The 72,089-nt window shown below is 42.3% G+C and overlaps 2 protein-coding genes across 2 annotated transcripts; one reads left to right on the plus strand and one right to left on the minus strand.

Moving 5' to 3' along the window:
- Positions 1-12,735: 12,735 nt before the first annotated feature.
- On the plus strand, positions 12,736-44,752 carry TGFBRAP1 (transforming growth factor beta receptor associated protein 1; the record flags this gene model as incomplete). The annotated part of the gene is made up of 11 exons (XM_084234675.1): positions 12,736-13,435; positions 22,221-22,415; positions 24,778-24,932; positions 28,578-28,660; positions 31,702-32,043; positions 33,661-33,718; positions 35,788-35,931; positions 36,894-37,037; positions 38,167-38,326; positions 41,823-42,256; positions 44,576-44,752. The coding sequence occupies exons 1-11, from the start codon at positions 12,748-12,750 to the stop codon at positions 44,750-44,752; spliced, it is 2,580 nt and encodes an 859-aa protein (XP_084090801.1). The 5' UTR covers positions 12,736-12,747.
- A 12,097-nt stretch (positions 44,753-56,849) lies between these two features.
- Positions 56,850-57,968, minus strand: GPR45 (G protein-coupled receptor 45; the record flags this gene model as incomplete). Its single annotated transcript, XM_084235115.1, has 1 exon — positions 56,850-57,968. The coding sequence occupies one exon, from the start codon at positions 57,966-57,968 to the stop codon at positions 56,850-56,852; it is 1,119 nt and encodes a 372-aa protein (XP_084091241.1).
- Between the last annotated feature and the right edge of the window lie 14,121 nt (positions 57,969-72,089).

Genomic DNA, 72,089 nt, shown 5'->3' on the forward strand with positions numbered 1-72,089 from the left:
CTCAGATTTTTATATATGGTGTGAGGTATAGATAATAAAGGTTAAGTATTCCCCCCCAAAGGTTACCCAATTGTTGCAGCACCATTTATTGAAGTGATTTTCCTTTCCCTATCCAATAATAGCATTGGAGCCTTTGTCAAGAACAATTCAGTATATATGTGTGGATCTAAATTTGGACTTCTTCTTCTGTTCCATTGATCAACTTGATATCTTAATCACTGTAGTTTTTATAGTAATTTCTGAAATCAGTTAGTATAGGTTATTTCAAGTTTGTTCTTCATTATCAAGATCATTTTCACCATTCTAGATCCTTTCATTTCCATTTAATTTTTTAAATTAAGGTATAATTGACATATAACTTTTATTAGTCTCAGGTTTTCAACATCTGTATATTTTGGGAAGTGATCACCACAATAAATTTAGTTAACAGCCATCACTGCACAGTTACCTTTTTTCCATGTGCTATTGCTAAGATCTACTCTTTTAGCAACTTTGAAATATGTAATACGGTATCATTAATTATTATGACCACACTGTACATTATTGCCCAAGGACTTATTTATTTTGTAGCTAAAGGTTTGTATGTTTTGATCCCTTCTCCCTTTCCATCCACACCCACTCTCATCTCTGGCAACACACAAATCTGATTTCTGCATTTATGAGTCTTTTTTTTTTTATTTCATATGCAAGGATGTCATGCAGTATTTGTCTTTCTCTGTTTGAATTATTTCATTTAGCATAGTATCCTCAAGGTCCACCCATGTTGTCACAAATGTTACGATTTCCTTTTTTATGTTTGAATAATATTCCATAGTATGTGTATATATGTATGTATGTGTACTTACATATATATACATTATGTGTACTTACATACATATACATATATAACCACATTTTCTTTATCCATTCATTTGTTAATGAACGCTTAAGTTGCTTCCCTATTTTGGCTATTGTAAATGATACTGCTGTGAACATGGGGTGACAACATGAAATGTTAATGAAGATGAAGAACAATTGGAAATCTCATACTTTGTTGGAAGGAATATAAAAGGGCATCATCACTTTGGAAACCTGTTTGGCTTTTTTTTTTTTAAAGATTTATTTATTTATGCATACAAGAACTGGGGTACAGGCCAGAAGTGTGGATGGTGAGAGGATTCACCAAAGAGAGAGTGGGGAGCAGAACAGGAGGATCTACTGAAATATACTGCTGAGGGAAGCAGTGGGCAAGTCGAGAGGTCTGCTGCACCATGTGGGTATCTCCCTGGTCGGGGATCGAACTTGTGCTGCAGTGGCTGCAAATAGCTTCATAGGTTGTGTCTTAACCCCTTGCACCACCAGGGAGGCCCTGGCTTTTTTTTTTGAAGATTTATTTATTTATGCATACAAGAACTGGGGTACAGGCCAGAAGTGTGGATAGTGAGAGGATTCACCAGAGACAGAGTGGGAAACAGAACAGGCAAACCAAACATGGTTTGCCTTTAATTTTGTTGATGGTTTCTTTTAAAAGTCATTAAAAATTTAAAACCAACTTGTTAATTTTTGCAGCAGAGTCTGCAGATTATTTAAATCTTCCTTAATGTCTGCTAATAAAATTTTATATTTCTCCATAAAGATTTTGTACATCTTTGTTAAAGAATTCCTTCATGCCTAATTTTTATACCATTATAAATGTCTTTTTAAAAAAAGAAAGCATGTATATAGGTAAGTGCACTAACATGTAATACTTTTGCTAATCGTATGATCTCCCTTTTCCCTATGTTTTTATCTGATCTGGATATCAAAGTTATACTTTATACTGGCTTCATAAAATAAAGTTGGATGTTTCCCCCTCCCTTTTTTATTCTCAAGAAAATTTATTATGTAAAACTGGAATTATGTGATTTTTAAATGCCCAGTAGAATTTGCTAGGGGGACCATTTGTACCTGGGACACGGTTATAGGACCATGTCCTTGAAATCATAATATAGCTGGTACATTTCCAAATCAGTTATCCTGGGCTTAGTTATCTGCTCTGATAAGAAGTAGAAGTTCTGGAAGTGTGCAAAGCTGTTGTAACAGGTCTTCAAGTAAAGAACATAGGAAAACAATGTTGAAATTTATGGATTATATAAAAATCTCTGTTACTGAGCACCAGAAAGAATGGAACTGGTGGTTTTTGAGCTGAGGATTAGGAAACCTACAGAATCTAAGGGAAGATGTCAAAAGCAACAGGTTCTTTTAACAGTGGCTATAGGTGTTAACTAAAAGATAATGTTTCTGTATACATTTGTAGAAAAAGTTACAATTTTTATGTTAGCATTTTCAAAGACACTCAGATAATTAGATATCATAGAGATCATCACAGAATCTTTAAAATAAGTGTATATTCTTAATTTGGTAGAAAATAATTACTAATATTCTTATGTTAGGTTTCATGCGTAGTATTTTATACTGTTGCTTGTTTATTTTTCTAGTCTTATTCCCTTAATGAGATTGGGAGACTCTTGGGAAATGAACAGTGTCTTGTAAAAATTTTTTTTTTGTACTCTTAGAGATGTTGACTGCATTTGTCTCTATTTGTACTATTATCCATTAATGTACTATTATTTTTCAGTGTATTTTTCTAACTACATAATGTATTTTGCAACTTTGAGAACAAATTTAAAACATTGATCCTAAAATTATAGCCATGTTTTTAAGGTGAAGTTTTAACAAAAGTCATTTTGTTACATTTTAGATTGAATCAGTTTGCAATCATACAATGAAGTATGAATTATTCACCTTAGGGAAATTTTTAATTTCATGATGTTAAAACTTCTCTGAATTCAAAACACAGTAAGTTGGACTTAATGATAATATCGTGAAGTATGGTCTAAAGTTTGTTTTTATGATTCCTATTTTACCTAAGTAATTATATTACATGAACTAAATGATGTAAAGAATTTTTCCCTCTGCTTAAAAGAATAAACCCTTTTTTTTTTTTTTGTGGGACCCTCGCTGGCGGCGGGGGAACGAACCGGCGCTGCAGAGGCTGTGGGCAGCCTCGCAGCCCAGCACACAACTGCTGGGCCACCAGGGGAGGCCCAAGAATAAACCCTTTTTAAGTAACAGAATGTTATCTTCTCAGCTTTTATTTACCTCCATGCCATTCTATTTTAGCAACTTCCAAGTTTATAATATGTTATTGTTGGTGATCACTATGCTGTACATTAGCTTGCTCTAGTACCGATTTACCTAATAGCTACAAATCTGAACCCCTAAGCAATGTTTGTCCAATTCCCTCAACTCACAGCCTCTGTAACCACAATTCTATTCTGTTTTTATGAGTTGGCTTTTTTAGATATCACATGTAAGTGATGTCATACAGTATTTATCTTTCTCTGTCTGATTTATCTTAACATAATGCCGCCAAGGTCTAGCCATGTCACAAATCATAAGATATCCTTCTTTCTTATGGCAAAATAATATTTTACCGTGTGTTTGTACACATGCATGTGTGTGTATGCTTCACAACTTCTGTATTCATTTATCTGTTGACAGACACTTAAGTTGTTTCCACATCTTTGACCATTATGAATAAAACTGCAATAAACATGAGAGTGTGTGTTTCTCCTTGAAATCTTGTTTTACTTTCCTTTAGGAGTATACCCAAATGTGTAACTGATGAATCATAATTCTATTTCTAACTTTGTGAGGAACCTCCAAACTGTTTTCCATATTGTCTGCACAAATTTACATTCCCACTAAGTGTGCAAGAATTTCCATATCGCCACATCTTTGCCAATATTTGTTGACTTTTTCTTCTTGCTGATTATTGTGGTCTTGATTTGTATGCCCCTGATAATTAGTGATGAACATCATTTTATGTAGCTGTTGACCATCTGTATTTTTCTTTGGGTAAATGTCTAATCAAGTTCTTTGCCCATTTTTAATGGAATTTTTTTTAGATATGAGTTTTCCTTATATATTAAATATTAAGCCTTTGTCTAATATGTGGTTTGCAAATATTTTCTACCATTCCATAGGTTTCATTTGGTTGAATGTGTCTTTTCCTGTGCAGAATCTGCTAGTATTTGAACTTACTGATTTTTGCTTTTGTTATGTTTCTGGTATCATATCCAAGAAAAAAAATCATTGTCTTATCCAGTGTCAAGGAATATTCTTCCCTATGTTTTATTCTAGGATTTCTAGGGTCTCAGATGTTTTATTTTATTGTTTTTGATGTTATTGTGAATGGTATTGTCTATTGCTTCTGATTTTTTGTATAGTAATAACTAGTTTCTGTATGTTGATTTTTATGTCCTGCAACTTTACTGAACACTTTGATTACTGCTAATACTTTCTTGGTTGAATCTTTGTAATTTTTTATATCTAAGATACCATCTGCAATTAACAACAATTTTACTTTTTCCTTTCTGATTTTTCTTTCTGCCTTCTATTTCTTTGTCTTGCCTGATTATGGCTAGGACTTTCTTACTCTGTTGTGTAAGAGTGGTGAAACTGAGAACCCTTGTTTTGTTCCTCATTTTAGAAGAAAATCTTTCATTTTTTCATCATTGAGTATGTTAGCCGTCAGTTTATTGTAGATTACTTTCATGATATTGAGGTGTGTTCCTTCTGTACCCCGCTTGTTGAGGTTTTTAATCATGAAACAATGTTGTATTTTGTCAAATGTTTATTCTGCATTTAGTGAGGTCGCCATGTGGCTTTTATCTTTCATTCTATTAATATGTTGTGTTACCTTTAGTGCTTTGCATATGTTAAACCATACTTTTATCTCAGGAATAAGTCCCACTTGGTCATGATGTGCAATCCTTCAATATATTATTGAATTCAGTTGAGAATTTTTACATCTCTATTCGTCAGCAATATCCGTCAGTAGTTTTCTTTCTTTGTGGTGTCTTTATCTGGGTTTAGTTATCAGGGTAATGTTGGCCTTTCTAAAATGAGTTTGGAATATTCTCTCCTCTGTAGTTTTTTGGAAAATTTTGATAAGAATTGGTGTTAGTTCTTTAAATGTTTGGTAGATTTTACCAGTGAAGCCAACTATTTTTGGGCTTTCCTGTTTTGGGTTTTTGATTACTGATTCAAACTCCTTAATCACTAGTGGTTTATTCATATTTTCTATTTCTTCCTGATTCAGTCTTTGTAGGTTGTGTTTCTAAGAATTTGTTCTTTTCTTCTGGCCTATCCAAGTTGTTGGCATGTAATTGTTCATGATAGTAGTCTCTTATAATTTTATGTATTTCCGTAGTATGAGTTGTAATGTCTCCTCTTTTATTTCTGATTTTATTTATTTGTGTCATTTTTTTCTTGCTAAAGGTTTGTCATTTTGTTTATCTTTTGAAAAACTAGATTGTGTTTATCTTTTGAAAAACTAGATTGTGAATTTGTTGATTTTTGTTTTGTTTTAGCTGTTATTTTTCTGGTCTCATTTATTTCTGCTCTCTACTTTGCTATTTCTTTCCTTTTGCTCACTTTGGGCTTATAACGTTAAGTTGTTCATTTTAGATCTTTCATTTTCTTAGTATATGTATTTATGGATTTAAACTTTTCTCTCTAATCTCCTTTTTCGGCATCCCATAGTTTTAGCATATTTTTTAAAAGATTTTATTTATTTATTTTTGTGTAGAAGCAGTGGGGTGTAGGCCAGAGGTGAGGGTGGTGAGAGGTTTCACCAGAGACAGAGTAGGGAGCAGAGTAGGTGGATTTACTGAAATACGCTGTTAAGGGGAGCAATGGGCAAGACAGGAGAGGTCTGCTGTGCCATATGTGAGTCAGCTTCCAGGGATCGAACTCATGTCATCACGGTGATAGTGCTGAATCTTAATCCTTAGGCCACCAGGGAAGCCCAGTTTTAGCATGTTGTGTTTGCATTTTCTCTTGGTTTGAGAAAAAATTTTATGTCATTTTATTTCTTCTTTTACCTATTGACTGTTCAGGAGTGTTTTTTTTTTTTTAATTATTTTTTTTTATTTGTTTGTTTGTTTGTTTGTTTACACATGCACTGGGTACAGTCAGAAGCGTGGGAGGGTGAGAGAATTCACCAGAGCCAGAGCGGGGAGCAGAGCAGGCAGAAGGACCGAAGTACACTGCTGAGGGGAGCAGCGGGCGGCAGGAGAGGTCTGCGCGCCATGTGGGACCCTCCTCCTGTGGCCGGGGAGCAGCCGGGGATCGAACCGGCGCCGCAGAGGCCGTGGGCAGCTTCGCAACCCAGCGCTCAACCGCTGCGCCACCGGGGAGGCCCTGTTCAGGAGTGTTTTTGTTTAATTTCTACACATTTGAAGATCTTCCAACTTTCCTCTTGTTGATTTCTAGATTCACACCATTGTGGTTAGAAAAGACACTTACCATGGCTCAGTCTTCTTAAGTTCCCTAAGACTTGTTTTTTTCATTCTTTTTTTTTTTTTTTTTTTAAATTTTTTTTTTTATTTATACAAGCACTGGGTACAGTCAGAAGCACGGGAGGGTGAGAGAATTCACCAGAGCCAGAGCGAGGAGCAGAGCAGGCAGAAGGACTGAAGGACACTGCTGAGGGGAGCAGCGGGCGGCAGGAGAGGTCTGCGCGCCATGTGGGACCCTCCTCCGGTGGCCGGGGAGCAGCCGGGGATCGAACCGGCGGTGCAGAGGCTGCGGGCAGCTTCGCAACCCAGCGCTCAACCGCTGAGCCACTGGGGAGGCCTTTTTTCATTCTTGACTTTGATCTATCCTGGACAATGTTCTGGTGCACTTCAGAAAACATGTATTTTATTTCTGATGGGTGGAAAGTTTCACAAATGTCCATTATGTCCTTTTGATCTAATGCATTATTCAGTTTCATCATTCCTGTTGATTTTCTGGGTATGTCCATTGCTCAAAGTAGTATGTTGAAGTCTCCTACTATTATTTTATTGTTGTCTATTTCTCACTATATATGTTTGTATTTACTTAATACATTTAGGTGCTCCAATGTTGGGCTTTATATATTTATGATTGCCATATTTTGATGAATTAAATCCCTTAATCATTATAAAATGATCTTCTTGTCTCTTGTTACTCTTATTGGCTTAAAGTCTATTTTTTTTTATAGACTAGTATATCTGTCCCACTTTTTTTGTGCTCTATCTGCTTAGACTATTTTTTCCCGTTCCTTCTCTTTGAGCCTGTATGAGTCTTTAAAGCTAAGTGACTCTTTTGCAGGCAGCATATTCTTGAATCATTTAAAAATCTATCTAGCCACTGTGTGCTTTTTGAATGAAGAATTTAGTCTTTTTACATTTAGAGTTGTTATTAATATGTGAGGACTTACTAATGCCATCTTATTAATTGCTTTTTTTCTTCTTTTTGTATTTCATTGTTTCTTTTCCCCTTTATTTCTGCTTACTATGTAAATTGGTGGTTTTCTGTGGAAGTGTCCTGTTTCCCCTTTCTTTATCTTATGTGCATCTGCTCTAGGTCTTACTTTGTGGTTACAATGAGGCTTACATAAGACATCTAGGGATAAAATAATCCATTTGAACCTGATAGTCTTACTTAAATTGTCTGTAAAAACCTTACTCTTTTACTCTCCCTCTTTCATATTTTTGATCATTTATCTATCTCCTTTTCTATTATTCATTAACACATTATAGTTGGGCCACTATTTTTAGTAGTCTTGATTCGGTCTTTGAAGTATAAGTAAGCAACTGAGACACCATTACATTTCATATGAAGTTTTCTAAGTTTGACTATATATTTACCTTTTCCAGTATGTATTGTATACTTCTATATGTTTTCATTGTTGCTGATCATTTAACTTAAAGAACTTTCAGCATTTCTTGCAAGGCAAGTCTAGGGGTGATAAACTCCATCAGCGTTTGTTTGTCTAGGAAAGTAGTTCTCTTTATTATCTGAAGGACAAAGTTGCCAGATAGAATATTCTTGACTGGTAACTTTTTTCCCCAACACTTTGAATGTGTCATTCCACAATCTTCTGGTCTGTAGGGTTCCTACTAACTAATTGCTGATAGCCTAATGGGAGGTTCCTTTGTATATAATTTTTAGGCCTTAATTGCTTTTAGAATTTTTTCTTTATCCTTAATCTTTTCATTTGTTATAGTGTATCTTTAAAAAGGTCATTTTGCATTGAGATAATAGAGTAATCTATTAGCTTCATGAACTTGAATCTCTAATTTCTCCAGTTTTGGGAAATTTTCAACTGTTACTTCTTTTAAATAAATTTTCTCAACCCTTCCTTCTTCTCCTTCTATCATCCCAATTATTATAATATTTTTGTTGTTGTTGTTGTAGAATCCCTTTAGCTCATGCCAGATGTCTTTGTTCTTTTTCATTCTTTTTTCTTTGTTCTCCTTTTATTGGCTGTTTCAAAATTCCTAGCCTCTGACTCACTTATTCTATCTTCCATTCATTATGCTCCTTATTTTATTTTGCATTCATTAGAGTTTGATTCTTTTTCATGATTTCTATCTTTTAGATAAAAGGTAAAAATCTCCTGTTGACCATATATATTTTTCAAGATTTTGTTTAGTTTTCTTATAGCTTGTTGAGTTTCTTCAAAAAAATTCCTTACCAATTAGATCACTAATTTCATGCCTTTGAGCTCAGTTATTGGAGAATTATTATTTTTTCTTTATGATGTCATGTTTTCTTGATCTTTTGTGTTTCTGGTAGTTTTGTGTTGCTGTCACATTTGAAGTAACAGACACTGTAAATCTTCATTAGTTGCCTTCAGCTAGGGTAATCTGCTCCATTCTCTTGGCCCGTCTTGTGACAAAATCTTTTGCGATTATGTCTTCTCTGCTTATTTCCAACTCACCAGGCTGGCTAGTGGAAATTTCTCTTTTGTTTTCCAAAGGTGATGCTGTAATTCAAGTTTATGGTTTCCTAGGCCCACAGTTTTCTAAGGGTGCTCCCAGTCTACTGGAGCTCACTCTCCAGCCATCCAGAGAAATGCACCCAAGAAGTGAGCTGCAGAGTGTGGGGAGATATGGGTTTAGCATGTGGACACTGAGGGTGATTGTTGATTGAGTAGGGAGCTACTGGGTATGGAACTCTCACGGGACTGTGGGTAGGCTTACTACTGTACACAATACCTTTTATACCTTTTGAGATTATTAATTGCCTCTTTCCCAATGTCCTTTGTTCCCCAAATCTTGGAGATTTCCCCTCAATATCTCAGGTCCTGTTGAAGAGAAATAAGTTTCTTCAGCCAAGTCTCCCATAACTTGGGTGTCCAGCTACTCATTCACTGCTGTCATTTTCCCCCATGAGGGAGGTTACCACCTCAGGATAAGTCAGCCAGCCCCTTGCAATGTTTGCTTGGAGTCATTTGGCAGTGGAAAATTTTTTCTTAACCCCTATTCTGCTGTGATCAAACTCATATATTTCTTTTTTCTTTTTTTTGCTTCAATGGCATGCTGGAATCTGCCCCCAGGAAGACTGAACTCCTACAAATTCTCTCTCTTGTATGCATATCTGCCCAGATCAGAATTCTCCAGGTTTTTTGTTGTTGTTTTTTTTTCCACTGTGGTGAGACTGGTTTGGGAAGATTTGCTGGCTCCACTGGTTTTACAGCCCTTGCTGAGTTCTGTTTGACTATTACTGTATTATTACCATATGTATAGGGCGGCATGATTCTTCCCAGCCCCTTGGCATATAGTGGTAGATCCCACAACACACACGAAGGTGATTTTGTTCTTGGATAATGTCTAATTTACTGCTTAAAAAGAGGGATGAGAAAGAGGAATATTGTGTATCATCATAATGCTGACATCACTCTCCTGCTTTTTATAAGTTACTATTTAATTATTAGAGCAGGCCCTTTATTTAAAGCCCTAGTAGGAAACTTTTCTTTAACAAGACTTAAGTAACTGTAAGTACCAGGTAATGAAATAATACTGTACTTTCAAAATATTATAGAATTAGAACTTTTTAAGAAACCAAATGCTTTTCTTTCATACCACCCTCCTTCTCTGCCCATCCCACTACTGAGACTACACGTGAAGTGTTTAGTTCTTTCCATATATTCTTTACTACAAATGTGCTTAGTTTTTTCATTATACTGAATGAAGACAGAGGCTGGAATTATGGACCACATACATTTTAAAAAGTTAAAGAAGAAGAGTTTGATTATGAGTGCCTGAAGCTCATTTCTCTGTTGAGCCAGAGCCGGGAGCAGAGCAGGCAAAAGGACGGAAGTACACTGCTGAGGGGAGCAGCGGGCAGCAGGAGAGGTCTGCGCGCCATGTGGGACCCTCCTCCAGTGGCCGGGGAGCAGCCGGGGATTGAACCAGCGCTGCAGAGGCTGCGGGCAGCTTCACAACCCAGCGCTCAACCGCTGCGCCACCGGAGAGGCCCTACCCTACCATTTTAAAAAACAGCCCTGACTGATCACTCAATGAAAGAAGCATTTCACTATTACTTTGCTTTCACAGACTTGGATGTTTCCAAGTCTACACTTCAATATCTAGGTCTTATTCATTAGCATTTAAATGGAAAACAATAGCATCTAGGTTGGACTTGGTGATACTGTTTGGCCATGACAAATAGATGGTGGTGTCTAAAACTTGTTTGTGTCAGAGATTAAAAGTATGCACAAGTTCTTACCCAACCATAATATTCCCCTGGTCCCCGGAGTTGGAGTTGTGGGCCTTTTAAACCCCCAGATAGTTGGGCACGATTGCTCATCTTTGATGCCTTCTCTCCTCACAACTTCACTTTCCCACCTCTTTTCCTTGTCTCTGTGGAGATGAGCGTGTGTGAGTATGGAACTGCATGGGGGAGGGATTGTGTATGAGTGTGTCCACTTACATTTCAGTCTGTCTTTCAGAGGAGGTAGACAGGTTAACCATAGCTAAAGGCAGAAGAGAATGTTGTTTCATCTGTTGGTGTCCACCTTGGGAAATAAAATGTAAAGTCGGCCAGGGTCTTAGAGGGACACATTAATCATAATCTTGAAAATCAGATTTTACTGAGGGCTGTGCAAGATAGTAAGCTTTTTACATAATTTACTTAATCCTCAAAGAAATGTCTGAACTAAGTGCCCTTAATTAGACTCATTTTACAGATAAGGAAATTGAGGCATGGAGAAACTGAGTTTCCCAAGGTCGCATAGCTAGTAAATGACAGAAAGGAGTAGAAGGAACTCTGATGGTATCATCCCCAGACCTGGATACCTTCCTTCCTGGGATTTTATTGAGGGGGGAAATTTGTGTGTAACAGTCACTGCCCCAGTTGTCAAAGGATACTAGAAATTGTAGAGTTCTAAAAATCTTTGAGTTGAAAGGCACCTGAGACATTACTTGATTCCTTCCCTTTGCTGATATGTGACTCTTGAATATTCCCAAGAGGTCTTCTAGCCTTTGCTGGAATGTCTCAAAGGAGTAAGGAATTTATTCTCACATGAGGAAACCTATTTTTGGATAACTTGACATGATAGACTATCCAGCCAGCCAGACTCCCTCCAACTTTCATCAGTCTCATTAGAGCTATACACTCTCCTCTCCCCAGAGATTACCAGGTGAGCCTGCCTTCCAGCTGAGAGATCAAGGATGGCCATGCTGTCCATTTCTACTACCTTTGACTTTGTGGCATGTGAAACTAGAGTTCTTTTGAAAAGAAGCAGAAAGTTAAGGGTTAGAGTATGGGGTAGTCTCTCTCCCAGGGAGTGTCATCTATTATGTGACATGTTGCTAACCTTCTCCCAATTCCACTGAATTTCCCAGCTCTCCCCCTGAAAGCCTTGGAGATTTGAGATACATCATCACTATTCCACATCAACATTATTTACTCTAGGAGCCAAATACAGTATTTACTCTAGGAGCCAAATACCTGCTTCATTGGGAAGTACACCAAGGAATTCAAGGTGTGGTTCCTACCTCAGTATTTCTGGCAAGCTGCCAAGGGCAGGATTGAACAACATGATGTAGTTGTACCCCCACGTTCACATAAATGCAAAATCCAGTGACTAGAGAAATTTAGGCGAAGACCATAAAGATCATTTTTTCCTTTTTCTGAAATATTTTTTCTTAATTTTTTTACTGACACGACATTGTTTTATAACATAGATGTACATTTACACAAATCACTATCTGTATATACTACATTAATTTCACCACCAAAAGTCTGATTCCAGCCTCCAAAATCTTTTTATCATGATGTCGTATGAGTGAATACCTATGCTTGTCTCCTCTAGGACAATGTAAGGAAATGCCACGTAAATCTCAGCTCTGTGGAGAACAAGCGGACAGCCCTAAGTGAGAAGCTTTCCTCTGGGTCTCCCCCTTGTCTGGCAGGAGGAGACCAAGTGGGAAATCTTTTCTTTCCTTTAAAATGTTTAAAACAGGGCCTCCCCGGTGGCGCAGCTGTTGAGCACTGGGTTGCGAAGTTGCCCACGGCCTCTGAGGCACCGGTTCGATCCCCGGCTGCTCCCCGGCCACCGGAGGAGGGTCCCATATGGCGGCAGACCTCTCTGCTGCCCGCTGCTCCCCTCAGCAGTGTACTTCGGTCCTTCTGCCTCCTCTGCTCCCCGCTCTGGCTCTGGTGAATTCTCTCACCCTCCCGCGCTTCTAACTGTACCCAGTGCTTGCATAAATAAATAAATAAATAAATCTTAAAAAAAAAAGATAAAGAAAATTTTGGAAAAAAAAAAATGTTTAAAACAGTGTTGAATGATTTTCTGTTACCATATAGCTGAGGAATTGATTTCTTGTGACTGGAATGGTTCTGCGGATCTCTGATGACCCTGGATTTTTTTTTCTTTTCCCTCCCTCAGATCAGCCAGCAGACATGATGAGCACCAAGGCTTTTACACTGGTCTCTGCTGTGGAGCGGGAGCTGGTGATGGGCGACAAGGAGCGTGTTAACATAGAATGCGTGGAGTGCTGCGGCAAGCACCTGTACGTGGGCACCAATGACTGTTTCATCTACCACTTCCTGCTGGAGGAGAAAACTCTGCCCTCTGGGACAGCCTCCTTCACTGCCACTAAGCAGCTGCACAGACACCTGGGTTTCAAGAAGCCAGTGAATGAGCTGCGGGCGGCGTCAGCCCTCAACAGGCTGCTGGTGCTGTGTGACAACTGCATAACACTGGTCAACATGATGAGCCTGGAGCCCGTGCCCTCGGGGGCCCGCATCAAGGGGGCCGTGGCTTTCGCCTTGAATGAGAACCCTGTGAGCGGTGACCCGTTTTGTGTGGAAGTCTGCATCATCTCTGTCAAACGCAGAACCATCCAGGTGTTCTTGGTGTATGAGGACCGAGTTCAGATCGTCAGGGAGGTGTCGACGCCGGAGCAGCCCCTGGCCGTGGCTGTGGATGGCCACTTCTTGTGCCTGGCCCTGACCACCCAGTACATCATATTGAACTACAACACGGGAGTTGCCCAGGACCTGTTTCCTTACTGCAGCGAGGAGAAGCACCCGATTGTCAAGAGGATAGGGAGACAGGAGTTCCTGCTGGCGGGCCCCGGAGGGCTGGGTGAGCAGGATGCATTAGTGTCTCTGCTTCCCACTGCCTTTTCTCTTTGCATCATCTCCTTGAATTTATGCTGAAATCTGAGAGAGAAATTTAGTTGTGAAAATGGAGAGTCGTGAAAGTATTTGTCAGCACTAACAATAATGTGGGAACATGTAACTGCATAGCCACTGTTTACTAAAATTTCCTGATACTGTCTTGTGAATGTGGGGTTAATGGAATAAAAATAGGCCAGTCTCAAAACTAGTTTTATGTTGTGTGAAAGTAGAACCTGAAGATGGCTCTAAAGAGAAAATTCCTTTAAGTAAATAACTAAAAATATCAGTCTCTCTTTTCAGTTTCCCCAATGGGTGGGTTTGTTCATTGCTTACTATTACTATGCATTCTAGAAAGGAGTTGAAGTAGCTCACTTACTGGGTATTTGCAAGTCTAGAGACTTCAGTGCTGTGTCCTTGATTTTTTCTTTTATTGACTGCAATTTCATCCCACCAAAAAGTTTTGGTAGCTAGAGCCTTGAAGGGGGTTTGACCTCTCTGTATGGACTTATGAAATAATCGGCGCTGCCCTATCAAAATTAAGAATCGACGTTGTTAACCTCAGTAATATCTGGGCTGTTTTCTGTGAGTTGTGTATGACTGAGGTTAGAATTAGTACAGGAGTCTTGTGAGAGCTAGGAGTGCTTTAGCCTTAGACAGTTTGGGTGTGGCCATCTCATTTCAAAGTTATGTGTACAAGCACATGTTCTTGTAATCAGAAGTTATTTACTTCTCAGTTTTTACTTAATTTTTTTAAAGAGACTATTTTTTTTTTAGATCAGGTTCATAGCAATATTGACTGGAAATTAGAGTTCTTATATTACCTTCTGGCCCCCACATATTCACAGTCTCCCACAATGTCAACATCCTGCCCACCAGAGTGGGCCATTTGTTATAATCCATGAGCCTACATGGACATTCAGAGTCACCCAAAGTCCATAATTTACATTAGGGGGTCACTTTAATTCTATGGGATTGGGAAAATGAATAATGATATGTACTAACCATTACAATAGAATATGGAATATTTTCAATACCCTAAAAATCCTCTGTGCTCCACCTAGTCATGCTCTCAACATCTGGTGGACACTGGTCTTCTGGTGTGATGTGGTTGGAATCATGCAGTATGAAACCTCTTCTCACTGGTCTGTCCACTGTGCAAGGTGCACATAAGCCTTCTTCATGTCTTGTCATGTCTTGATAGCTCAGATTTTTAATTTTTGAAAAAAAAAATTCTTTATTCCAAGTGGGTTTAAAGAGATATGACATGTTTTGGTTCATCTGTTCTGGGTGAGAGGCTATTCAGGCTTACTGCTGAGCCCCTTTTATGTGACCCTTGAACTTTGATAGCTGTCTTGCCTTCTGATATAACAAGGTGTTCCAGGTTCACCTCTTGAGTTTCCTGTCTTTGATCTGATTCCAACTGTTTCTCCAAGACCCCCAATGTTAAGAAGCCACAATCTGGGTGCTCAAGATTCTTATGGTTCATCATCTGAAGGCCTCTTCAGTAAACAAAGCTAGGAAGTGTGCTTTTTTTTTTTTGTATATTTAATTCTTACATCATTTTTCATCTTTGCACAATGCATGCATTTTCATTTTGGTTATATTCCCCATACAATTGCACCCCCCTCCTTATTTTGACTCTAGTTCTTCCTCTCCCCGCCCCTCCCTCCACCCACCCCCCCACCCCCGCCCCATAGTGTGTCTCTGGTTTATAGTTGCTTGTTGATTTCGATTTATTACTTTTTTTTTAAGATTTATTTATTTATACAAGCACTGGGTACAGTCAGAAGCGCGGGAGGGTGAGAGAATTCACCAGAGCCAGAGCGGGGAACAGAACAGGCAGATTGATGAAGTACACTGCTGAGGGGAGCAGTGGGCGGCAGGAGAGGTCTGCATGCGATGTAGGACCCTTGCCTGTGACTGGGGATCGAACTGGCGCTGCAGAGGCCACAGGCAGCTTCGCAGCCCAGCACTCAACCACTGCGCCACCAGGGAGGCCCTAATTTATTACTTTGTATTGATTAGTCTTTTTCCTGGTCTCTTATTTAGGTTTTCTAAATTCCAGCTATGAGTGAGACCATCCGGTATTTTTCTTTTTCTTTCTGACTTATTTCGCTGAGCATGATCCCTTCCAGTTCCATCCACTGCTGCAAATTGTATGAGTTTATCTTTTTTGATTGCTGAGTAATATTCCATTGTGTGTATATACCACATCTTTTTGATCCAGTCATCTATTTTTGGACATTTGAGTTGTTTCCATAGCTTATCTATTGTAAATAGTTCTGCTATAAACATAGGCATGCAGGTGCCCTTTGGAATTACTGTTTCTGTGTCATTTGGGAAATACCTAGGAGTGGAATTGCTGAATCATATGGAAGCTCTATGTTTAGTAGGTCCAGAAATCTCCACACAGCTCTCCATAGTGGTGGTACCAGTTCGCACTCCCACCAGCAGTGCAGGAGAGGAAGTGTGCATTTTTTAAAGATGAAATTCATTATGAGATCACATTGATAGAACCAATTCAAAATCCGGGCTGCAGGCCATTGATCTCATCTGTTTATAAACCCAGATCTCCCTTTGATCACACCAAAAATCTTAGTAAATGACTACCCCAGCATGATAATTCTATTGATTTGCCTCACATTACACAGAACAGACTAATAAAGTGAGCACTGCTATTCCCACAATATAGTTACTGAGAGAACGTTGATTATACTTCTTTGACCTTAGACTATATGTAACCTATTAGGAACTTACAGTCACATTACTATTTTAAATAAATCACTCTGTGTGGTTATACCAGCAACTGTATGTACAGTTAGGTGGATTTGCTTAAATTTACTTTAGAATTTTAGAAATTGCTTTATTTTTTCATTATATAAATATTTGCAAGTTTCCATGTCAGGCCAGTAATGCAAGGCAGACTCAAAGAACTTATAGCCTATCCCCTAGAGAGTTCTCTCTATCCCCCATGGATAACCTTCATTTCTATGACTTATCCTTTTATTTTTAAATTAAAAATATAAACAAATACGTAAATATTTGTATCTCCCTTTTTCTTAGCTTTTTACTTAGCACAAGATACTGTGGAGATCATCTCACAGCATAAGATAGGGATAGTTATCATTTGTTTTTATATCTGTGGGCTACTTGGTCTTGTGGGGGTACTATAATTTATTCAATTAGACCCCCCGTTGGTGGGCATTTGGATTTTTCCATTCTTATGATATTTATAGGGACTTATCTTTCACTCTATGGGCAACTTTCTAGAAGTGGGATGTCTATGAATTTTGCTAGATATTGCCTATTCTCCTTGACAGAGGTTGTACTATTTTATATTCTCCCCAGTAAATATTTCCCTTCACATTGCCAACAGGCTAGATACAGTATGTTGTCAGAGTTCATTATAGTAAAGAAATGGATTTAATTTGATCTTTTTCTATATGGCTGGCTGACCGTTATCCCAACAAACTGATTAGAAAGAGTCCATTTTTTCCTCACTGGTTAGTGTCTGCTTTCAATGTACACTAAATTTCCTCATGCCATTGGGTCTATTGCTGGATGTGCTGTTTTGTTCCATTAGTCTGTTTGCCTATTCATGTGTAACCATTTATGTAAAGGAGTATAATTTTGTTGGTTTTAATATTATGATTGAAGGAAAGTGACAGGCAGTCATATTTAGGATGCATTTTCTCCAGGCTTACTAGGTCTCAACTCCATGGACAGCATGCAAAATGAACCAACCTTCTTAATTGTTCTCCTTGTAAGAAGTACAATTTTAAGCAAATTGGAAGATCATCTATCAGCCTCTTATACATCATCTATACACAGATTCTCTGAACAACATAGTAATATTACACCACCATCATTGTATGATCTCAGAAATTAAGTTCAGATTGCTAGAATGAAAACAAATTTCCCATGAAACTTGAAAGCTATGTATTTTCATCTTACTGTCTTTCTCCTTGAGGATTACCTGTGTCCATTTCTATGTCATGAGAAATGATGCTTACCTTTCTACCTAGTTCAAATTTTACTATTTTAAAGAATTCTTGATTGAAAACTTCATAGTACAATTGAGCATTATAACTTTATTTCTACCCCTTGATAATGCGTCTTGAAGAATGCAAATAATTCAGCTACTCCTCACTTCACACAGCACCTTCTCCCAACTCAAATAAGAGGGTTGATGGTATTTTAGAGGATGTACAATTTTAGAGGATGTACAATGAATTTAGTGGTGGCTGAAGGTGTACCATTTACATATTTCTTGCATTTGCATATTGACAGCACTTACACTCCTTCAGCGGTATAGCAGGTTCTTGAGTGATGTTTCATTCATTGCTGTTTTGTTAAAATGTTGATCAGAAAAAAAGATTGCTTCTGGCAGGGCCACTGTCAATGTGGAGTTTGCATGGCCTCCCCAGGTCTGCCTGGGTTTTCTCCGGGTGCTCTTATTTTCCTCCCATATCCCAAAGATGTGCATGATCAGTAACAGGCCTCACAGTCATCCCAGTCAGAGTAGATATGAGTGTGGGTGAGTGTGCCCTGTGATGGAAGAGCATCCCACCCACCATAGGGTCCTGCCTTGTGCCCTGAGCTTCTGAGTTGTCCTCTGACCACCAGAGCTCCTGAACTAAAATAAGCCAGTTGCAGAATGAAAGAAAGAACAAATGAATACAAATGATTTTTTAACTTTACAAGTGTTTTGAGTCTGTTAGAAGTTTGGTGATGTTTTTGTACTGTAGGAACTTAACTTTTGCTTATATCAAGTTGGTTTTGTTGTGCACTGTTTCACTTATAGTTTCCAAGAACCTATGGATTTCTTAAGTGAGGATATACTATAATAGAAACAATAGAGTGGTGGATAATACGGTGTGGATAACAGTTCTCTGTGTTCCAAGTGTATCCTACAGCACTTTATACAACTTCACCTGGGCCCCCCAATTGCCAGATAGTACTCTGCTCTTTTGTCCTAGTGAAATCTGCTTTTCTTTCTCTGTAGCATGTCTATTCTTGATCTCTGGGCTCCATACTTTTTATTTCAAGAACATTCACGTCGGCACCCCTACATTCACAGTTCTTGGGTCTAACTGTGCACAAATGTGGTGACCCTGGTTTATTTAATTCCAGGATAAGGCTACTTTCCCATGAGAGTTGTGCCATATGTGGCTATTTGACCAGAAATTCAGAGGAATCCTCAGGATTGTTCCATGCCTGTCCCTTTATGAGTGTATATTTTGCCAAACACCTGGGTAAGGAGGGCCACACAGTGCATGATGCCCCTGATTTGTTTTTCTTTTCCTTTTAGACTCTTTTTAGCTTGCTGGTTCCAAACGCATGAAAAATTCAAGGTAGTGCTAGCTTAATTTCCTCCTGCAAAGCTCAGTCTTAATTTCAGATTCTTAATGCTTCCCATAGCTCTGTATTTGTTTGTCTCCTTTAGCATCTTTAATGCAGGTGGAAACATAGGTGTTAACAATTGTTGGGTTAATTCAGACTTCAATTGCGTCCTCTCTGCCCAGCCTCCCTTCAGTTGTGCACATTGTCCCACCTCAATATTGTTCAGTCTTATCTCTTAGTGCTGAGGCATCTGGGGTAGTTTTCCACATTTCCATTGAGCTCTTTGGCTTCTTATCTCCTCTGGAAAGGAATTAGAACAAAAGATCTTCTCCAGACCATGGCTGTGTTCTGCAGAAACATTTCCTCTTATGTCATCTTTTATTTGCCTCTGGCTTTCAGGGCACTCCATGGAACAACCCGTTCCCCTCAGGAAGGAACCTTTTATCCTCTGAGAAAGCACTTGAACTGCAGTCTCCCCTGTCCCAAATCCTGTGACTCCCAAGTGTTGCCGAGTGCACGCTGCCTCCTCAGCAACAGGTATCCTGAGCCCTGTTTTGTTTCAGAGTCAGCCCTGTCCTCCTAATCCTGAGGCTAACAGCCCCATGGTGGTAGCCTTTGACTCACCCTTTCTCTTGCTCCACTGAGTCACGTGTCAGTTTCCTTGAGGCACTTCTGTTACTCCTCTTTTGGCTCTCCAGCCCTGTCTTTCCTGATCGTGAGTAGCTGGCTGTCCCCCACCACCACACACAGTGTCTGAGTCCCTCCTTCACCACAGCCTCCACACTGACCCTTCTAAAACATCTGTGATCCTGTGACAGGCTGCTCTCTTCAGCCTGCATGTCCAGGTCCAGTGCTTCTGACTTAACTTTCCAACCTCCTTTATGCAGTATATGGTATTTGCATGCATTCTGGGTTCCAAAGACAACCCCCACTTCTCTGCCTCCCAAGGGACCCTCCTCTTTTTATTGCCAGAGGCCCCTCAGTCCTGGTGTCACCTGCTCCTTGCAGGCCACTGTCCCTGATCACTCAGCTCTGTCAGGACTTTACCTACCCATAGGGTTTCCAGAGCCCTGTAGACCTTTCTAAATCCCTGCTTTATATCTCTTGTATTGTGACTATGTATTTCCCTACACCCCTTCATGTGTCTCTAAGTCTCTCAGTACCAAACTCAGTGTTTGCCATATAATAAATACCTAGTAAATGTTTGTTGTATTTAAGTTGAGGCTAATGCAAATTTATAGTTTTTCTTTTTGTACATACTTGGTTAATACATTAGGTTTGGTTTTTTTCCCCTATTGTTGATATACTCTTTTAGGGCATTATATTTAACACACTGCTATTAAAATTGTGTCATCCTTGTATTTAGCATTTGGACAGTTTGAAAGTAGAATCACTAAATAAAGTGTAAATGTACAGTTTGGATAGATAATAACAAACTATTCTGCCAAAAGTTTTCCTTACACTGTTCTAATACTCAGGACTATAAGTTTACAAACTGGCTAATGTGACAGGTAAAACTTGGTTATTTTTTGTCCTTTAAATTTGTGTTTCTTGGTTACTAGTGAAGATAGAAATCTCTTAACAAATTTGTCAGTTGTTAGCATTTTGTCTTCTATGAATTACTGTTTTGTATCCTTTGTCTATTTTTCTATTGAGTTGTTAGGTTTTTTTATAATGAATTTGAGAGATTTTAAATAATTTTCACTTACTATGAAAGTCTGGTTCAAAATAGGCAACTGTGACTCCTTTAGGGGAGTCACACACACTCTTACACACTGACACTCATTGTTTTGTCATTGTGGCACAGTTTCAGTTTGGTGCCATTTCAAATGCCAAGATGCGGTATTTAAAATGCTAAGTAGGGACAAAAAAGTACTGTTAGTGTCATTCTGCAGGGAGGGCCTCTGAGTGTCAGGCAAGAGCAAAGCAGGTACAGGTGTGACTCCATTCAAGATGCCCATTTTCCCGAACATCTTGATTTATAAGAAGAGAACTACATTTGTGCTTGATAAGTTCTCAGCATTTCAGTCTTTGCAACCACAGAAAATTGAGAAGGATCAATGATTTCACAAGTTTAGCAATTTTGCTCATGTGATATTTTTAGGTACTTTGTTTTAACAGATTTGCGCTATCATTTTCTGTTTTTCTCCTACTTACCCTTTCTCTGTTGTGTGTAGTAGAAACCAGTTGTCTACTGCAGTAGCATCTATTTGCTGTTGACATCATGTTGTTTTTAAAGGTGTTTTATTTACATCAACTACTTTGAAAACTAAGTTAAAGTGGATCGACTTTACTTGGTGAAGGTGTTAATGTGGGTAACCACAGTTTCTGGACTACATACAGCTCATGTGAAAATGACTATGATGTACAAGATGGATAAACTGTCATTTAATATGGAGGTTATTATTGACAAACATTTAGTAATAGTCTGTCTTGAATTGCAAAATTGATTCTATCCCTGTTTTATAGAGTATGTGTTTCCAAAATTAGACTATAACTCTGAGCAGGGACAGTTCCTGATAAGACACCTTATAGAATGCCTGGTACATCATAGATGTTTGATAAATATTTAAATGAATTATATTCAGTATCCATTGAGCAATACTTGTTGAATGAATTTGTAAGGGAAGATTTGAAGCAGTGGATATGGAAAGTGCTTACAAAGCTTAAATTCTTTGAAAGTAACCTTTCCCCACCTGTGAGGACGTGTGCTTTCCTGTCAACATATGTAAACATTTTTTCATCTTATTTTAATTGGAGGTAAATACATATGTTCTCTTCACAACAATAAAATGTACGGTTCTTCACACATCTAGCATATTATCATTCTATTTTTGAAATATAATGATGGTGACTCTGTATTTAGGTCTGCCTACTCGTCACTGGTAAGTCAAATGTAAGAGATATAGGGATTTAGGAAAGCAAAGGTTTATTCAAGGCTGGCACCCTTCAGACAGTAGCCTGTCCAAAGATACCATCTCCCTGATAAAATAAATAAGGTTTTATAGATTTTTGGACCAGGATTGAGAACAAAGGAATTCAATTTTAATGGTTGAAGAGCACGTTAGGGGCAAAGAAATGTGGACTTGGCTGAAGTTCATTGACCCGTCATAGGGCACTTCATAATGGAAATAAGAAGATACTTCAGATAACTGGAGTTTTGAAGATCTTTTTGTGAGGCTCCCCACTTCTGGGTTTTCAGTTCCCAGTTGGTCTTGGAGCTCAGCTCAAGGTTGTTGATAAACTTTCAGATTTGCTGAGTGTGTGAAAGCGAGTCTCAGAAAAAGTTGAGATGAGTTTTTTATTTTGTGGTCTTAGCAACTTAACCCTTTACACTTGTTCTCAAAGGAAGAGGGTATCTGCAGTTATCTGAAGGGCCCTCTAACTCTACTATGTTTATTTTATAGGCATGTTTGCCACAGTCGCTGGGATATCTCAACGAGCCCCTGTGCACTGGTCGGAGAATGTGATCGGGGCAGCCATTTGCTTTCCCTATGTCATAGCACTCGATGAGGAGTTCATCACAGTTCACAGCATGCTAGATCAGCAGCAGAAGCAGACCCTGCCCTTTAAGGAAGGCCACATTCTACAGGATTTTGAAGGTACTAGTTTACATAAGAAATCTAAGTCAAATTTAGGTGCCAACTTTTTATTGACAATATTTCTTCAGTAAATGTCATTAAGGGTCCATTAGGAGGCAGGCCTTGTGTTTCTCATGGGAGATACACTGATGATGGTAATATAGTCCCCAGACTTCAGGAACTTCAAGATTAATAGGAAGATCGATTTTTAAGAAATAGCTATTGCAGTTTAAGAGTTTGATGGAAAGGAGATAAAGCCATTGGCAGAGTAGAAGAGGGTGGGTTTCGGGAACTATCAGGGAGGGCTTCTTGAAGTAGATGAGCCAAACTTTAAGGATGAGTAGGAGTCAGCCAACCAGTTGCATTCTAAAAGAAACCTTCAGATAGAGAGAAAAGTGCATGAATGTCTGGACTTGGGGCTACACAACAGTTCAGTGTGACCTGTTGCAAAGTGTCTGAGGAAGGCCATGTGAGATGAGGCTCCAGCAGACCAGGACACTTAGGGGAGAACTTCCTCTTGTCTGCAGTGGTGAACCAATGGAGGAATTTACTTTACTTCTACTAATTTTTATTATGAACATTTTCCAACATACTGAAAAGTTGAAAGAAAAATAGAGTGAACCACAATATACCATTCACCTAGATTCAACATTTGTTAATATTTTGCTGAATTGTTCAAAAGTAAGTAGACGATTCACATTTTATCTGAAATACACATATTTTAAAAATGAGGACATTTTTCTACATAATTATATGTACTTTTCACACTTTGCACAATAGGCTCTAGTATCCTGTGTGTGTTCAGATTTCCTTGGTTATCCCAACAGTACCTTATGTTGATTTTTTTCTTCATACCTGGAACTAATCTAGATTTATTCTTTGCATTTGCCTTTTAAGGATTATAGCTCAGCAAACATCACCTCCTTTTTTTGATGTTAGGGTTATAAACTCAGTAATTCTCACAGTCCCTACATTTAACATGACTCTCTGGTTGGGGGCCCTCACACCAGAAGAGCACATTTATTCATAACAGTATTACAGTGCTGTGGCCATTGAGTGCTGGGGGCAGGCCCGGGGTCATGAGCACATAGAGGCTGATGACATGACCCACTCATCCTTGCTGGGAACAAGGAGAGGATTCCCCACATAGAGAAGGGACAGAACTTCACCTGAGTATGAGAAAAATTCCTTTGGTTGTGATCTAAGCAACAGATCATCCAGATGAGAGCATGTAGCAGGAAGAGCAGATGGAAGATGTGGTGGCAATCCAGACCCAGAAAGCCCAGGGCTACAGTTAAACTAGGCAGTGCGGCTGGGTTGGGAGCTCCACTGGGCTAGAGTGGAAAGGTTTGGCTGCCTTTCATTTTCCCTCAGGCAGAAAGAAAAGATCTTTCCGTCACTTCCTGTAGTAGCTTAGAAAGTGTCTCCAGGGCTTCGCTGGTGGCGCAAGGGGTTAAGCACCACATTGTGAAGCAATCCGCAATCTCTGTAGCATGAGTTCGGTCCCCAGCCAGCCAGGGAGAAATCCACATGGCGCAGCGGACCTCTCCTGCCTCTCCCGCTGCTCCCCCCAGCAGTGTATTTCAGTCAGTATGCCTGTTCTGCTCCCCTCTCTGCCTCTGGTGGATCCCCTCACCCACCCACCCCCGCATCTCTGGCCCGTACCCCAGCTCTTGTATGCATAAATAAATAAATCTTAAAAAAAAAAAAAAGTGTCTTCAAAAAGGAGCTCAATTCCAAAGCTTCATAGTAGGAGCGCCTCTTGCATTGAAGTTCTGACTCTTTGGTGGGCTCCCTGTACAAGATCTCCCAAGTCAAATGAGGCAGGTAGGATGATAGCTACATTAACTCACAGGATTGTGGGGAGATTAGTTAAGGCCACACCAAGACAGTGTACTTGGAGGTAGGTGAATATGAAATACTATCTTGTGGTTCCAAATATTACATTATAATCTTAATTTTCTGTAAACTAATTAACATGGAGAGAAAAAAATTGTCTTATATAAGGTATATCAATTCTTATTGATAATATTATATAAGTGACCTCTACAACCTCACTGGACTATATATTATGTATTTATGAAGTGGATTTTAAATTATTAGCACTTTCAAATTAAAAAAGGTAAAAAAGCAAATTTTATACTTTGGAAATATATTAAGCTATATAATACTAATATTAACTGACCTTTTCTGATGGTTGGCAATATGGGAAGAAGAAAAGGGAAGCATAATCATTTATAATTTCTCTAGGAATTCTGTGTTGGGAAAACTATGATGAGATTGATCAACAGATCAGGTAATGATCCTGTTTGGGGGAAGCAATATGCTTTCTTGCAGGCATTATGTTTTTTCCCTTTTCCAACAATATTGAATTTCTTCCCAGGAAGAGTGATTGTCGCCACAAGTAAAGGAGTTTACATCTTGGTTCCATTACCTCTGGAAAAACAAATACAGGATCTTCTAGCAAGCCGTAGAGTGGAAGAGGCTTTGGTTTTAGCAAAAGGAGCCCGGAGGAACATTCCAAAAGAAAAATTTCAGGTTTGTAATTAGCTAGTCACAAGAAAACAGACCCCTAAGCCCCAGCTAGAAAACATTTGGATTTAACTAACATACATTGGCCTTCCCTGTGCAGTAGACCTTGCAGATCACTTTAATATCTCTTATTTAGTTTTCCCAACACATCCTCATTGTACAGATGGGGAAACAGGTAGCAGAGCAGTCAAACAGCAGTTGGACTGAGGTTACAACTGCTAACAAAGTCAGATTTGAGCCTCTAACTTATTTCTCATACTTAATATTATCAAGTTGTATTTCTAATCAACTTTCTTCTTTGGTGGACCTTCAGAGAAGAATCAGGGTGTATAGTTCTTATAAACCAAAAGTGTGGCATCAGATTAATCTGTCTTCTAATTCACAATTTGTGTTTGCTGGGATGGCGCTGAATTTAGAAAGTTTAGACTCATACTATTTACAGGAAAAGCTTTGCTAACCATACCAATAACTACCTAATATTACATGAATCCATCTAAATTTCCTCAGGAGAAAATTTTTTGATCCATCTATGAAGCACAAACTTTAATGTATAATAAATTATATTGATAAGATGATCTCAAATTATTATATCTGATGAAATTAGCATCTCTAAAAATTGCTACTTATATAATCACTTACTGGTTTAGTTCAGGTAACTTTACGTATTTGAAAGTAATAAATCATTATATGGGGGGTGTTTGACTTCATATGAATATCTAAATCAGTTGTTGAAAGTACTCATGAATTAATAATGATACCCTTGATTGTTACCAGTTGCTCAGATTTTCACCTTGACTGTGTGATTGTGAAATAAAATAATGATTTTTGGCCTTGCTTGCTTTGTGTAGCAGAGAGTGGATTCTGGAAGAAAGGATGTGTAATTGATGGTTATGAGATTTAAAAGAGGGCATCTTTTCTACATTCCAACATGAGTTTATTAACTTTTCCTCTCTGTTCTTGTTTCTTTTTAAATAAAATTGGTTTTTAGCATTCAGCAGGGGGCAGCAAAAGCAAAAAGAAGACTGCTTCTGGTAGTTCAGGGCCCTTGGCTGTGCGGAGAACACTTACTTCTGCAGTGTTTTCTTTCTACTTACGTGAGGTAGAGGGCTGGAGAATCAGAATGAGTGCAGTCTGAGGTGATATTTAACTTTGACAATGCAGCCTTGAAAGCAGGTTTAGAAATCTTTAGATTAGAATCTTCTGTTTCACAAAATTTCCAGTTCCCCAAATGACAAGTTAGAAATCTCAATTCAGAAATATAATACTAATAACATAGGTTTTGACTTAAGTTTCATCTTGTTCCCAGAACATGGGTGACCTCTTCTGCCTGGCTTGTGTTGGGCCCTCAGCCTTTGTACAGGGAGATACTGCGTGGCCTTATTTAGAAGTCTATTTGCTAATTTACTCTCTTTACCTGAAAATTTGATATAACTGCTTTCTGAAGGACAGACTAGTAAATTCAAAAGACAGCAGAAGATTGTTCTTGAATTAGCTCCAGCTCCATAGAGATATGAGCAGAAAGCAAGAGGAGACGGCAATAATAGAGGACAATCTAGAAAGGTGACCCTTCTAAGGGGCCAAGTATGGACTATGCTTGGTAAAGTCTCTGATCAGCTATTTCTAGTTCGGATTCAGTGTTGTCCTCTAGATCTTCTGTGGTCAACATCCGCCTCATATTTGGGGTGAAGGAATCCTTTGCAAGCTGCTTCCAGGTCTCCATGTATCATCTGCAGACTACAATACAGAAACTAACCCCTCTACTTTTGGAGATGAGAAGCATGAGGAAAAGTTGTTTCATTTCCCTTTAGCAAGGGCAGGAATAGATGATATTTGAATCCTGCAGCCACGAAGAACAAATTGCCATTTGGCTGATTTCTCAGCAACAAGTCTGAGTGTGATTCTTCTTCACAGTGGATGGATCCTTTTTATTGTCTTTTTTTTTTAATACAATCACTGGGTACAGTCAGAAGCGTGGGAGGGTGAGAATTCACCAGAGCCAGAGTGGAGAGGAGAACAGGCAGATTGACGAAGTACACTGCTGAGGGGAGCAGCGGACAGCAGGAGAGGTCTGCAGTCTCTTTGGGACGCTTGCCCAGCAGCCAGGGATCGAACTGGCGCTGCAGAGGCTGTGTGCAACTTCGCAACCCAGCGCTCATCCTCTGCACCACCAGGGAGGCCCTCCTTTTTATTGTCTTTACAAAAGAGACAATCTTAATTTTTTCTACATTTGGAAACGTAACTGGCACACAACAGAACTTTGATCCACTTCCTTTTGTTTATTGTCAGGTAGTAAAATAAAATTTTGAGTTGGAAATGGCTGGCACCAGAGTAGAAACAGAAAGGCAGCTATGAGACCTTATGGACACCTGCCTTTTCTGACATGACTGAGGAACTTCTATGGGGACGGAGGGGACTGTTATTATGCTTTTGAAACTCTATCATAAAAGCCCCTTTGATAGCTAATTTGAGAGACTAATTGATGACTTTTAGGTGCCAACTATCTCCCCCTAGAATTCGCCATTTATTCAGTGTCCAGCAGCACTGGCTTGCCTACTCTGTCCCTGGATGAACCACCTGAATGGAAAGAATTGGATTCCAGAATCAGAAATACCTGGTTTAGCTCAGTCAACTGATTATCTGATAACTCTGGCCAGATAGTTCTTCAGATTAGTAAGCATCTATTAAGAGGCAAATAACATGCTTGCAATAAAAGGGTATGGAGAGACTAAGATGAATAATGTGTGTGCCATGCCTTCAGGGAACTTATGGTTTTATAAACAGTATGATGGATTAGAAGGAGGAGGAATTAAGAAGCTGTGGAGTCTTAATTGTGTGTTGATGAGGGCCTGGGCCATGTTGATGGGATCAGTAAGAACAGAGTGAAGCGTTACATCCAAATACTATTTCAGACCCAGGATGGGTGAGACGTGAATATTGACCAAGCTAGACAGTGAGGCAGGGAAGGGGTGGAATTACAGAAACTGCCAGACAATTTCCAAAAGTGTGTTTTGCTATTGCCGGGTGCTGTCAGAACCAAGGGGTTCTGTGGTCAAGGGAATTTGGGTCGTAATGCATTAAAGAAAGATAAACTTGAACCTTTATTCAGGGAGTTCTTATTATCAGGGTGGGTTTGTGCAGCACCAGGGGGAGAGAGAATGCAGAGTGTTTCCTCAACTCTGGCTGGGAAACCCTGTCTGTCTATTTATTAAATGTTGGCCTTGTGCTCTGAGAGATTCTCAGAAATGCTGCTATGAGGTGTCAATTCCAGAACAGTGACAGAAGGATTAGCGGCTTCTAGACCGCCAGGAGCTCTGGAGTTGTTCGTTTCTATCTGAGCAATCAGAAGTGGAAGCAATCATTGAAGCCCTTCAAGTTAATGAGGAGAATAGAAGATAAAAGAATGCATTTGGGAAAGATTGGGGTTTTATTGGGGGGGGGGGGAATCCCATGAAGATGAGGGAAGAATTAAATAGTGAACAACTTTATTTCAAGAATGGGGGTGGCTGATTGTGTGTGTGTGTGTGATCTCATGTATGTCTTGTTTTTTCTTTACCTTGTAATTCCACATTTCTTTGTGTAGTTTGGGTCATAATTCCGTTTCACTCTCCTATGATGGTTTTGAAGACCTAAGAGATTTGTCTTTCCTTGCAGGTAATGTACAGAAGGATCCTACAGCAGGCGGGGTTTATACAGTTTGCACAACTTCAGTTCCTGGAAGCTAAAGAGCTCTTCAGGTAATTTGAGGTGTTGGTAGCAAGACTTCCAAGTGCCCCTCTGTGGTGAAAACCTCCCTCTCAACTGTGATACTGTGATGGGCAGTGTGGCACTGGGTAGACAGGGCTCTAGGTAGAGAGACAAGGCTTGTTTCTAACAGCAAACACCATCAATGCTCATTCTTTCCTTTCACTGTGCCTGTGTGACAGTCCTGTGAAGAGAGGTTAAGGCATCAAGACCATTGAGACCAGAGAAGGGAATACTCAACAGTGGACTGATAATGTGTGAAGGAGTCCTAGGAAAATACTGTCAGAAATTTTGCAGAAAGCTCTGAGTTCATAGAAAAAGCAGATGCTTCTGGGAAGAGTTAAGAAAACTATTGTTCTTCTAAAGACTTTTTCTTTCTTCTAAAGACTTTTCTTAAATCGCACATTTCCAGGTAGTTCTCTGAGAGAGTTTTTTAGAGGTCCCTCTGGTATTAAGAGGAATCCTGTGCCCTATGTCCTGGTTCTCCCTCCCTGGCCCCACCTGCCTCATGCATACCGTTGCTGTCACACTGCTTTTCTCCCAGACTGTTGTGCTTGGCAAAATGAAATTGTTCACACGCTTGCTCAGCACTCCCTGCAGAAGTGAGTTGAACCTGCTCTGATAGTCTTTCAGGATCCTGCTAAAGCACTGCCAGCAGAATGAGTTTTCAAAATGCCTAACTCAAATAGATTCTGCACAGTTTAGAGCCATGAAAGATAAGATGTATACAAAGACTCCAAATAGATCCTTTCCATTCTTGTAACAGAGGAGACTGCCTCTCTGCAGCAGGCTCTCCAGTGCTGTTATCCGGGTGTTTTATTAAAGCCACCACAGCTCTGATCTCTTGCTCTGCCATAAAATTGGTGGTGACGTATAGATTTGTGTATAAAGGAGTCATTTATTGAGTAATGATGCCCAATATAACTTCTACTTAGGAATTTCTGTGCTGTGCTCATCTGTTCCTGGAACAATCCATAGCTTTGGAGCTGAAATGGTTCTTTGCCCCTTTGAACGTGGGTGTTTTTCATCCTGTCTGGTGTTATTCCTGCAGTGTCAAGACCTCCCCACTCAGGTCATGGCTGTTTCCCATTACATCTTCTTTTTCTTATGGGTTGATTTGAAACACTAGGTCAGTGACCAAGGATGCATTCCTAGTAAAGTTCACTGTTTGTGTAAGAGAATAAACAGAGATCCTGTCAATCTTTTATAAAGTGTCCCTCTACTTTGTGAGTCAGCCTCTTAATAGCTTAACCTTAAATTGACTGCTGCTCAGCTTTGGGAAATTTGAAATTTGAAGATGCTCCAAAGACAAGAATGGTTGTACTTTCCTTCATGTGCAATAGCAAATGCTGTTAATAACTCATTTTTCTTTTCCTCATTGATCTGGGATTTGTCCTCAGATTCCTTCTCAGTTCAGTGTGAAAACCACAACTGCCAACTAATCATCATTGACACCTAAGAGAGGCCCGCTGTACGATTCATATCCCAGAGCCGTATGTCATGCAGCCTGTCTGTTTCCAGCCAGGCTGGGCACCCCTTTCCTTTGGCAATCTTGACCTGAGTATTAGGGTGAGGATGGAAGAGTAAGAGTGTGTTCCTGATTTTGTGGTGTGTCTGTACTAATTTGCAAAAGGGTGTGCAGTATAAGTGATATGGTGGGAGTACACCAGAGCAGGAACTAGAGCGGGGTTTGTCTTGGATCTTAAATGACAGAAGTTTCCCAAACTGAGAATCATACTTTAGACCAGAGATGCTCAGTGTAGCATTGACATTCTTGGCTGGATAGTTCCTGTTGTAGGGGCAGTCTTGTGCACTGTAGAATGTATGGCATCGGCCCTGGCCTTCACCCACAGGATGCCAGTAGCACCCTCCAGTCATGACAAAAATATCTTCAGACATTGCCAAATGTTCCTATTAAGAACCACTCCTATAGGCAAAGGAACAGTGGCAACAAAGGCTAAGAGGCACAAAATTATATAAATGGACAACATAAGGAGGTAGAAAGTATAGAAAAGATGGTTGAAATTGAAGTTATAAGGCAATTTGGGATCAGTTTAGGAAGGGTCTTGAATGCCAAGTAAGAGGTCTGAAATTTATGCCGAGGGTAGTGCAGGATCATTGAAGATCAGGACAAGGTAAGGGTGTGAAGAGTGAAGTGCATGGAGATTAGAGGCAGGAAGCCAGGGGAGCAGAGGAGCGGCATCTGCGTGAGAGAGGTGGATGCAGTAAACCCTGAAGGAAGTGTAGATGCTGATCCTGAGGAGAGATTCTGATCTGTGTGTCTAAAGGGAGCTTCTGTTTCCTCAAGAGGTTTCCCAGAGGTGGGAACCCTGGGCCAGGGTTGAGATCCACAATTTCATAATGTGAACTGTTCCCATTGTAGACAGGATGAGCAGGCTGCACGGGGAAGAGGCAGGACAGGGACCAGCACATTAGAGAGAGGACATCCCTAAATCTGGCTTCCTGAGCCTCATGAGGCTGGGACACTACACTAGCTGAGTTGAGTTACACCTTAATGTTGTGCTCTGAATCACTATCAAGTCATCACAGAAATGGCTGCTTGATGCCTTCATGTCTTCAGTTGCAAGATCATTAATGGGGAAATGGTAAGCTACATTCTTGTAGGGACCATTCAATCTGTTGACAATGTAGGGCCAGAAAAGTGCTGGTTTCAGAAGGACATCATCTGCCTTTGGTGAGTCCTGTGTTTCCTTTGTCTTCCTTTCTTTGCCTCGGTTTCCAGGGAGTTCAGTGCTGCCTTGTGGTGCAGATCATCTTAGGTGTTTTCATATTTCTCCTTGACGCTGTGTGCGAGCTTCACTGTGGTCCCAACTGTTCTTTCTTGGAATTGGCTGGTGGTGTCTTAGTGCTTCACCAGGCTTGCAAATTAGGATGGTCACTCTGACATGCTCACCCAGAGGACCAGCTCCCTGTTAGCGTGTGCACATGTGCGCAGCCCTCCAGTGTTGTTTTGTGTGCCTATGTGTACTCTTTCTCTCTTTTTGCTTCATTTAGTTTGACACTGTAATTGCAGAAGCGGCCAGCTTGACGTCCGGGAGCTGATCTCTCTCTACCCCTTCCTGTTGCCCACCTCCTCTTCATTCACACGGTCTCATCCTCCTCTCCACGAGTATGCAGACCTGAACCAGCTGACCCAAGGGGACCAGGAGAAGATGGCCAAGTGTAAGCGTTTCCTCATGAGCTACTTGAATGAAGTCCGCAGCACGGAGGTGGCAAATGGCTACAAAGAAGACATTGACACAGCCTTGCTCAAGCTGTACGCGGAGGCTGACCATGACAGCCTACTGGACCTCCTGGTCACAGAGAACTTCTGTCTTCTAACAGACAGTGCTGCCTGGCTGGAAAAGCACAAAAAGTGAGTGTTCTCTTCTGGGATGTAACCAGGGGCTTCAGGCCCGGCCCTTCCCCAACACCCAGTGAGGAGACAGTTGTGAAGCTGATGTGACCACTGTGGTGTTTTGAATTCCCAAGAGACTCAAGTGACTACCTTGAAATCATAGTGCCGGCCCCTCAGGTTAGAGCACTTGTCATAGTCTGCAGACCATGGCAGGGGTCTTGGGGAGTATTGACTCTCATACCAATTCTTTAATGACAGAGATGACAGTTTGAAGCTATCACAGGCCTTGATAGTGAATGAAGTGTTTCTTATATATCCTCTGAATTCCATCTAGAATGTTCCTTGTAAGATACCACTGGTATGTTGGTAAAATTATGATGGAAATGGATAGAGAGTTCAGAAGGGAGGCTTTTGGTCTTGTTGAGAAAAGATTATGGCTTGAGACGGATTCATTATATGTGTGAGCAGGTGGGGAGTGCCCTGTGCTCAGGGGTAATCCATAAAGGCCAACCTGATACAAATAAGAGCAGCAGCATCTTCATCCTGAACAGGTGGTCAGGTTTTCTAAACCATATGGTCCTTGAGATTTTTGGTTTTTTGTTTTTTAAGTGACAGGAGTTGGCTGATCCCTAAACTCCATTAGGCAGTAAGATTCTTTGTCTGTAGTTTTTGTTATATATTTGAAATGGCTAATGTACTGAGGAAATCCCACAGAGACCGTGGGGGTGACGATGCTAGTTCCCTGTCAGGTGCTGAGACCATGCAGTCTTGGGATTGATCACCAGATGGGTGTTGACTCTTTACAAAGTTTCTTGTCATTTCTAGAATACACTATGAACGAGTAATTTTGTTTAGAAGCCAGAAAATGCAGAGGCCTCATTGGGATGGTAGATCTGGAGAGTCACAGTGTACCTTTTTGAAAGGTTAAGGGAGAGAGAGGGATTCCAATAAATCTTAGCGTTTGTTCTTTGAGGGAAGAAATTTGAACCCTCCACTGGTCAGCTTGTTGCAGTCACTGCCTTGGGAGGAGGACCTGCCTCACTCACCTGCAGAACTTGCCTGCTGAGTGGGAATGACTCACTGCCCAGGCAATGCCCATGATTTTTGCTAATCCTTTCTTCCTATGAGTGAGGAAATGGAGGGCCAAAGAAGGTGATCTACTTGTTCACAGTTCTACAGTCCATACATAGTGAAACTCAGGACCTTGAACTCTGGGTGTCCTACCCAGGACTCTCACTGACTGCTGTCCTCTGTGATGCCTGGATACTGTTTGCCTTCAGTGCTGTTTGTGTTCAGTGCTGTTCTTCTTTCAGTAGTTGCTCAGACAGCATTCCTTCTGACTATTCCATTAATAGCTCATCATGGCTTAATAATGATGACTAACTGAAGAGATAAGAAATTAATATTTGTAGCAAATTGTAAAGCAATTCCAAAAGTGATTTTCCCTAGTATAATTATAGTTGTATTTTCAGCTTATCTTTGACTTCAATATGATCCATTTTTTGAAACTGACAGGACATACATTTTAACACCATAAATATAATGGGGAGGGTAGGTCCAGGGGAGGTCACTATGGGGGTGCCACCCACAGTAGATGGTGGGAGAGGGTACACTTACCACGCTGTTTTCTTTCAGGTATTTTGCACTTGGGCTGCTCTATCATTATAATAACCAAGACGCTGCGGCAGTTCAGGTTAGTTCTAAAGCGTTTTAGAATTATTTAAAAATCAGCACCATGTAGCTTAGTATTACTTGAAAATAAATCACAAATCAATAGAGACCACTTTGGCCTAATCTACACCTTGGTTACAGAACACATTTAATACTGGTTTAGAGAGAGAATTCCTTCAGTATTGTTAACCAACAGGTTTCTTTACCTTTACCTCTTTCTAAAGAACATTATCAAAATTGAGTTTTTGAAAGTTTAATAAAAACATTTCTTGCTGAGCCACAGGGCATATGCCATCACTGCATTATCCAAAAATCAAGGCTGTGAATATAACAATTTGTAAGTCTTGCCAATGAGCTAGGTAAATTATTATCCCTATGTCAACTGTGATATAAACAAAGCTAATCAGGGCCACTTGCTTGCCTGGGGTCATGCTCTTGGTCGGGGTGGGCTTCGACGTAGGGCCCGGCAGGGGTGCAGGGCCTGCATTGACAGTGGCACAGAGTTTTAGCTGCTCTCTGGTCTTGCGTCTTCATCTTATGACTGAGCTCATCTCACACTCCCAGGAAATTTTGTCCCCTTCTGCTCCTGTTATCCACTGGTTTTGCTTGTGTCATAGTTTTCTGTGCTTTTTTTGTGTTTTGTGAGGCCAGGGACATCAGCAGTCCTCACAGTCAACTCTGTGACTTTGGCAAAGCCACACATGGCATTTTGTTGTTTCAAGAAACTGTTATGGTAACAGGGTTGCAAGAGTTAAAAACAAAACTGAGTTCCCATCAACATGTACCCAATAACTAGGAGGAGATAATATTTTATTTTTTAAAGCACGGTGTTCAAAGAATTATACCTTGATGTGGGTGTATTACAACACTAGGGGAGCTGTAGAGAGAAAGATTACCAAAATTGAAATATGGAATAAATCTCTATATGGCAAGTTGCACTAATTAAATGACACATTTCAGTGTGTGATCAGGTTCTGACTTCTTGGAGAAGTCAGTGTTGAGATAACTAGTTCCATAAAAAGCATTCATATGCTGATATGGGAGTGGAGTTTATGCTGCCTGCCGTGTTACTTGGACCTCCTGCTGGCAGCGTGCTTCAGGAGGGCAGAGCACTGGATAGATGGGTGAGGGTCACCCACAGGTGATGCCCAGCAGGCTGCAGGCAGTCTCTATCTCTTCTACCCCAAACCGGGTGGCTTCCCTTTACACAGCAGGGAGGTTTCTGGATGAAATAGCAAAGGACTTTTATTATTAGAGTCTGTCATGAGCCCCTGTGCATAACACACAACAGTAGGGGACAGAATCACCAAAGATTTTGAAAGCGTAGTATCTGATTTCAGAATCAAGAATCCTTGTGATGGAGAAGATGGAAACAGCCTAGCTGATGGATGCTGGTGAATTTCTTCTGTGATCATTTTGCTTAGTTCTTGAAAAAACATTTTTAGTACGCCTATCTCTTCCCATATATTATATTACTATTTGTATTACTGTGATATCATTAAAAAGGAAAGAAAAAGAACTTGGTACTTTATTTTTTTGATTTCTTGGACCATGTTGTCTACATTTCTTTATTTTCTCTGAAAGAATTAGAATTGATGCAATCATTTAATAGTTTTCCTACTACTTTTAAGTACAGCCATCCCTCATTATTCATAGGTGATTGGTTTCAGAACCTTCACAGATACCAAAATCTTTAATGCTCAAGTCCTTTCTATACAATGAAGTAGTAGTTGCATATCACCCACACGCAATCCTCCCGTGTACTTTAAATCATCTCTAGATTACTTATAATACCTAGGGCAGTTTAAAGGCTACATAAAAAGTTGTGAGGCTGTGTTGTCTAGGGACTATGGCAAGAGAATAAAGGTCTGTACATGCTGTGCAGACAAAAGCATCACATGCATCATAGGCCTGACTACAAGTTCACATTTCCCATCCATGGCTGGTCGAATCCTCAGATGGAGAACCTGAGGTTATGGGGGGTGGAGGGGGGTGGTTTGATTTATGAAAAGGATTAGTAAATAAATGCTTTCTCTAAGCTAATTCTAAAAAGTATATAACCTTCCGTTTTTTATTCTTGCTCCTTTTCAGTTGTGGGTGAACATTGTGAATGGGGATGTTCACGATCCCACTCGCTCAGACCTGTACGAATATGTTGTCGATTTCCTTACCTACAGCTTAGACCAAGAACTAGTGTGGAAGTATGCTGATTGGGTCCTGCAGAAAAGTGAGGAGGTTTGTACTTTCTTTTTTTTTTTTAAAGATTTGTTTATTTATGCATACAAGAGCTGGGGTACAGGCCAGAGATGCGGGGGTGAGAGGATTCACCAGAGACAGAGTGGGGAACAGAACAGGAGACTGACTGAAACACACTGCTAAGGGTAGCAGCGGGCGAGACAGGAGAGGTCTGCTGCGCCATGTGGGTTTCTCTCTGGCCGGCTGGGAATCAAACTCATGCTGCAGAGGCTGCGGATTGCTCATAGTGTGGTGCTTAACCCCTTGAGCCACCAGGGAGGCCTGGTTTGTACTTTCTAAATGCATTCTTTCTGGGAGGGTCTAGGAGGGGAGGGTAAAAGCAGAGTACTTGATTTTAGGTGGGAAGAACAAGCTGGGCTTCAACCACTTTCTCTGTTCCCCTTTTAACACCTTCCCTGAGAGCTCCCCCAGTCCCAGCTCTTAGCGAAGTTCTATATTTCAGTGCTCCTGAGACAAACTGTCTAGCATTCTTTGTCTGGGGCAAACCACTTTTGTGGAAAAAACAAAAGGCACTAGTCAGGGCACATTCTTAACATCATCTTAAAAACCTGTTTGGCAAATTCCCACCCTTAACCACCTTGGGCAATTTTATGTTCTGTGAGCTGCCCCAGGCTCAGATAGCTCTGCAGGACTTGCTGCCTGCAAACGGGCTGCACCAGTCAACTCATTGCACCCTTGTCTGTGCTGCCACCACCCCAAACTCATTTAATCTCTGATCCTTTTGAAAGAAAAGTCACTTGGATGTGGGAGGTGGGTTTTGGCCTTTAGCCATCTTTGCTTCATGCTCTCTGGTCTCTGTGACCTCTTCATGCCATGTTGTTTTTCTGTATCACTGTGTTTTTGACAATGATTTTGCCCAAAGTATGAATGTGCAGTGCTAAGAAAAAGGTAAGATGGTGGCTTTGAAAAGCATAATAATGAAATTGCCACTCTTCTTTCAGGTTGGAGTGAAAGTTTTCACCAAGAGACCTTTGGATGAACAGAAGAATAGTTTTAATCCCAACGATATTATCACTTGCCTTAAGAAATACCCCAAAGCACTTGTTAAATATCTGGAATATCTAGTTGTTGACCGGAGACTGCAGGTGAGCCCTTAGACTAAAGTGTGTGGGCTGCCGTGTCACAGTAGTAACTGTATATGTGGAACTGAACTATAAAATTGGCAGGCAGCCAGTACTAATGTAAGTCTTTATGCTCCCCGGGTGCTCAGTCTGGACTTGATGATCTGGTGGGGAATGGATGTTTCTGGAAGAAAGTGGAGGATTAAGCTCATTGTTTTATCCCCCCCTCACTCTACCACCTCATGTTTGCTCAGCTTATATTTCTCTTTTCCTTCTTTGTTATTATCCTTAAAGGAAATGAGATAAGCTATACCTTTTTAGAGATAACTAAATTTTGTAGCTTTTCCTTCTTAAAATGTGAGGCAACCTGGGATCTCCTGGGTGGTGCAAGGGGTTAAGACGCAACTTATGAAGCTGTGCGCATCCATGAGTTTGATTCCCCAGCCAGCCAGGGAGGTGACCCACATGGTGCAGCAGACCTCTCCTGCTCGCCCGCTGCTCCCCTCAGCAGTGTATTTCAGTCAGTCTGCCTGTTCTGTTCCCCATTCTGTCTCTGGTGAATCCTCTCACCCCCACGCATCTGTGGCCTGTTCTTGTATGCATAAATAAATAAATCTTAAAAAAAAAAAAGTGGAGCAACGCTTTTATACTTTTCCCATCACTTTTATTTTTTAAAATTTTTTTTAAAAATTCTTTTTTTTTTTTTTTAAGATTTATTTATTTATTTATACAAGCACTGGGTACTGTCAGAAGTGCGGGAGGGCGAGAGAATTCACTAGAGCCAGAGCGGGGAACAGAACAAGGAGACTGATGAAGTACACTGCTGAGGGTAGCAGCGGGTGGCAGGAGAGGTCTGCGTGCCATGTGGGACCCTCACGTGGTAGCCGGGGATCGAACCGGTGCTGCAGAGGCTACGGGCAGCTTCGCAACCCATCGCTCAACCGCTGCGCCACCAAGGAGGCCCTCCCATCACTTTTAAATTTCCCTTCTTTACATTTGTGGCTTCTGAAAGGTTTGATGTGCCCTGTTAGTTATCCTTGAGAATCCCTGCTCACCTCTGTGCAGTTCTAGCCTGGGACTTCTTGCTACCGGGAGGAACTCCAGGTTTCCTGTTTGCAAACGTGGTCTGTGTACTTGGCTCTGTCCCCCGCAGAAGGAAGAGTACCATACGCAGCTCGCTGTGCTGTATCTGGACCAGGTGCTGCAGCAGCGGCCCGCAGGCAACAGCAAGGACACAGAAACCACGGAGACGCAGGTGAAACTGCGCCGCCTACTCCAGAAATCTGATTTGTACCGAGTCCGCTTTCTGCTAGGTGAGGAGGCTCCGGGTTGTCTCTCCATGGGTAATGTCCCCATGATGGGGGTTGGGGGGGGGGGCGCAGAGATGGCATTAGGCATAACTCCCTCTTTTATGTCCATGCACTCAGTCCTTGAACCTGTTGGTGTGAAGTCAGCCTTCCTGGAGGGTAGGATGCAGCTTCTCGTGCCTCTTCCCTCTAGAGACGGACATTGGCTCTTTCACTGATGGCTCACAGGCTGCCCTAGTGGGAGTGGAAGTCTGTATCTATAGCATGCTAGGGGCATCCCTTTACTTAAACATGCTTACTTGGCTTCAGGGAACTCAAATCAGAATTCTTCCTTCTGTTGATCATGACTACGCCCCCTGGCACTGCCCCTGCAGCATCTCCAGGATAGCTCAGAGCCTGAGCCCCAGAAAACCAGGGAAGTCTGGCTTTCATTTCCTCAGGGTACAAAGACCAGTGTTTCTGCATTGTGTAAAATACCACACAGCAGCACATGCTTGCACCCAACAGAACTGACAGTAGATCTGCTATTCATGGGATTAATAACATATTTCTCTTTAGCAGCATTTTACTCTGTTTTTTTTTTTTTTTTTTTTTTTGTCGTTAGTCCAATCGACTACAGTCGATTCTCATTATGCACAGTAGTTATGATCTCCCAAGTATCTGTGAACATTGAGTACTCAATCATTGCACGTATTGAGAAATACAGGGTTAGGTTCCTGCAAACCTCTGATCATATTTTCATCAAGCAATCAATGTATCCCATTTTATGAGTGTTTCTGTTTGAAGGAAACTTGTTTAAGTGTATTATTGATGTATCACGTTGAATTCACAACCAACAGCACCACAAGTCAGGCCAGAACGAAGTTCATGTAGAGCGTGAATTTTCTGTATAAGGCATATCACAGCTTCTTATGCTTAGGAACACTAGACAGCACTTAGGCACATTTTAATGGTGAATTCAATAAAAAGCCAAAAAATGCAAAAAGCATGGCAGTATTTCTTGAAAAGGACCTTTCTTTACAAACTGAGAGCTGCCATAGGCAGGTATACCTTACCTTGTTTGACCCCAGCTGGGGACATGTGTAGCAGGCAACTCCAATTTTTTTGCCACTCTGCATACCCACAAATGACCTCCTACACAGCACAAGATACTGTTTGGGATCACAAATAAATTTTGGCAAGTAGACAAATTTGCAAATACAGAATCTGAATAATGAGCATCAACCGAAAATGCCAGACATAGGTTAAAAGGCTTTGTGTGCATCATGAATCATTTCTACCACAACACTATGAAATCAGTCCTGTTATTATTCTCATTTTTATAGGCAGGTAGATAGAAGCTTAAAGGCTGCCCACGTTGCCCCAAGCCATAATGCTCATGAACAGTAGAGACAGAGCAAGAACTGGGGTTGACCATTCACCTGCCAGCAAGTACTGGTTGTAGCTTTGCGCTTGCCCCAGGATGAGGACAGTCACTGTGACTGCAGCTACACAGCCGCAGCTACACTGTGGCTCACAGCCACTGGGGATTGGTTGGTGCCTATGCCATATCATTTGAGAGACATTTTCACTACCAGCCCTGACTTAGGTCATACTTGATGCTTCATAGACCCCTTTATGAAAGCCCAGTGCTGGTCATGAGTTTGTCAAGCAATGTTTTTCTTTTGGAGCATGGGGAGCAATGAGCCCTGCCTTGGAGTGGGGGGTGGATAGACAGCCTTCCAAAGGAGGGACTGTGTAAACCATCATAAAGGATAAGTCTAGGTTGCATATAAGGCTGGAGAACTTCCAGGAAGTGGGTGCCCCTCAAGGAACTGTGGAAAAGCACTGGAAACTCTGAACCCCACACTGTACCCCGTAGGTGACCTGGGGTGTGTCATTTTGGCACATTGCAATAGAGCTCCTACAAAGCCTCACCATTGGGGGTGACTATGAGAATCAGATATAAATGAGATGACAGATGTGAAATGTGGAATCACTGCAGTGACCTTTTCTTAACTATCTTTGCAGCATTCCTTGTGCCTTGAATAGGTAGCCACTTAGAAATGCTTTGCTTGCCTTTCTTGAGGATGGCAGGGATGCATTTTGCAGCTTCTGAACCTCGTAGTACTGGTGACATACATTGGAAGGCCTTTGCTAGAGGATTAGTGGTGTCTGCCATGTTTATTAGGCCTAAGTGTGGCCAAACTTCATATGTAAAATGTCTATAATTTGTGCTATTAATCTTGGCCCCTGAAATAGGATTGTTTTCAGAATAAATCCTTCACAGGAGAAAGAAACCTTGGGCCTCCCCGGTGGCACAGTGGTTGAGCGCTGGGTTGCAAAGCTGCCCCCAGCCTCTGCAGCGCTGGTTCGATCCCTGGCAGCCGGGCGAGGGTCCCACAGGGCGCACAGACCTCTCCTGCCGCCCGCTGCTCCCCTCAGCAGTGTACTTCGGTCCTTCTGCCCGCTCTGCTCTCCCCTCTGGCTCTGGTGAATTCTCTCACCCTCCCATGCTTCTGACTGTACCCAGTGCTTGTATAAATAAATAAATAAATCTTTAAAAAAAGAAAAAAAGAAACCTTATGTTATCTTCCTATTTTACAGAGGAAGTAGGAGGCAAAGGGACTTGACCAGTGTCCCAGCCCAATGAGGACATGGCCTTGGTTTGAACTCATGCTTCCTTCCCAGGTTATTTATAATCTATGGACTTAAATTGCAGGAGAAACAAAAATCTTAGAGTAATGTAAATAGGAGTTTTAACAATATGAATTTATACTCCTTTCAATGAAAAATATTTTGAAATCAGGTTACAGGGGTTCAGCACACTTTTGGGAGAAAGAAGTATTGTCTCTATTTAAGATAACATAATGCTTCAGCTTTTGTAGGAAGATCCCATACCAGGGAAATAGGACTAATGATGAATTAATTGGAAGTCTGGAACTGGTTACTCACAGCTTCGTGGTGACCTCTGAGATCATAGGTCATTTGGTTTTTTCATTCTTTCAACATTGTTAAAATTCTATTCTGAGGGCCTCCCTGGTGGCGCAGTGGTTGAGTGCTGGGTTGTGAAGCTGCCCACAGCCTCTGCAGCACTGGTTTGATCCCCAGCTGCTCCCCAGCCACCAGAGGAGGGTCCCACATGGCGCGCAGACCTCTCCTGCGGCCCGCTGCTCCCCTCAGCAGTGTACTTCGGTCTTCTGCCTGGCTCTGGTGAATTCTCTCACCCTCCCACACTTCTGACTGTACCCAGTGCTTGTATAAATAAATAAAAATAAATCTTTAAAAAAAAAAAAAATTCTATTCTGAGATCTGGCTGTATTTACATATTCTGTCTTCTGTTTCCCAAATACATTTGAAACATAAAAGTACAAGAAAGCCATCTCTTTATCATCAAATCGCAGCATGTGGCAATGTCTCAGTAGCCAGGCTTTAAGCTAAAAGCACTGGTGAGGTGGTCGCTGTGGTGCCACCCTGAGCACCTCCGAGCCAGCTGTTTCTAACTGGTGGACTCTGCCTACAGATAGGATCCAGGGTGCCAACCTGCCCATGGAGAGTGCCATCCTGCACGGGAAGTTGGAGGAGCATGAGGAAGCCCTGCGCATTCTGGTACATGAACTGGGGGACTTCTCGGCTGCCAAGGACTACTGCCTGTGGCGCTCTGAGGGCAGAGACCTGTCCTACCGGCAGCGGCTCTTCCACACACTGCTGGCCATGTACCTCAGCGCTGGCCCCTCTGCGCAGGAGCTGACCGTGGCCGCCGTGGACCTCCTGAACCACCATGCCACTGAATTTGACACAGCCCAAGTCCTGCAGCAGCTGCCGGGCACCTGGTCAGTGCAACTGCTCTGCCCGTTCCTGACAGGGGCCATGAGGGACAGTGTCCACACCAGGAGGACCACTCAGGTGGCTCTTGGCCTGGCCAAGTCTGAAAACTTAATTTACAAATATGATAAGGTGAGTGCCCTTCCAGGCAAGCTAACTTCTTGACCAGTCAACATTTTGGTTAAGGTAGATTTTGCCTATGGAAAAACTGTCAGTTTTCTTTATGACTTAGAACATCAAAAGTATGAGAGTCTGTTCACATAGAAGCTGAGAGAGACTCATGACAGAAGCAGAAGCTGGGCTGGTAGGTGTAACTGGGTGTAGTTTTCCTTCCCTTTTAAAGAGACACTAATGCTCAAGAGATGGTAGGGGAAAGCCAATACTGTGTTCCACTTCCAGAAACTTCCTAGTGTTTGCGACATTGTTCTACACTTAACAGCAGGTCATTTCATCACAACAATGTTGTGCAGTATCTATTATTGTCTGCATGTCACAGAAGAGAAAACATGCACTGAGAAGCCACAAAGTTAGTAAATGCAGCAACCTGGCTGTGAATTCCCAGGCTATTTCAGATCTCCAGGTCTCGGTCCCTGTATCAGTCAGCACTGGCTACTATAACACATGCCATAGTCTGAGTCATTTAAACCACAGACATTGATTTCTACAGTTATGAAGTTGGAAGTTCAAGGTTAGTATGCCGGGAGACATGTGTGTTAGTATGCCAGTGTCTGGCATGCAGCCAGCTCCCTTCTCTCTGCAGGGAGAGTGAGCTCTGGTCTCTCTTCCTCTTCTTCAGTAACTGTAATGCCACCAGAGGAGCACCACCCTCATGACTCAGCTCAACTTAATTATTTTCCAAAGGCCCCACCTCCAAATATCATCATTCTGGGAGTTAGGGCTTCAACATAGGAATTTGGGGAATGGCGCAAGCATTCAGTTCAAGACAGTCCCCCAGCTTACCTCCCTCTGAGACAGCTCTCTTGTGACGGTCATATTCCTGCAATTGGTAGCGTGACTTGCACAGCAGAGTTCCATGTAGAAGCCTTCACTATTCCCCACTGGAGTAGTCAGCCTCACCTCAGACCCATCCTTGTCACCATCACCAAGACACATGTGTCCTCCAGGACATGACAGGCTGTTTCAGGCCTCCTTGCCTTTGTATTTGTTATTCCCTCTGCCTGAGCTAGTTTTACCTTTCTCTTTAATGCCTGATAAACACCTACCGAAAACTTACACTAAGCATTTCTTTTGTGAAACCTTTGTATCCCTTTAAGCAGATGTGTCACCCCTTTTGCCCACTCATCTGCTGTGTGCTTGCATTTGTAATCTCTTCCCTTTATTAGTAGACTTTGGGTTCTTTGAGGGCAGGAAACTTCATTTTTTTCAGTATCCCTAGAGCCCAGACTGGTATCATCTATAAGGCAGATAATAAATATTTCTTGAATGACAGATGAAGCCAGGGAGCACATTCACTAAGTTCCTATTCAATCCTGCCAACAGACTGGCTTGACTGATAGATGTGAGTGAGTAGCGCAGAATAACTTTTTAACTTGCAAAACTTAAATCTCACAAGACAGGGAAAATGGAGTTACAGCTCAACTCATTCGTTACCTTTAAAGAAATGAAACGTTTCCCAGTACCAGCCAGGAATGTGCCATTCATCAAATATATGGCTTTGACTAAGTCACTGATTTGTGCCTTGTTCTTCTTGTTTGCAAATGAGAGGACCAGGGAATTAGATAAATTCTATGGTCTGTTCAGCTCTGACATTACTGGACTCTATAATAGGCCTTCCTTAAATGTATAGAGTTGAGTGAACTTTTGGGAATGAATATGGATAGAAATGCTTTGACCAGGCAAGCAGCAATTTTGTAAAATAAGCAGTTTTGTAACCTTTTTTGTTTCTCCAGCTGCTAAGGATTACTAAGGTGATAGTACCTTACCTGTACAATTTTAAGAAATTGATATTTAAAGCAATCCTCATCAGTAATAGTAATGCATGGGGTAACATGTGCCAACTCTGAAAACTGCTGTAACTGTTGTTAACTAGCAGAAATCCACTGAGTTAATTTTAAAGGTCTAATTGACTATTAAGAGATTCATGCATTGGTCAGCAGTGTAGCTGGCAGAAAAGTACTATTCAGCGTGAAAGATTTGTATAGGTAGAAAAAGGCAAGAAGGAAATACTTTTGGTTCAGGTGGTCTATCTGTGGGGAATGAATAAAGGTTTTGTGACAGATTATCTCATTTTCCTCTGGGAAATGGAAAAGATGACCTCATTGGCTCTGACCAGAAAATTCCATACCAACCCTTTGAGACTACATTCCTGGGAGGTTGAAACTGCAGTTGGGTTAGATATTATGTCTTGGGGCACTTTGCACAAGCACTTTTTGGGCTGTTGTTTTTAACACTGTATGTACCAGAATTCTCAACCTGTCTTTCTTTTTGCAGATGAAGCTGAAAGAAAGTTCGGTTCGGCTCTCAGACAAAAAGATTTGCCAGATGTGCCAAAATCCCTTTTGTGAGCCCGTGTTTGTTAGATATCCAAATGGGGGTCTCGTCCACACCCACTGTGCTGCCAGCAGACACACGAACCCCAGCTCACCCAGCCCCGGCACTAGGACTTGAAGAGGCCCGCCTGAGGGCGCCAGTGGACCCTGAGTTCACCAAGCCTGCTGGGTGCAAAGAGCAAAAAATCACTACGCTTGTATCAATCAAGACAAAGAAATGGCATCTGGGTGCTGGGGAGACTTCAGTCAATGTGAAACAGGGACTCTACTTACTGTGGGTCATGCTATATTGAATGTACTTGCAAAATGTCCAAAATAGAGACATGTGAGAGTTTGCCCGTCCAGGTACCTAGTAATCCAAAACAGACGTCTACTTGGAAAAAAAAAAATGAGCCTTTCCCGTGCAATCCAAACAAACTGGATTCCCCCTCCCCTATCCTTGCGCCCTGATCTTTAAATACATGTTTGCACTGGAAACATATGCTTCAGGTGGCACAGAGGTGACCCCCTCTCAGTCACGGAGTGGCCAGCGCACAGAGCTGTGTGGTGGGCAGGTTTCACCTGGTGCACCTTTCCTTCCCGTGGGTGTGTTCTCCCTCCATGAGGCTTGGCCCTGGGGGCCCTTCCGTTTCCTGGGATTACCATGTGGGCTCTGCCTTTGCCCTTGGAAATGCTGACCTTAGGGAAATATTTTTATTTCTTCCTACTTCCCATTTGGCTCGTGATCCCTGAAAGAATCTGTCTTGTTTACCCAAGCACTCCCTTTGGGTAAATTCGTCTGCTACTGGCACCCAACTAGTGAAGACCTAACAGAAACTGCTAAAGCTGCAGGAGAGACGCAGCTGCCCCATCAACGGACAGGAGCTCCACGGCAGGCCAGGGCCCGGCTGTGTGTCCTTTCCTGTCGCCTCATCTGCTGATTTAAAACTCTACAATTAACATGTTTGACTAAAAATTTTTATTTGAACTATATCATCTTTGTAATTTTTCTCTTGATTGGAAATCATCTGTCATATTCATTGGGGACATTTTTCTTGGTAAAATGTATCTCCTATCGAATACACGGGAAATGAAAAGGGAAACATTATGAGCACAAACCATGCGTATTTGCAGAAGAGGCAGGTTTTGCCTCATCCTCTGAGCAGGGCAGGCAGTGGGGACAGCTGCCTTTGCACAGGACAGAGACGCTTCCTTCCTGGCAGTGCTTCCGCACGCCCTTCTGGGAAGTTCAGTCAGGCTGCCTTACCTCCCAGCACTTTACACGCCCGCTCTGAGGTTTCCTGAAAATACAGGACAAATGCCTCTGTGCATCCCCATCTGGGACATTCATCTGTATTTCTAACATCGCTGAGAAGATGAAGCTATTGTTACTTCACTGCCCTCTTCGAATTTCTTCATAGTGATTATTGATTCTGTTAGGAACTAACAAGAAACACTGTACCCTCTGCCATAACACTTGCCAAATAAGCATCCGCTTACGCATGTGACAAGAGGGAACGCTGGACACACACCCTCTGTCCATCAGTCCCTGTCGTACTGATGGGGAGAGGGCGTGGAAGCTCATTTTCTGTTCTTTAAACTGTTTTCCTGTACTAATAATGGTCAGTATGCTTTTTCCTTTTGTGATTCTAAGTGGGCCAGAAAAGCAAAGATATCCACACGTTCTTTCCTAACTATGTCTCAATCTAAAGAATAAATGGTGAAGAAATTCTCCTTGTAATCCACTGTCTGCTCTGTAAATTGGTCTGAATTCAAAGCCTGGTAATGAGTTGTACCCTGTGGGTGACTATAAGGGGATGATTATTTACAGAGCCATTACAACTTCTGAGTTTGGGATTTGCTCCTCAAAGGACAAGGTACCAGTACTTGTACTACTGCATTTTTAAAAGCACTGTTTCTTTGTATGCAAAATGCGCAAAATCTTGAAAAAGACTTGTGATTGCTCGCTCCTCACTTGGGACACTTCTCTTTTTCCCCTCTGAATATTGACCAATATTTTGAAATGTTAGTTATCCTTTAAAATGGGAATTAAAGTTGAACAGTTTTCCATCTCTGCCAAATCCTCTAACAAGGCAGAATTCTTTGACATTGGGTGGAATTGTCTACGTTCAAAACCATATCTTTCTCTAGCTCCTACAAGATCCTTTCTCAAATCATATTTTTAAAGAAATATGTCTCTTTGTAAAGACCTCCTGTTTGCAACTCTGATGTGGAAAAGAGCAATTGAATTGTCAGTTGGCCCATTTTTCCCTCATTAGGTTCAGTATAAACATTCTAGTTAAAACAGCATGAAATGAACCTAGTTGACATTAATATTCGCTGGGCAATACTGTTTATCTGCTGTTGCCTGTCAATTATTAATATAAGAATGTCATGTAGGCTGTGGAACATTGGACCTGAGCTCAGGACAGAAAGCTCATGCCAATGAACTTGGTAAATGTGCAGGGAAGCTGGGGTGACTGGGGATTGGGGGGTCACCCTTTCAAGTTGATGCCTGTCACATAGTTAGGGTAGTCCTTGCTTTTTGCCTGCTCCTCTATGGAAACCTTGTTCTTGCAACTTTAACCTTTGCCTCTGGTTGTGTCCCAGATACCCACGATGTACAAATGTAAACTTGTTGATTTTATTAAAATTCTCTTACATTGTTTTTTCTGTAATTTTTAAAAAATAAAAATTGTCTTGGTGAAGCGAGGGTTGCCACTCACACAGAATCCAGTCCATAGAGTTCCAGAACTCAGTTGTTCACACCTCATAGCGCCTCCAGCACCTACAAAGGACTGGCATCAGCCACCCCTCATATTCTTTGTTATAACCTTCTGAATTTTAAACTATGTACTTCTGAGTTTATCCCCTGCATATTTTTAATGTGCTCCTTGACATTTGTTGCCTTCAGATTAATCATTTCCTGAGGAATTTAACAAAGGTGATTCTGGTTACTTCTTATATACTTCACCTTTAGCCAAATGCTCCTGCTGCTGCTCCTGAATATCTTTAAGAAATAATTTTTTTTTTTTTTTTTTTAGTCTTCACATTTTACTTTATCTCTTAGAAGCTTGTTCATGGCAGTTCTTTGAGAAATCCTGGTGAGTGAATTTCATAGGACTGGCCCATTAGTGCCAGCCGTTAGAAGAGGCTGTGTTCACACAGCTGTAGCCCCTGACTATTCTAGCTCTTGTTCTGCTTGCCAGGCTGGCTAGCCAATTCCAGCACATGTGGGTGGTGGCAGAAGAGGGATGAGTCATCTATAATTCAAGTTGAAGAAACAGAAGAGTAGGGTTATTGGGGTGATGGATCCCACTAAGCCACAGCTACAGTCCCGTGCGAGGCTTCCCGGCCTTGTCCCTCACCAACCACAAGTGAAAGAAGAAACCAGGCCAGAGTTAACTGCTCAGTCAGCTGCTGCTTTCAAACAGGGAGTGGCAACTTTATCTCTTCTCATTTTTATATTATTGATAACCTAGACTTCATTCATGTACGCAGTGTAAAAAGTGGGGAACTTCGGCTTAAAACCTGACCTCAGAGGCAGAGACTGTGGCTTCACACTTCCTATGAGAAAATCACAAGGCCAAGTGGCCAAGATGGAAAAAGAGTGTGAGTGACTGGCTGTAGGGTAAGGAAAAATGTCAGGCTTTTCTGCCCTCCCGCCATCAGGATAGATGATGGATCCTTGTCCTGAATGCATGCCTGATGGCGGGCACCTGGAGTAGAGTGTGGGCATAGGTAGATGGGATTCACCTGGGCTAAGACTGAGCTTTTAAAGGGCGGTGTCATGGGGACGCCAGCAGAAGCTGAGAAAGAAGAAGCAGAGCCATGCGAAGAGCAGAGATAATGTGAGAGAAGGTCCGAGAGCCCAGAGTGAAGACTTGCTGGCAGGCCTCCCAGCCCCCCAGCGCCCCTGCCTGCCGTGTACCTGGTAATCTAAATTAAAAAACCTGCTAAAGCCACCGAGGACTCTGACTCCTTCTCCCCATCTGCATGGGATCTTAGAGATCCTGCACTGTGCCCACTCCTGCCCATACACTGGCCTAAATGTGCCTGTTGGTAGAGGCAGAGACTGGTGCCTGCCTCAGTTAAATGGGCTGTGACTCGTATAGGAGTAATTAGATATTAACTAACACCCCATTTGGTCTTAGCAGATCTGTCAACCTTAGTGTTTGAGATGAAACAGTACAAGAATCTAGACCATATGGACGACAGACCCTTTCACCTTCTCAAAAAAAATAAATGGCTGGAGCACCATCTAAAAGCTTGTTAATACCTTGTTCAGAGATAAGCACTGGAATTAATGAAGCCTGTGTTGCTTTCACTTGCAACCAGGGAAGGGAAACAAATAGCTATAATTCAGTCTGGAGTCCGAGTCGTAAATTACTTAAATGAGACAAGTAACAAAAAGGGATCAGAAAACAACACACAACTCAGCAGGCCTAGTGTGACTTGAGAAGATGTTGCCACTAGATGTGGGGAGACCAGGGTCTGACCAGGCCCTGACACACTCACCTGTGGTCCTGGCAAGTCACGTCCTCTGCACCTGTGGAGTCACCCGAGACTGTCAAAGCAGCTGCTGGTGTCTGCGGCACTAACCCTCTGCTCCAAAGAAGTAGGTCAGGACTCTGGCAGTGGGGCGGTCCAGCCTTCGGCACTGTAGCTGTCCTTTGTTGGGCCTCAGATTGTAGCGCCCAGCACAGGAATGCTCTAAACCTGCCATGGATGTGTCTGAGCACTCCCGGAATCTCAGCTTCCAGACTCTCATCGTCTTGTTGGAATTGTAGAGAAGTGCCTCTCTGGGGCTTACCAAACCTCTACCCCTCCGGTTCCAGCACTGCCATCGATAGCTGGTCCTGAGGTGCCCTTTCCAATGACCAGTTCTCCAGTGTCTCCAGTGGAGACACTGTCTCCAGTCTTTGCCTTTTCTCACCATCTGGCTTCCAGAGCCCTTCGCCTTCATTGTCATTTTTCTTGAAAACATTTTCTAGTTTCCACTTTTCTAATTTCCTCTGTGGCCTATGGTTGTGGCAAGCCTGCAGGCTGGAGAGGCAGGGGATCAGGCAGGGGGCCGGGTGGCAGGAAGGCAACTGCATCTTCCAGCCCCCCATGAATCTTTACTCTTTTTTCTGGGCTCTCTCTGGCATCCTCTGGGGGTCTTGCCTCTTCTGTAGTCACGCAGCTCATCCTCTCATAGCCATCTCCCTCTCACAGCCATCTTCTGAGTGACGCCACCCTTATATGCCCGCCTCCAGGCTCAGGTGTGCCCACTTACGCATGCCCACACCATATTCCAGGTGTCCGCCATCAGGCACACGTACCCCATGCCCATGCTCCCAAGCGCCTCCAGCATTATTAGCACAATGAAGGCTGCAGGTGATAGCCATAGAGGCTAGAGGTGCAAAAAACCTTCTGCACAGCAAAAGAAGCTATCATTCAAACAAAAGACCCCCAGCTGAATGGGAGAAAATATTTGCACATCATACATATGACTGGAAGCTAAAATCCAAGAGCTGTAAAGAATTCATACAACTAGGGGCCTCCCTGGTGGTGCAAGGAGTTAAGATGCAACCTATGAAGCTATCTACAGCCACTGCAGCACAAGTTCGATCCCTGGCCAGGGAGCTACACACATGGCGCAGCAGACCTCTCCTGACTCACCTACTGCTCCCTTTAGTAGTGTATTTCAGTCAATCTGCCTGTTCTGTTCCCCACTCTGTCTCTGGTGAAGTCTCTCACCCTCCACACCTCTGGCCTGTACCCCAGTTCTTATAGGCACAAATAAATCTTAAAAAAAAATAAAATAAATAAGAATTCATATAACTAAATAAAAAGAAAGCAAATAACTCAATCCAAAACAAGGGCAGAAGAGCTAAATAGACATTCCTCCAAAGAAGATATACATGGCCAAAAGCACACGAAAAAATGTTCATCATCACTTATTATCAGGGAAACGCAAGTCAAAACCACAATTTGGGGACTCCCCGGTGGCGCAGCGGTTGAGCGCTGGGTTGCAAAGCTGCCCACGGCCTCTGCAGCGCCGTTTCGATCCCCGGCTGCTCCCCGGCCACCAGAGGAGGGTCCCACATGGCGCGCAGACCTCTCCTGCCGCCCGCTGCTCCCCTCAGCAGTGTACTTCGGTCCTTCTGCCTGCTCTGCTCCCCGCTCTGGCTCTGGTGAATTCTCTCACCCTCCCACACTTCTGACTGTACCCAGTGCTTGTATAAATAAATAAAAATAAATCTTTAAAAAAAAAAGTACATGATCTTTAAAAAAAAAAAACAAACACAATTTGATACCTCCTCACACCCGTGAGAATGGTCCATATTAAAAAGATCAGAAACAACAAGTGTTGTAGAGACTGTGGAGAAAAAAGTAAATTAAAAGGTTACCAAAACCTGTAAGGATGTAAGGAACAATGTTCGTGGAGTCTAGTGTTTCAGAGTAACATAGGGTAAGGAGGAGCAAATGGCTTGAGCAAACCAGCCTTCTGCAGTGTTCTGAGCTCTGGAGACCCGGTGACTCTAGTTGGCTTGTAGTTGCCACAGATAGTTATTTGAGCCAAATTGCATTTCTGGGGAGATGCAAAACACTTTCAGTAATTGTTTCTCTTGCACTGTTCTATTAGCAATAAATATGTGTTCATTGGTCTCAGTCTCTGCAAAACTGCAAAGCTTTTAAATAGTCAGGCCTGCTGTGTGTTTTACACTCATTGGGAAATTTGGAGCTGTTTTGATCCAACTCATGGCCCAAAGGGACCCCTGCCCAGCCTGCTGGTGGTGAGCCCACGGTGGTTAATGGGAAGTGTTTTATAACCTACCTTTAGAATTTCCCAAATTTTCAGTAATTCTCAAGTATAGGTGCTTAAAGAATTACCATGAACTTTTTGGAAAAGCAGTTTTATTATGGCATCAAAAGCCACCAATTCTGCCCTTAGAAGTTTATTTTAGGAAAACAGTCAGTAGGTAGGCAGAAAGAGTTATGTCAGGCATGCTCATTCCAGCATTTTAAAATAATGATGAGAAATAGAAAAATCTCTGAAACATGGGGTGCACTTAAGTGACTTAGCTTGTGGTACATTCACAGAATGGAAGACTTGCAGTCACCAGAAACCACTTCATAGCATGAAAAAGAACCAAAACAAAACTAGGTCACAAAATTGTGGTATATATGATCTGAATTTTGCAAAAACAAAATGCATTTTTCTATGTAATAGAAAACCTACGGAATCTTTAAAACTTCTTTTGCTTTGGAGTAAAAAGGAAATCTAATATGTATATTTGTAGTTTTGCTTTTATTTCTACAGGGAGCAAATTACCTCTATAAGTAGGGGAAAAAAACACAATATGAATGACTCTTAAAACTTGTGACTAGGGGGCATTTATTCATAAAGATGAAAAGTATCTTACCATTTGCAGTCTCTAAATCTAAACTTTATATATGGTACCACCTCACATCTTTTCATTTTAGCCATATCTGCTTGTTGCATTGAGAAGGAAAGATCTGAGAAGACCAGAGAAATGGGCCAGACATGAGAAGGATGTGTACTCAAAAGAGGATTTGTAGGTTGACTCAAAGATGTGACAAAGATTTAGACTCAATGGGATAAAAATTTCATGGCTCATCCTCACTGTGGAGAACCCCAGAAGCCACCAGGAACATAAATCTGGGTCAGGCTGCAAAGCCCACAGCCCCCAGGGCAGGTTTTTAGTGGATACATTTCAGCAGCCCCAGGACTCCCTGTAAGGGGACTGAGTCTTCTGTGTAGCTTCTCTAGAGGCCCCACAAATTCTGGAAAGAATGGGAGCCTTGGGGAGAAAGGGTCTCCTGTTTTCTTTAACTCTCTTCATGCTTTGAAAGTAAATTAAGCCTTCCATTTTCCAAATGCATTTTTAAATTTATTCTGACTTGTTTGTCTTGTACGGTGACATTCATGGTTTAGTGCAATTCTTCGAGACACCACAGCTAAATAATCTAATGAAAGAATATGGTGGCAGCATTTCAATGAGGAGGGAAACAAGAAATAGTCTCAAAAGACAATTAATACAAAGCAGCAAACCTGTCTTTCAAAAATGATCACTGATACATTTTTCCTGCTTGGAATGGTTGGCAAAGGGACAGCCGATGCCAGAGGCAGCAGAAGAAAGCACAGTCAGAGAAGCTGGAACACGCAGATTCAGTGAAGAATTTGTTCATGCCACTCAGGTCTTGGGGAGCCTCAGCTGTTCACCTGAACATTTCAGCAGACTAAACTTGCCTGTCAGTGACCTTAGATTTGCAGTTGCTGAAGGGAAAGTTCTGGTTGCATCTAAGTTTCTCAGAGAAGCTCTGTTCTTATCAGACGAAGTAGGAAAAAGCTATCTCTGCAACAGCCTGTCCTTGTCCCCTCTGAGCCTGGCAAGCCCTGGCTCCATTCCTGTGCCTGAACACCTGTCCCGGCTCTTCTAGGATCAAAGATGAGAGACTAGAAGGCAAACTGGAACTGTCTGCTAAAGTAACCCTGGACCCCTGCCCCAAATAATACACACATGAATACACACACACACACACACATACACACTATGCTTATACATTCATATATCCTTTTATTCTTAGAGAATCCAGATGCTAACCTCCCAACTAGGGTACCCCTTTCCTGAAGGAGTAAAATTGCCATGACCTGGCTGGGTCCCTTCCCACACTCTGTGGTGCCCCACCTTGCCATTGGCAACCAGATTCCACCTTTCCACAGGCAAAGCTTTGAAATTACACTCTTTCCTTTATCATAATCAAATTCCTCAGTACAGCTGGTCTCATTCATTCTTGATGGTCATTTTATATAGTCATTTTTTTTTCTTATTTTGGAAAATACATTTTGGAAAATAAATTTTGTGGAATCAAAATTTCAAATAGTTTAGCTTTCATATCTCCATTCTTTATGTCTAAAAGGTTAAATGTGGTAACTTTATCTCCCTAATACAAGCATAAATACATGCAGTTTCTGTATTTGGATATAGATCACTATATGCTGAAGGCAGTAGGTAAAATGGCAACCATCTTGGGTTAATTTGTTAGAAATGTATCTATTTTATAATGAGCAAAAATGTCATTTGTGAAATTTGTGCTTAGGACATCAGAATTTGTATATGTGCTCGGATATCTTGTTTTTCCAAATCATGCAATATTTTGGCAGAAACCTTGGGGAATCCACCAAATCCTTCTCTTCTTCCTTGCTAAGAAAGCTGTAGCTGGGCGCATGGTCCCTGACCAGGGCCTCTGTTTCCCCGTGTCCTTTGCAGTAGGGTGTGATCATGTGACTCTGCTCTTGAAGAAGGAACACCAGGGGATCTTTTTTTATTTAAGATTTATTTACTTATGTGTAGAAGAACTGTAGTGAGGCCAGAGAATTAGGAAGGTGACAAACTTAAGTCTTCAAACTTCACAAATGAAGACTAACTGGCTGGAATTTCTTTTTTTTTTTTTTTTTCCCCTGGTTGGAATTTCTTGGCTGTATTGTGATTTTAGAAAATGTGCCACCCACCTAGTTCTGAGTCCCATTGCTCAGACATTCTCTGGGTGTCTTCTTATTGTTATTTTCCTTCGATAGTCATTCCAGCTTAGTTCTAGATGTCCTGACGTTGTTCCTTAGAGGTTTTATATACCAGATTCTTGGTTTACTCTTCATGGCCTTGGTGCTAATTTTGGCAAGAACATAGTCTTATACACCGAAAGAGCAATAATACTTTATTTAAAATATATACAAAATTATTACTTTGAAACATAAATATTACTGTTCAACATACAGCATATAACACTGATTGGTGTACATTTTGGTACCTTCAGCTTTGTGATTTCTGATTTGCTCAAGGCTCCTAAAGAACATTCTCTAAGTGCCCCCCTAAGAGGAGGCCCTACTGGCCCAGTCCTTTTTGGGGTCTGCTGTGTGACTCTACCCGCTGGGACCTGAAGGCAAACCCCAGCCTTTCTGGGGGCACTTGTGATGCAGAATTAATGGGGTCCTCCCCAACCAATCACAAGTCAATTGCCCTTTCTCCTCTTTCTCCTCTTCCTCATTCTTTCCCCTTCCCCCCCCCAGTCTGGGTACAAAGGAAGGATGGAGTTGGTGAGAAAAAAAATGTCAGTTATTTTCTTGACTAATCCTCCGCTAGGTTTATTTTAATGTAAACTATTATTCTCTTCATCCCGCTTCTATTCCTGACTCCATCTCCTTTAACATGGGAAGAAGAGTGTGAGAGAAGGAGGTGGCCTCTTCATACACACTTGAAAAGAAAAAGAGGAGAAACAAAAGGGAGGTCTGTGCTCTTGTGCCAAAGTCTAGTTACGATTATCCTGAGATAAACTGGAGAACTGCCTTTGGCGACAGCCTGTGCCTTATTCATCACTCTCTAGCACACAGTGCCTTGCATCTAGTAAACACTTAATAAATGCTCATTGCATGGAGAACCAAGTGGATGCAGGAGGTCTGGTGAGCACGGGTGGAATTTCACACCTGTCAGAGTCAGAGTGTTGGAGAAATCAACGGGATGCTGGAGATCCTCTAGACCTGATTCCTGACTTGGCAGATGAGGAGACTGAAGCCCAGAAAAGTGAGGTGAAATGAACAGGGTAGGTGACTAGCTCCCAATAGAGTTAGACTTGGAATCAGGTTTGCTGAATTTCTCCTTACATTTCCTACTCTCTTAGGATTAGAAGCGATGGAGAGAGCCCCACAGCTTCAGCGGTGTACCCTAAACTTAGGAGGTTCATCTCCCAACACTGGAGACTCCGTGCAGGTAGTGGCTGAGTATACAGCACAGATAGAAAGGTTCCCTCTCTGGAAATCTGACTGTAGACCTGTGGCCAGCCAAGGGGTGGGGGTCCCACAGAATATGGTGCAGGGTTTCGGGTGCTTTGGTGATGGATGTGGTCACACACATTTGAAGAGAGGTGATCCTATACTTCTGAATCAGACACAGTGTTGTAAACCAATATGACCTCAATAAAAAAATAATATAATTAATAAAATAAAATATTGAATCTAAAAAATGAAAAAGAAAAAAAGAAAAGGTCCCCACTGGGCAGCCTGGGTTTGAGAACCAAGCTCTCCCGGAGGTGGCCCAGAGGCAGCAGTCAGATTCCTTCGGACTGGAATGAGGTAGGAGGAGCACAAGAGATCCGAGATCTGCAAGGAGCTGCCAGTGGCTCAGGAGTTCCTCATGCCCTCAGCTGCCAGCCCGCGCTGAGGTCCACTGGGCAGCTCACAGAGGCTGCAGCCCCAGGGTGTCAGAGGAAACATGTAAACAAAGCTCACGAACCACTTCTGAAATGGAAAACAAGTGACTGCAAATGCGCAGAAACAATGAGTTGCAGAGAAGTCGAGTGCTTTTTCCACAGAGCAGGGAAGGAAAGGAGAACAAAGCGGAACAGGGAGTGTGGAGGGAGGGGCCGGGGGCTGAGACACTGACAAGGAAGGCCTCAGGAGGGCTTCAGGGCACAGGGGTGCTGTGGGCCCAGCCTGGCAGGAGGGGTGTGGCATCATGTACGAGTGCTCAGGGGTTCAGGTAGGCTTCCTCTCCGCTCCCAGGATGCCCCCGAAAATTCTTGGCTTCCAACCACTGACCCTCCCGTGCATCACACCAGGGAACTGAGGAGCACCGGGGCTTCCTCTGCCAGCAGCGTTTTGGTTTACAGGAAGGATGAGTCTGCCAGACCAGAAATGTGCTTCCGACTGACATTGAGAAACCTGTGTGTTTCCCCATAGGCCACAAACACAAACACCTAGAAGAATGTTGGTGTCAAATAAAATGCACAATGACCCATAAAAGGAGACCGACTCGGATTTCTCACAGGAGAATTTGGCACCGTAGAGTTTTTCTTAAGCACGTGGAGAGGAGACTTTAGCCAGAGACTTCCTCCGGCCCCAGACCCAACCAGTCTCACTCTGAGGGGCTCCTCTCTCCTCTGCCCTGACTTTCTGTCCAACTTCTAAACCCTTACCCCTTCCTACTTTGCCTCAACTACCTTCTTGAATCCATCAGACCTACAAAATGCTCTCCAGCGAGAAACAAAAATAATTTGTTCTGAAAATTTGGGAGTCAACAACTCATCTGGCAACAAATGATACCTTTGTGCTTAAATGGCCACCACGAAATGCTGACTGGGACGAAAGTGCCAGGAAGCCGAGCAGGTCAGACGAGCCCCATCCTGGAGCCAGTCCACGAGCCCAGCCTCCTTGAAACAGCAGCCTGCCCCCCCTAAACAGCAGACTGGTTTTCGTTGCACACATAGACAGTGCTTGGCTGGATTCTTCTGCGGATCCGCTCAGGCACTTTAGGGGGGATTTGGAAGGTCTGGGGCAGCAACTCTATGCAAGCCTCACGGAATTTTTTGATTCTCCAGCAGTAGACGATGGGATTGAAGACAGACTTGAGGTAGCTGAGCCAAAGAACACAGGAGCTGGTGGTGTAGAAGGAGGAGCTGCAGTAGAACCTCCGGCTGAACACAGACAGAAGGCTGTAGACTGTGTGAGGCAGCCAGCAGAGCGAGAAGCCCACAAAGAGGATGAGGATGGTGGTGAAGGCCTTGGTTTTGAAGCTCAAGTCCATACTGACCTGCTGTTGCCGCTGGAGCCGCCTCAAGCCCGCCCTCGTCAGATGTCTCAGGTCCAGGCTGTCAGACTGGTTGTGGACGCGGATGGCGTTCTTCCGGACCGTGTGGAGGATGCACAGATAGGAGCACAGCATGACGCCAAAGGGTGCAAAGAACACAGCCACCACCAGCGTCACAACGTAGGCACGGTTGGCCAAGAACTCTGAGTAGCCCAGCACGCACTGAGGGGCCCGGGCAGGCACCTCCACAAAGGTCCAGCCTGCAAGAGAGGGAGCAGAGACGCAGAAAGACAGTGCCCAGGAGGTGGCGATTATCACCTTGGCCCTCCGTGGATTCAGCTTGTCCTGACGCTGCACGATGATGAGAAAGCGGTCCACGCTGATGATGAGCAGGATGGCCACGCCCTCCAGGACAAAAAACCAGTAAAGTGTGGCCGAAAGTCGGCAAAAGTAATCCCCAAAGTGCCAGTGGACCGTGATCAGGGTGACGGCAGTGAACGGCATGCAGCATAAGGACAGCATGATGTCTGAGAAGGCCAGCGTGGCCAGCAGTAGGTTGATGGCAGAGCGCATGGCTGGCCTCTGATACACGATGATGCAGACAACGGCGTTGCCCAGGAATCCCACCACGATCATCAGCATCATGACTACTGCCAAGGATATCCTGAGGGGGGCGGCCGGGGGAGCCAACCCGGAGTCCGACACATTGGTCCCATTCAGCAGCAGGTATTCAAAAGTCAGCATGGATGTGCTGTTGCAGGCCATAGTGGAGACAGACGAGGCCAGGGCAGAAACAGCTGGACAGGCTCCTCTCAGCGCTTTGGTGGCAGCTGGCTGCTGGCTGCCAGCTACATCTTCTTCCTGGATGCCCTGGGTCTCTTGGGCACTGGGCTGGTCAGGAGAGATGTCTTTCTTTGGGAACACTAGCTGGGGACTCACCTTTCATCAATCACATCCTCATCATCTCTGCAACAATTGATGGTGTCCACGCCTTTGGACTTAGACACTCTCTGTAGCCTAGGAAGAGAGTAAGGAAGAGCACAAAAGATAGGGAGTTAGACTTCCCACATACACGTCAAATAGGGCAGTGTTTAAATATTAGAGGTATTCTAAACACTAGAGTGGTGGGCCTCTGTGAGCACAGCACTGTGAAGCTATCTGTACCTCTGCAGCACGAGTTCGATCCTCAGTGAGAGAGCTACTCACTTGGCACAGCAGACCTTTCTTGCCTGTTGCTCTCCTCAGCTTGTATTTCAGCAGATATGTCTGCTTTGCTCCCCTCTCTGACTCTGGTGAATCCTCTTACCCCTGAACCTCTGGCCTACACCCCAGTTCTTGTATGCAAAAATAAATAAAATAAAAATCTTACAATAAAGGAATAAATAAAAGTAATGTCTTCTAAAAGTAAACAGCCGGGACCTTTCTGGTGGCACAAGGGATTGAGACGCAACCTATGAAGCTCACTGCAGCCACCGCAGCATGAGTTCAATCCCCAGCCAGGTAGCTACCCACATGGCGCAGCAGACTCTCCTGACTCACCTGCTGCTCCCCTCAGCAGTATCTTTCAGTCAATCTGCTTGTTTTGTTCCCCACTCTGTCTCCGGTGAATCCTCTCACCTGCCATACCTCTGGCCTGTACCCCAGTTCTTGTATGCATAAATAAATAAATGTTTAAAAAATAAATAAATAAAAGTAACCAGCCAACTAACTACAAAATAACACCTTCTGAACTTTCCAAGACATTAGTGTTCCTTAATGAAAATTTTGGAGGGATGTTTGTGCAGTAAATTCTTCCATAGCATGCTCCCCTAATCTTTTTTTCTTCTACATCCTTTGTACCCCTCTGACCTTTCTCCTTCCTACCTACCTCTGAATTTCAGAAACCTTACTTCTTTATCAGTATCCACTAGTTTATTAAGTACTCTGCTTTGTCAAATCAACCATATGTAAATGTCCAATATTTGTTTTTGTCATTCTAACTTATTTTACTCCAGTTAGTTCCCTGCCTTCTACTGTGCAGTCAATGGTAAAATTTCTTTCCTTTTGGCTACCTTCTATCCCATAATGTGGACATACCACATCCTCGTGATCCAGTTTCTATCAGTGGGCATCTAGGTTGTTTCCATGTCCTGGTTATTGTAAGTAATGCTGCAAAAGACACTGTAGCATGTCATTTTTTGAGTTCATGGCTTCTTGTTCTTCAGATAAATGCTCAACAATGGGATGGCTAGATCACATGCTATTTCAAATTTTGTTTAGTAAGGTAAATCCAGATAGCTTTCCAAAATGTTTGTACAGTTTACAGTCCCAGCAACGATGTATTATAGTTCCTCCTTCTCCAAATTCTCTCCAAAACTTATTGTTGGGGTCTTTGTAATATGTGCCATTCTCACAAGTATGAGATGGCCTATCATTTGCTTTTTTTTTTTTTTTAAAGATTTATTTATTTATTTATTTATTTATACAAGCACTGGGTACAGTCAGAAGCGCGGGAGGGTGAGAGAATTCACCAGAGCCAGAGCGGGGAGCAGAGAAGGCAGAAGGACCGAAGTACACTGCTGAGGGGAGCAGCGGGCGGCAGGAGAGGTCTGCGCGCCATGTGGGACCCTCCTCCCGTGGCCGGGGAGCAGCCGGAATGGAATCAGTGCCACCGGGGAGGCCCTATCATTTGCTTTTGACTCGCATAACTCTTATTAAAAGTGATGCTGGGCCTCCCCGGTGCGCAGTGGTTGAGCGCTCAGTTGCGAAGCTGTCCGCAGCCTCTGCAGCACCGGTTCCATGCCCGGCCACCTGGCGAGAGTCCCACATGGCGCACAGACCTCTCCTGCCGCCCGCTGCTCCCCTCAGCAGTGTATTTCATCACTCTGCCTGTTCTGCTCCCCGCTCTGGCTCTGGTGAATTCTCTCACCCTCCCGCGCTTCTGACTGTACCCAGTGCTTGTATAAATAAATAAAAATAAATCTTTAAAAAACAAAGTGATGCTGAATTCAAAAAAGATAAACACATGCAATTTGCAGCAACATGGATGGAGCTGGAAGGGATCATGCTCAGCGAAATAAGCCAGAAAGAAAAAGAAAAATACCGGATGGTCTCACTCATAGCAGGAATCTAGAAAACTTAAATAAGGGACCAGGAAGATGAATAACTATAAGAAAGTGAAAATCAAAATCAACAAAAACTATGAACCAGAGACACTCTATGAGGGATGGGAGCGGGGAGGGGAGGGATTGGGGTCAAAATAAGGGGGTTGCAATTGTATGGGGAATATAAAAATAAAATTTATAAAATAAAAAAAATTAAAAATAAATAAATAAATAAATAAATAAATAAATAAAAATAAAAGTGATGCTGAATATTTACATATATACGTATTGGCTTGCCACATCTTCTCTTTGGTGAATTGTTGTTCAGATCTGCTGTCCATCTATTAATTGGATTGTTTGATTTTTTGTTGTTAAATTGAATAAGTTTTTTGTATGTCTTGTATATGTATATTGGCTGTATCATGTGTGAATATTTTCTCCCATTCAGTAGGATATCTTTTTAATCTACTTATATTTTCTTTCCTTATGTAAAAACTTTCTAATTTGAGGAAATCCTAATTGTTTATTTTTGTTTTTATTTCCCTTGCCTTAGGGATGGTGTCTTCAAGGACATATTTATCATTATTGTCATGAAACATTGCACCCATTTTTTTCTCTATATATTTTATTGTTCAGGTCTTACATCTAAGTGTCTGAGCCATTATTTTTGTATGGAGCTAGAAAGTGCACTCACATAGGGTCCCAAGCAACACAGTCACTGGCCCTTCCCCGTAACTTGTGGAACATGCCCTGGGCTGCGAGTGAGTGTCACAGGGTGCCCTGTAACACTCAGTACCCTGAAGCCTGGACATGAGTCCTGTGGGTGGGGTCCACTCAGTGTGTGTTTCTTAGGTGGGGTTTGCCCAGGATGAGTTCCTTTGGGTGGGACCAGAGAACAGAATGCTCTTTATACCCTGTCAGAGAAGAAATTCTTTTGGAACTATTTTACACAAACATTAAAAAAAAAATATTCAAGTACTCACTACACTCAGGTAGACATACTTGTTAATTCACCCACAGATTTAGAAACACACACACACACATACACAGCTGATAGAATTTTCTCTTTCTGATGGTTCTCAATCAGTCAAATGAGAGAAATTTGGTGAACTCCTCCACATTCAGTAATATTGCCTGAGCCAACCAATCAGTGTTTGTGGTATTGAATTTTGAAGTCCTACTCTAGAAGAACATACTGGTTCACAAATGCCAAAGTGAAAAAGAGAAGTCAATTTTGGCAGATGGGAAAGTTTGCTGTGGAAACAGCTTGATTCTGTCATTACCTGCAACCAGATCACCTGTCTTTCTGATACAAACTCTCAAGCAGATGGTATATTTCAATTTAATAACTTTATTGGCAATGAAAAAATGCAAAGAGCTGCCAAAAGTAATGCATTGAGTAGCTGTGCTTAGAAACAGGTGTTATGCCACATGTCTTAACTTCTAAGGAAAGTGAGTGGAAAGAGAACAGAGTTTTAATTTCTCAACTCAGGTAAGACTCTAGGGGATGGGAGAGGATTTTTCAAATAGAACGGAATTCAGAGAACTTTCATTGATACAAATCTTTATTGACTATGTTTCTTATTAATGCTGAATTTATTGTGTGCTTATTATGTGCCAGGCTTAGCTCTTGACAAGGGTCAGTGATTTTCCGGGCCCACAGCACCAGCTCACCTAGGACCTTGTTAAATATGCAGATAATCAGGGCCAAGCTAGAGTTGCTCAGTCAGAAACTTTGCGGTTTCTGTTTTGTTTTTTTTTTCTGTTTTACTAAGCATTCCAGGGGTATAGATGTTCTGTTTTGTGGGACCACTTGACATAGCTTATCTCACTGAGGCTTACCATTGACCCAGTTTCACAGGTAAATTGATGAGCAATTCTTTACCTAGAAGTCGTAGAATATCCCTCCTTAGAACTCAGGAGGTCTGAGCTCATCCGGAGTTAGGCCATTTCTATAATAGTGTAAATGGGGGTTCACTTCAGACTTCCACATCTGCAGTGAGTTTGTATTTCAGAGCAATGGCAATGATGTCTTTCAGGAGGAAAAGATTCAGGTGGTGGGTGTGGAGACTCTGAGCAGGATCAGCATGCAGAGGACCATGGCAGGAGTGGACAGACCCTGGACACCAGGCTGCCCTCAGCCCTGAAATACGCTCTGTGCTGCAAATGGGAGAACTCTCACAGCTGCCTCTGGAGCAAGTGTGGATGACACCAATCGTCCCTCCAATGTAAAGTCTACTGACTATTGAAAATGTAATATTCAAGGCTAGCTCCATGGAGGGTGATGTAGAAATTTTGTCACCCTCCAGTCTCCTTGATCAATCCTCAGTTGTCCCCAGCCCACATCTGGAAAGCATTTGTAAAGGGCTTCAAGGACTTAGAGGTAATGTTCTGAACACACAGTTGCCCATGAACTCTTCCAGGCTGTGCACTCCAGGTGGGAAGCTCTAACCTAAATAGCCAACTTGCAAGCTCCTACAGACACAGGGTCTGATGCAGACTTAAGTTTTGCTCTGACCAAAGAAACAGTAATAACGTATAGTTTGGGGATAAAACTTTGGGGGATTGCAATTGTATGGGGAATATAAAAATAAAATTTATTAATTAAAAAAATAAATAAATAAATAAAATAAAAAAAATAAAATAAAATAGACAAACTATTCCAGAAATGTGCTCTTAATTCTCATAGTTACCTTATGATATATATTTTTTTTTTTTAAGATTTATTTATTTTATTTATACAAGCACTGAGTACAGCCAAAAGCATGGGAGGATGAGAGAATTCACCAGAGCCAGAGCATGGAACAGAACAGGCAGACAGACGGAGGACACTGCTGGTGGAGCAGTGGGTGTGGCAGGAGAGGTCTGCGTGCCATGTGGGACGCTCGCCCCGGCGGCCGGGGATCGAACCAGCACTGCAGAGGCTGCGGGCAGCCTCGCAGCCCAGCGCTCAACTGCTGTGCCACTGGGGAGGTCCCTGATAATATATTATTCCCATCTATCCACGAGGAAACAACAGATAATGATTAAGTGATTGAAGATGATGCAAGTGGAAGCAGGGAGAATACAGTCTCCTCTTCTGATCCTGGACTTAACTGCTCATCCTCTGTTCTGGGTAAGGCCCACGTGGCGATCCCAGCTAATGCAAACTCACTAATGCAGATTCCTTTCTACAGATTCAGATTATGATTGAGACTGACTCACCGCCTACATTTACGCTAGTTATGAGAAAGAACAATTGCTATTTTAAGTATGTCTGAAAACTCCAAAGTAACCTACCCAATAATTATAAAATGTCTGTTTTTTTTTAACCACAATGAGATACCACCTTACACCAGTAAGAAGGGAACATATTAAAAAAAACTAGCAACAACAAATGTTGGCGAGGATATGGTGATAAAGGAACTCTCCTACTCGGCTGGTAGGAATGCAAATTGGTCCAGCCACTATGGAAATCTGTCTGGATATTCTTCAGTCTAATAAAAATGGAGTTAACACATGACCCAACAATTTCCCTCCTAGGAATCTACCCAAAGGACACAAAAACATTAATTCAAAGGGATACCTGCACCCTTATGTTTATTGCAGCACTATTTATAATAGGTAAAACTTGGAACCAACCCAAATGTCCAAAAATAGATGACTGGATCAAGAAGATGTGGTATATACACCCAATGGAGTACTATTCAGCAATCAAAAAAGATAAATTAATGCTATTTGCATCAACATGGATGGAGCTACAAGGGATTATGCTCAGTGAAATAAGTCAGAAGGAGAAAGAAAAATACCAGATGGTTTCACTTACAGGAGGAATATAGGGGAACCAAATAAAGGATCAGGGGAAAAAATAAAAATGAAAAAAAAACCAACAAAACAAAAATAAACAGACAACTTAAATCAGAGATATACTATAGGAGAGGGGAGGGAGAAGAATCAAAACAGGGGTGGGAAGAGCATAAGGGACTGTGGTGATGATGCACAGGTGAATGGGTAGTGGAAATTATATGGGGACTACACCTGAGAAAAGAAAGCAAACATTGCAAAAAAAATTTTGAACACTGATGAAAAATATATAAAATAAATAAATTATTATTTTAAAAAAGTCTGTTTTTTATGTATTTTTTAATTAAATATTTATTTATTTATACAAGCACTGGGTACAGTCAGAAGCGCGGGAGGGTGAGAGAATTCACCAGAGCCAGAGCAGGGAGCAGAGCAGATGGACTGACGAAATACATTGCTGAGGGGAGCAGCGGGCGGCAGGAGAGGTCTGCGTGTCATGTGGGACCCTTGCCGGCAGCGGGGGATTGAACCAGCACTGCAGAGGCTGCGGGCAGCTTCCCAACCCAGCGATCAATCGATCAATCGCTGCGCCCAGGGGAGGCCCTGTTTTTTAATGTATCTTTATGTTACCACCTTTCTGTAGGGGAGGCCAAATTATATGACTCACTTAAGAATGTTATTCCAAGTGAATCGTTTTGAATTTTATCTGTGCATTTAACTGTTATGGGCTAACTTTTTTTTTTTCCTTTCTGAAGTAGTTTAGAGGTGTTGTGCCTTAGGCAGGGTTTTTAAAGTCCCCTTAACTATGTATGAAGATTTTGCTAGAGGCGCAAAGCATATGGTGCTTGTTTAAAAGTGACTATGGCTTGATATTTTAATGAAATCTGAGACACAGCACCTTCTCAAGATGCTGAAAAATAAGACCTGCCAATGTCGCCTATTTCCAGGTAGAGCTTGTGGGGTCCCAGTAGCCTGCACCTGGAGTGCTCAGGACAGCTGTAGTTTATTGGAACTGGAGGAAACCAGGCTGGCACCTCACATATCTCAAGACAGAAGAGGGGTTGCTTGGCAAAAACTTTTTCCTTTTCCAAAATTACATCTGCAATCATCCCTCACTCCTTTTTACTTGGCTTTCTAAAAAACTAATTTTAAACTTCTCTGGCTACCTCTGCAGTTTTTCTAACATTTTCATGCCGCTTTCTGAAAAAAAAAAAAAAAAAAAAACCCTACATCTGATAAAAATATCATTTGCAATAAAGGAGACCAATATAACTTCTGTATTCAACTAAAACTTATTTTGGAATATATTCCAATGCTTTAAACAGCCTTACTGAGGCAATTCACCTATCACAAAATTTGCCCATTGCAGAAGAACTAAAAAGGAACTTCTCCAAAGATGAAATGCAAAAGGCAAACAGGCATATGAAAAAATGTTCAGCATCACTTGTAATCAGGGAAATGCAAATCAAAACTACAATGAGATACCATCTCACACCAGTGAGAATGGCACATATTAAAAAAAAATAGCTACCACAAATGTTGGCAAGGATGTGGAGAAAAAGGAATTCTCTTGCACTGCTGGTGGGAGTGTAAACTGGTCCAACCACTATGGAAAGCTGTGTGGAGACTCCTCAACCTGCTAAAGATGGAGCTTCCATATGATCCAGCAATTCCACTCCTAGTTATTTACCCAAAGGACACAGAATCGTTAATTCCAAAGAGCACCTGCACCCCTATGTTTATAGCAGCACTATTTACAATAGGTAAGCTATGGAAACAACCCAAATGCCCCAAAATAGATGACTGGATCAAGAAGATGTGGTACATATACACCGTGGAATATTACTCAGCATTCAAAAAAGATAAACTCATGCAATTTGTAGCAACATGGATGGAGCTGGAAGGGATCATGCTCAGCAAAATAAGCCAGAAAGAAAAAGAAAAATACTGGATGGTCTCACTCATAGCAGGAATCTAGAAAACCTAAATACGGAACCAGGAAAAAGACTATAATAAAGTAAAAATCAAAATCAACAAGCAACTATAAACCAGAGACACACTACGGGGGAGAGGGGAGGGAAGAAGGGATTAGGGTCAAAATAAGGGGGGTGGGAATTATAGGGGGAATATAACCAAGATGAAAATGCATACATTGTGCAAAAATGAAAAATGATGTAAAAATACATAAAACAAAATATTAAAAAAAATTTGCCCATCGTAGGTCTACAATTCAGTGTTCTTGGTCCATTTATAATGTGTGACTGTTGCCACAGTCTACTTCTAGAACATTTCCATCATCCCTCCAAAAGATCCCCAGTGTCTATTTACAGTCAACTGATTGAAAGTTTTTAAGGCTGGATTTCAATTTATTTTCCACTGAAGAGTTCTCAATACCGAGAACTCAATTGTTCTCAATACTGAGAATTCAAGAGTTCTCAATTGTCAAGCCCACGAGCTTGACAATTCTAACAAGAGCTGGTCATGCTTGCATTTATGTTCCTCCTGAGACCCTGAAGGTGGTGTTGGAGAGGCTCCCTTCCTGATAAAGGTGAAAAATCATTTATATCATTTTAGACTTGTCCCTGTCCCATATTGATATTTCTGACCTTGAATTTAAAAGTATTAGTTCGACAGGAAGCAGATCAAGTTAACTCAAGTATCCATACCTCCACCAGCCAACATAAAGGCAGGATGAAGCAATGACATAGAGGAGGCCGTGGGGGCCTGACCAGTACGTAACCCCAGAAGCTCTAAACCATGGCCACGGCTCTGCTGCTTAGCCTCATAACCCAGGGAAAATTCCCAAGTGTTCAGTCTCAGTTTCTTCTTTTGTACCCAACTCACAGAGTTGTCACAAAGATTAATTATTTAGAAAATCACCTTGTAAATTGCAAGGCACAAAGCAAGGGGAGGGATGGACCTTTTTCAGGGCAGATGATGAGTCTAGTCCCTCCCCATCAGGGGGTACACTGGGCTGTATGGATTGTCCGAGCCAACTTTGGGTATGTGGGTCACGGGAGGTGGGGTCCTGACATCTTTCTGAGAGTTTTGCTTCTGAACAAGCCCAATTTTATTTTATTCTTTTTATTGAGATAGCATTGGTGATAACATGACAGAAGTTTCAGATATACGGCTTTACATTTGGACACCTGTACACACTACAACCTGTACATACTACGATCACCACCAAAAGTTTAGTTTCCATTTACTAGCAAGGAGTTGACCCCCTGAATCTGTTTTATCCATGCCTGACTCCATCCCACTCTGGTAACCACCATTCTGTTGTCAAAGTATGAGTTTGTTTTTGGTTTTTTTTGCTTATTTGCTATGTTTCTTTTGAACAAACTCAATTTTAAATCCATGGTGGTTAGTGCTTTGCAAAGCACTTCATGACCCTGTGACCTCTTGCGAGGTCACAGAGTGGGTACACAGAGAAGCTGGAACTCGGCACCCATGCCATCCTATAAGTTCCTTCAAATTGGACTTGGTGATTGTTCTCTGACAGAGGGTGAGGACCCTCCAGCTGGCACAGGATGGCTCCAGAATGTACGGAGCATCAGACCTTTATTTCTTTTTTTAAAGGTTGAGTCCTTTTCTTTCTTTTTCTCTTTAAAGATTTATTTGTTTATTTTTGCATATAAGAACTGGGGTACAGGCCGCAGGTGCGGGGGGTGGGAGGATTCACCAGAGACAGAGTGGGGAACAGAACAGGCAGACTGACTGAAGTACACTGCTGAGGGGAGCAGCGGGAGAGGCAGAAGTCTGCTGCGCCATGTGGGTTAGCTCCCTGGCCGGGGATCAAACTCAGGCCGTGGTGGTGACAGCACTGAGACTTAGCCCCTAGGCCACCAGGGAGGCCCCAACATCAGACCTTTCCTTATGCAGAGTCTGAGCCCACAGGTCTCTGGCACAGCCCACTGATACTTAAGGCAGTATCAGTGAAATGAATCAATTGATGATGGCTTTGCCCACTGTTAATGAGCTAACAGGGTCTACCTAAAATAACAAAATCACAGAAGAGTTGATTTGGTTCATTAAGTGAAAAACATAAAACCCAAGGGGGAAGTAAATTCACGTAAACTGACTTTTTTTGAGTTGTACATTAAAATGATATTAGTGTCTAAAATCTTTAGAGAAGAGACACATTCACTGAATTCTATTGTTTTTTAAAGATAGATTTATTTATACAAGCACTGGGGTACAGGCCAGAGGTGCGGGAGGGTGAGAGAATTCACCAGAGACAGAGCAGGGAGCAGAGCAGGCAGAAGGACCGAAGTACACTGCTGAGGGGAGCAGCGGGCAGCAGGAGAGGTCTGCGCGCCATGTGGGACCCTCCTCCGGTGGCCGGGGAGCAGCTGGGGATCGAACCGGCACTGCAGAGGCTGCGGGCAGCCTTGCAACCCAGCGCTCAACCACTGTACCACCGGGTAGGCCCTGAATTCTATTTTTTAAAGAATTATTGAAACATTTTAAAAGTGATTTGTCACCTTGTGAGTTCTGAATCAAGCGCTGCATAAATTTCACACGGACTAATTGCAAATGCGCCAGCCTGCCTTTGACTTCTGTTGTTACACAAACATAGGCCACCTAGGCAGTGCTGACCTCTGTGAGAACCTTCCTCCTGGGGGAGAGTCTGCTCCTCCAAAGGGCTAAACAATCCTTAGAGACAGGAAAGTACCAGCCGGGCAGCACATGCCCTTGTTAGGCAAACTAACCAGTCCAGAGCCAGACCTCCCCTCTTGGCCCACACACCCCAGGAGACAATATTTCTCTGCCTTAATCACAGCAGGGCCAGGCGCCAGCCAACCAAAGACCACCCCTATGGCCAAAGTCCACCCCAATTATACAAACTAGCCCATCCTGTGATGTGCACCCTGCCCTGCCTCACTTTTCCCTCAGAAATTCCCCAAAAGGCTGTGGCCTAAGCTGCCCCCTATCTCCTGTATTCTTCCTCCTGACCACCCTGGTGCCTGCCCCAAGGGGCCCTTCTGGGCCTCTTGTCCCTACGCCCAATGAGTATAATAAACTGTTTTCCTATTTCTGTCTCCTCTAGTGGCTGCACTTAACCGACCTTATTATAAAAGAATACAAACTCTATGTTTGGATTTCTTCCTTTTCTAGGCCCCACTACACATTTTGTTTTCATGTAAGAAAATACGGAATTAAAGTTGTTCCCAAATGATAATAATTTTCTTTATCAATATGAAATGTATACCCCACAATGCTGTTTTTGTCTGTGCCTTATCATGCATGCCAGAAACTTTCTTCTTTGGCTCAGAGTTAACTGAACACAATTTAATCAGGCTAATGCCAGTGGTGCCTGTCACCTCACTGTAAACTGAAGTGATGACATTGCAAACCCCTGTGACCAGCAACGCCACCTAGGCAGTGCCATGGAGATGACAGCTGCCGAGGCTGACAGCTGTGGTCTAGGATGTATCCCAGGTTCAGAGACGCTAGAATAGAAAGAAACATGGGTCTTAGTACTGACAAAGTTTCCTTGCTTGATCATGTTTAGTCAGACTCTGGAAGCTTCTGCTGTATTCCTTGTAAAATCCAGTTTTAGCAAGAGCCCTTAACGCTTGTTAAGTTCATTTAAGAAGAGCCATCATCCTTGATATCTAATCATCCTCAACCTCTGACCAGTTTCCTTATCTCCTCATCCTCCACTCCCTTCTCATATCCCCAAGTGTTATCTGGGCACCCTGGTGGCCTGCCCTCAGCAAGAATCCTAATAGGTTAGTTTAGCCAAACCCCATTTTACCCTCATTTTTTTTTTTTTTTTTTTTTTTTTACTGATTTTTCAACCACTGTCCCTCACCCTGTGCTTTGGTGATAAATCCTTACTTGCTCGCACTGAATTAAATGGTCCTGAGAACAATCTGCCTTACCAGCTCATTTTACTCTCTCTCTCTCTCAGGATTTCAAACTCAAGTGCTCTGACCTGCTTCTGCCTGCTGATTCAGGCTCCAGCTGTTCTATATTGAGAGCCTCAGGCTAAGGCTGTAATCCTTGCTCTGCACCCATCCCTGAAGCTCTACAGTGCAACTATTATCCAGTGCCCCCTTATCCAGTGCAGTGCCAAGTCTCAGGAGCCCCTGGGGGTGGTATGTCCTGAGTCAGCAACAACAGGGGGCTCTGCACAGCAGCCCCCCACCCCATCATGTGAGCAGTGCTGCTCCTACATCACTGTAAACAAGGTTCGCTGCAAGTTTCCTTGTCCAAGGAACAGCTATTTTTACAAATGATAAAAGACTTCCAATTAAGTATGGTATTAAGAAACAGAGATGGACACTATATTATGACTAAGGGCCTAATACAATAAGAAGAACTAACACTCATAAATGTATGTGCACCGAATGATGAAGCACCGTGGTGCATAAGACAAATAACAAAACTATAGAGATAGTGACCAAAACACGGTATTACCAGGGGAATTTAATACTCTGCTCACAACAGCAGGGAGATGAAGATGTCCCGGGCTAAAGGATGGGGAGGAGCAACATGGCTGTCCTGCCTAGAATGATATGTAAATTTAACACAATCTCCATTAAAATACCAGCAATGTTTTTCAAATAAATTGAACAAAAAAATTGAAATTTACATTGGAATCACAAAAGGCCTTGAATTGCCAAAGAAATCCTGAGAAAAAAGGAGAGAAATGGAGTTATGATATACCTGACTTCAAACTTTATTATAAACTATCGGTACTAAGAACAACATGGTATTGGTACAAAAATAGACACAGGGATCCATGGACTAGAAGTGAAAACTCAGAAATAAATATAAAACACTTAAAAAAAAACAGCGGGCATCAATAAACTTCATGAGGGCCCTGAAGTTAAGAGGGAGGCCGAAGGGACAAGAGGATAAAAGTGACCCAGAAGTGACCCCATTGCACTGTTTGCTGCAATGAAGAGGTTAACACTGGAAGGCGGCTTTGAAGGTCTTCGGGCAGTGCTCCAGAATGGTCGGTGCTGGCATGGGCTTTGCAGGGGGTTCTCACCAGCCACAGGCCTGGAAGAAGCCCAGAGCTTCCCAACCTCATTTTCCTGCTGCATGAAATATGAACAACGACCTTCAGGTCACCAGGAATGAAATGCAGCCTGCAAAGTGCTTAGCAGGGACGATCGTTGTTATTACCAGTATTGTTATGATGTTTTTCATCTTCTTCCTCCTCTCTGTCACCCTCCTCCTACTCCCCCACGTCCCAGGCTCAGTGACTCCTAAGGGTTTGGTCCTCTCATTCTGCCACCACAGGGGCTACTTCATTCACAGCATCGGTTACTCTTGACCTGCGGCCCTGCTGATGTTGGTTCTGTGAGTTTTGGGAATTTATTTGTTTCTAGGGCGGCTGTAGCAAATTACCTCCAACTTGAGCAACTAAAGCCACAAAAAATTAGACTCTCACAGTTCTGGAGACCAGACGTCTGAAATCAAGCTTTCAGGTGGCCTTGTTCTCTCTGAAAACTCAAGGAAGCGTTGTCCATGGCTTTTGCAGCTGCCGCAGGGCTTGGCTCCCCGGGCTGTGGCTGCATTGCTCCAGTCTCTGCTTCATCATCTCATGGCTGCTCCTTCCTCTCTCTCTGTGTCCTTTCCTCTTCTTACATGGACACCTGTTGTTGGATTTCAGACGCGCCCTAATCCTAGGATGAGCTAGATTGCATCTGCAAAGACCAACATGATCACAATTGTGCATGGACATGAATTTGGGGGATGACACAGTACAGCCCCCCAGAGTCGTTTAAGTTCAGCACAGCATGTTCTCACCACAAAGAAGATCAGGATGTTCTATTATCTCCCACACTCACCCTCCAAATGTCCCTCCTACACAGGGCGGTGTGGAGGGACCAGCTGAACTGCTGGTGACATCTTTACTGCAAACCAGGACACCAGACCATTTTGAAAATCCCCAAACTGCTAACTGTGCAAACTAATTTGAACAACAATCCTCTGGAGTTATTATGTATTGTTTCTCTTTTCTAAGAACAGTTTCTGGGTATGTTCTGGGAAAAAAAAA

The sequence above is a fragment of the Talpa europaea genome (genome assembly GCF_964194135.1).
Source record: "Talpa europaea genome assembly, chromosome: 6".
Lineage (NCBI taxonomy): Eukaryota > Metazoa > Chordata > Mammalia > Eulipotyphla > Talpidae > Talpa > Talpa europaea.